Genomic DNA, 72089 nt, shown 5'->3' on the forward strand with positions numbered 1-72089 from the left:
GATAGTCATCTGGACATTAAAGTTACTCAGCAGGACTTACTGCAGGCACAGTTGCAAGACCCTGCAATATCCCATATTCTCCAAATGAAAAAGTTGGGAGGAAAACCAAACAGGAGAGACAGTAACATAAGAACAGAAAAAGTTAAGCAGCTGTCACATGAATGGAAAAGACTCCATGTCTCTCAAGAGGGTTTATTAAAGTGTAAAACAGCAACATGTTCCCAAATTGTGCTTCCAGAGCAGTACAAGGATTTGGTTTATAAGTACCTCCATTCTGAGATGGGTCATTTGGGGGTAGACAGGGTTCTACATCTAGCTAAGCAGAGGTTTTATTGGCCTAGAATGCAAACAGATGTAGAGTTTTTCATAACCCAGGTTTGCAAATGCAACGTTCAAAAGAAACCTGCAGTACATAGCAGAGCACCTATGTGTCATGTACATGCAACTGCGCCATTCGAAATGGTCTCAATAGACTACCTCCATCTTGAAAGGAGCAGGGGAGGGTATGAATATATTTTAGTGATCTTAGATAACTTCACTAAGTTTGCTCAAGCCTACCCGACTCGTAACAAATCAGGCAAAACAGCAGCTGATAAAATCTTTAATGATTTTGCCTTAAAATTCAGATTCCCTTCTAAAATACACCACAATCAAGGCAAAGAATTTGAGAATCAGCTATTCAGACAACTGCAAGAATACACAGGTGTTGCAAAGTCAAAGACAACTCCCTACCATCCACAGGGGAGCCCAGCAGAAAGATTTAATCGCACCTTGTTATCTATGCTGCGGACCCTAGATGAGGAGAAAAAGGAGAACTGGAGTGACTATGTAAATAAAGTTGTACATGCTTACAACAGCACCATCAGCGAAGCAACAGGTTACTCTCCTTTTTATCTGCTATTTGGAAGAAATCCCAGACTTCCAATTGATCTGATATTTGGATTAAATGACAAGGAAGGGTACATCTCACATCAGGAATATGCTCAGAAATGGCAACAACAAATGCAAGAGGCATATGAAATTGCATCCAAAACCATCAAAAAGACTACAGCGAGAGGGAAAATGTACTAAGTGAAAAAAGACAAAGTGCTGTCCTTTTACCAGGTGATAGAGTTCTTGTAAGGAATATGTCAGAGCGCGGAGGACCTGGAAAACTGCGCTCACATTGGGAAAAACAGATACATATAGTTGTCTCCCAAAAAGGGGAAAACAGTCCGGTTTATGAAGTAAAGCATGTAACATGCGCCACAACCAGACACACTCTCTTGTGGAGCGGGCCATCAGGCTGCTAAAGTGGAGGTGGAGGTCCATCGATGCATCAGGAGGCAGCTTGTGCTACTCACCTGCAAATGTGTCAAAAATTGCGCGGGCATGTGCTGTGCTGCGTAACATGGCACTAAATGCAAACGTTCCCCTGCCAACACCAGACCCTACTATTGTCCCCGACCTCGAACCCCATCCCCTTGTGTTTGAACCAAATGCTGCAGATGTACAACAGCGTCTGGAAGTGATGCAATGCTTATGACATAAGAGGTAAAGAATTTTCATTTATTTACAAGTTTCTTTAGTGCAGTGCCTATGTCTTTCAAGGCAGACTTTATTTTTCTTTCAACTCCGTAGCCACCTGTTTTATGGCACTGATTGAGTCCCTCTGCACCTGCAGGACTTCTTCTGTGAGGACACGGCTGCTACGAGGGGGCGCATGAGGTGCCGTGACGTCAGGGGCGTCCCCATCTCCAACCACAGCTGTGGTACTACTGCTCTAGCTGAACACCCAGGAACTATAGTGGAAATGCATTGACACTAAATAAACTGGTGGCATTCATATAAAAGTTGTCTGTACATGTTCATTTTATAATTTGAAATGACCAGCATCATCCGGAGCCTGTTGCACGTGTGCTTCTGGGTCCCCCTCTGCCTCAGACACCACTCCACTCAGTAGGGACTCTCCGATTAGCCCTGCCAGCTTCTCAGCTGTGGGAGTGAGCTGCGGTATTTCCCTTCCTCCACCTGTGGTGCACACACTATGTTTGTGGAGAGCAATGCACTTCTTTGCCTTCTCTTTGATGTCGGACCACTTTTTTTTTTATCTCCGGGACCGTCCGGCCTTCTGAGGAGACGGCATTTACTGCATCGGCCACCTGCTGCCATCTCTCTGCCTTTCTGGCATTGGTGATGCCTGTCCCATGTCCGTCAAATAACACCTTTTTACGTTTTTCAATGTTTTTGATGATGACCTCTACCTCATACTCCATGAAGTTTCTATTTTTTGTTCTTTTGCCCTGCTGAGCCACCATGGAAATGAGATACTGAATATTCATCTGAGGCGTTTAACTGACCTTTTATAGTCATCATGAGGGCAGAGAAATGCACTTCCTCACCTGCTCCAGATTTAGTGTTGATCCTGATTTATGAAGGGAAACGGGTGTGGAATGTGGTGCACACTGCTTCGTAAAGGGAAGTTTTTTTGCGCCGCATTTCCTGTTTTCCGTACGTACGCCACCTGTAGACAGCGTTGCTCCGCACAGTTTGATAAATGAGGCCCCTGGACGGGTTTTCTATGTCCACCTTCTGCTCCTGGGACTCAGACCGGATCCAACAGTCCAGCACTGGAGTCTCAGACTGGTAGCGGGTCCTGCAGGTCTGCAGGGACCATGTCCAGTTCTGTCCCAGATCAACGCTGCAGCTGACGGTAACGTCATCAAATATTACTAAATATTTAAACATTAAGTATTTTTCATTTTATTTTTATTTATGTAAAATAAATTGAAACATGTTTCTTTCCTGAGTCTTTAGGATTCAGCTTCATTTGTATCGAAGAAAAAAGAGTTTATTTTATTTATTACAGAAAACAGAATCTGGAACAAAATGCGAAAAAAAATTTCACCTGAAAAACTCACAAGCAGCAGATTGTTATAAACACGACACTTTATATGTTTCATTATTATCAAAAACACAATTTTTTAATATAAATATAAAAAAAAATCAAAGAAATGGAAAAAACTGGAAAACTTCAGGTGTAAACTTATGAACACATTTAACCAAAAGTTTAAATATTTTTATAGGGGTGGGACTTGATTAGAAAAATAGTCCAATTAAATGCAGACTTTGTAGTTAATTAATCTCAATTAATTACATTTTAAAGGCAGAACAAATTTTGTCCCAAAAACAACATTTTTTTCACTTAAATGAATTTTAATCAAATTAAATCGTAAAATAATCTTGGAAACAGGCTTTGTAATGAATGAATCTGGATGAACAGGACAGGACTGGAACATTGACAGGAACCACAGTGAGCGTGATGGAAGTCACAGCAGGACTGTGGAAAACTCTGGAATGACAGAGAGTCCATGTCAGACTGACGTGGCTGAACAGTTTGTGAACTGTGACGATGGTGGAAAAGTTTTTAGAAGATCTAAAATGATGAGACAGAAGAATCCACACAGGTGAGACGGCGTTTCCCTGTAAAATCTCTGCTAAACGTTCCACAGAACAGAACATGTGGGCCCACAGCAGAAGCCAGAAGACATATTCATGCAGAATATGTGGTGAAAGTTTGGCTCAGCGTAGCAAAGTGACTTGTCCCAGCAGAGTCCATGCAGGTAAAAAGCCTTTTAGCTGCACTACCTGTGGAAAACGGCTTTCTTCTACAAGTCATCTGACTGTTGATATGAGAAGCCACACAGGTGAGAGGCCTTCTTCCTGTCACACCTGTGGAAAATGTCTCAGTGGGAAGCGTCCACATGCCAAGCCACAGCGGCCAGAAGCCGTATTCCTGGAAAATATGCGCTAAAAGTTTCAGCCAAAGTTCCAGAGAAACAGGCCACATGGCGGGACGCCTCTCCCCAATGACGTGCAGGGAAACGCTGGAAAAGCCCAACTCCACGTTCACATGAGAGCTGGTGGCCCATCAATGCTTTGTACACTAAAGTGATTCTTTTCAGATGCTCACTATGATTGTTTCTATCAGCTGGAGGAGACGAGCCTCTCAGAAGGCTTTCCAGTCTTTTCCTCTTGTGGATGTTTTTCTGCTGGAAATACAAAGAGACGTCAGCAGAGAGGAGGCTCCTCAGCTTGTAGCGTCTGTGTCAGTGATGCTAGAAATGTTGGCCTTTGTTTTGTCTTCTTGTCCACATTCAACTCTCAGCTGTGTCATGTTGTTGGGAATTCCTCCCACACTTTACTGAGACATGACAAAACGTCAGCAGCAGTGTTCTGCAGCAGCGGTGTGTTCTAACCAGCGTGTCGCGTCTGGATCACCTTTTCTACAACATTAAACACAGCCATCAGACAAGCGGACGCTCTCCTGTCCTTCTCATTAAAACAAGACACTTTTCAATCAATAAAAGCCCTTTGAATGTTTCTGGCAGTTTGCTGATTTCATCTGGAAAGTATTGATAAGTGCGTGTGATCGGCCACTAAGTATGTGTACTGGAATAGTAAGACTTAAGATCTTCAGCTGGATCTTTCTGCTTTTACTGACAACACAACACTTGTAGTTTCATACTTTCATAGATTGTGGATCAGTTTGATCAGGTGGAACTGATCCACAATCAGTGTTAGGTCCTAACTGGACAGACGGACGTCCCAGAAGTGGGACGGACTTTGACTTGTTTGACTTCCAAGCTAATGACGACGTCTAACCTTTCTTTTCTTTCTTTAGGTAGAATTTGAGAAAAAGGAAGAAATGAAAGTGAAAGTAATTCCAGGAAGCATCAAACATTAGAATGAAATGCTCTGAAATCATTTCACTTTCTGATATTAAGAGCAAAATAGAAGAAATAAAGACTGAAATGATTGTGAGAGTTTTTATTGAGATAAAAGGAAACATTTGGAGAATGTGACACAAATCAATAATGCATCTTTAATTCAACATGTAACTGCAGCCGACATGAGCTGAACACAACATCCTGATACTCAGTGTGAAGCTTTGACTGGAAACAGACAGAAAAACAACATGTGGATCCTGGAAGAAGCTCAGCTTCCATCTTTAAAGGACTGAAGAGGAAGAAGTTTCCAAGAATCATTTAGAAGAGTTTCACACACAAACTGAATCTGAAAAGATGTTTCTGAGTGAAAGAGACAGACATGTACAGCCTGAAGCATCTGTTCATCAGCTTCTCTGCTGCCAGCAGAGTCTTTACCCTCCACACAGAGACACCCAGGAACCAGACCAGGAACCAGACCTGGAACCAGACCAGGAACCAGACCTGGAACCAGACCAGGAACCAGACCAGGGCCAGACTCTAAACCCAGCATAGAGAGGATGAGTGAATGTGGTGATGAAGGTGTGGAGGTGGATCAGGGAGTCAGAGGAGACTCTGTAGAAGGACAGAGAGCCAGCAGGACAGTCCACATACACTGCTACTCTGTTAGAGACAGAGGAGGAGGAGGAGGAGGAGGAGGAGGAGGAGATGGGTGTTTCTCTGTTATTGTGCCAGACAGAGTAGCCTTCATCATCAGAGCATCTCAGACTCCAGGACTGATCATTACATCCAAACCCAGACCTCCTGCTGATTTCTCTGTAACTCACTGCTATATAAACGACTCCTCTCCACTCCACCTCCCAGTAGCAGCGACCAGTCAGAACATTTTCACACAGCAGCTGAGGATAAATAAATCTGTCTGGATGATCAGGATATGACTGAAACTCCTCCACACACGTCACCTTCCTGTTGTTGTCAGACAGTTTGAGGTTTCTGCTCACTGTGTTGACGTCGATGGTGAGTGGACAGGAATCTGATGGAGAGAACAAACACAATCCAGCTGCACTTATTGATCTATTGACACTTTGATGTGACTGATGAATGAGTGATGGGACGGTGTGAAGATGGTTGAATGTGATGAATCCAGTGAAAAACACACTTACACTTCCTCAGTGCTGGTCTCAACCATGCTTCTCCAGCAGGCTCCACCCTGAAAGGAGGAGGGGGGTCAGAGCATGCTAACATGGACATGACATGTCTCTCATTTAGACCCAACCACAGCACTGCTTCAGCCATCACCTTCATCACTACTGATAGAATCACAGCTTTAGATCAGAACAAACTATTGTGCTGCTTTATTTGTTGACTTATCAAAAGCATTGTGTGTGTCTGATCGGGAGGACCGGGATAATTCCTGGTGGGCCGGACTTATGTTTGGGCAGCAAGGGCCGCTGGTTTTCCTATTTATTTATTTATCATTTGTTTATCACCAAGCATCATTAGACTGTTAATAACAAACCTGCAGAGAACAGAGCAGTTTTTATTCTTTATTCATAAGGATTAGATCTCCATGGACACTAATTTGCTTGATATTTAATATTCAGAAAAGGAAATTCTGATGTAAAGAATAGAGTTGGAGATTTCCCCTTTAACTCTGCTTTTTATTTTTGTGAAGTTGTGATGAAACTGTTTACTTACAGTGAAAAAAGAGTTTATAGTGTTATTAGAAAGTAAAACTCTTTCTATTATCTTCTATTTAATGTTTAATATTTTATGTATGACTTTATCTTTAAGGTTTGGACATCTATGAACATTTATTGAACAGAATGTAGATTCTGATTTTGTTCTAAAAGATGTGTTGGAGATGTTCAACAACATCTGAGTTGAAATAAATCTGAATTATGAAACAATCCTTACTTGCACTAAATTGGAGATATTTTAGAAAACTAGACTGGATTAAAAGGGGTTGCAGAGCAGTGTGCAAGTGTAGACTTAACATGTAAGGTTATCATTGGTTGGTTTTAAAAGGTCATAGTGGGCTGGTCTGAGGCATAAAACTCCAGGGCTGAAAATGAGTCCCACTCCGGATCTGCAGTTGATCACAATATTCTGCTGAATAGATTACGCAATCTAGGTTTCCATACGAGTGGCTGTGATTGGTTCTCTGACTACTTATCATCGAGGCGTCAATGTGTAAAGTCTGGTTGTCACGCGGTTCTGTGCTCTTAACAAGGATGATGGTGCAGTCATCGCTCCGTTGAGGTGCTTTATTTACAACTCCTCCTAGGGCTGCTCCATTATGGTCAAAATAATCATCACAATTATTTGGACTGAAACTGAGATCTGGATTATTTAACACAATTCTCCATTATCTTTAACAAGATGAATTTATTTAACATTAAACAGGCTTTTAAACAATGTCTTTAGGATTCCACATCTTTTAGAAAACAAACAACATGAAGCTTTGTCTTGACAAAGTGCAAATACTGATGTAAACGCAATAGATAAATATAAACTATGTTGTAGTGAACTTCCACAACCTACTGCCATTATTCTACATTGCACCTGCAGCCGGAGGCGACTGGGAGACTGGCCGCCGGGTGCTTTAGGACGGGGAGAGGCTCCCGCTGCTCCTTCCTTACAGTAACTGCAGAACAATATGAGCCTTCAAGTCAGTCGCCAAAACACCAGAAAAGTCTCCAATAACTCCAGTAAAAGTCGCTAGATTTGTCGCTTTGAACAAAAAAGTCACCAAGGGGGTTTGAAAGTCTCCAGATTTAGAGAGAAAGTCTCCAAGTTGGCAACAGTGTCTGAATGAAAGCAAAGCGGCTGTGGGAGGAGTTTACAGCACAGCGCTGCAACGCCAGAGACGCTCGATTAGCAGCTGAAGACAGCAGGAGAGGAAACTGCAGAGAGGAAAGAAATCACACCCTTTTATTTTTATCATCGTTGGAAACCCAGATCGTCACTGAGATTAAAATCTGATTCATCTTCCAGCCCTAACTCCTCCAAAGTGCAGCAATATATACAGTGTCCCGTCCCAGTATGTACAATATTTACAATATGTACAAGATCTCACCAATAGTTCTCTAGATGCCAGCTTCACAATACACATTCCAACCTACTCGCCACCCTGCCAGCTCAGAAATGAGCTCCTTATAAACATCAAGCTCCTCCCCTAACAGGAAGCTTCCCAGTTACCACAGATAGTAGGCTTTTTCTGAAACACCGTTTGTTCTCCATAACAAATATGCATACCAAAACATTCCACAAAGGAAACACATTTAAACATTCCCAACATCAGTAGAATCATCATAACACAGGTCAAAATAAACAGGATTATTCATGTGATACGGCGTTTCAGTGCATCACGTGACGGTGACGTCACTGCCGCATTGCGACAGGTTGACGTCTTAAACGCGGCCCGAGCGTTGCCTCGGTTTTCACAAACTACCAGCAGGCCTGGAGATGCACGGTAAGTAACTGTCCAGCAGCTTATTCCCAGTATTAGTAAGGAGACAACTGGGTGTGCTCCCCTAATGATCTGCTAACAGTAGGTGGAACGTCGGGAATGCGGCTGCTAACCGGTACCGTGGGTGTGTCTCTGGTGGCGTGATGGTCCTCAGGACCACCGTCAGCTAGGTACAGGTGTGTGTGTGTGTGTGTTTGGTGTCGGTCTGCAGGGTGTGTCACAAGGCTTCTTTGTCACACTACTAATTTTAAGTTCTGACATCGTACCTGTAACTAAAGGTGTACCACCAGGGTCTGTATCGGGACCTTTTCACCGTTTCTGTCTCGGGCCGATAGGAGCTGCCTTTGTATTTTAGATGTTTGTGACCAACGCATGTTTTTATCTTTGTGTTTTTAATGCATGTTTTTCTGTGGTTTATGTGTTTGTTTTTATGGACTTTTTGGCCATGGATTATGAAAAATTGGAGTGCAGCTCCGCCCTGTTACGTTTCCCCTTTCCCAATTATGGTGGATTGGTGGACAATAAAAAGGACTGATTCAGCAACAGGTGAGACCAATCAGCGGAAAGAGATCCCTTGGAGCGCGGACAACCGGCAATGGAGAAACGGAAACGCCTGCTTCAAGATAAGTAAAGGGACGAACCAAACCCTTAGGACATAGTGTGGATGCGTTAAGAAAAGAGACAAACAGTTGCCGATTATCTCACTCCGGGTTTCTCTTGGCAGGACTTCAGACTCTTGGCACAGCGGGGCCAAGCAACGCGGACACCGCAGAGCAAAGAGATCCTCCGCTTGATGCAGAAGGAGGAAGGACTTAGCGCCGTCGCACGCCGCCACACACATTCACAAGATGCTGGTTCGCCTTCTAGGAGGATTGTGGACAGGGGCTTACAAGGGACTCATAAGGACCGGGTGCCCTATCCCCTCCATTTATTGGGTTGGACTATTTTATTTCTTTTATCCTTTTTAAATTCATGTTTTAGCTTTAAGTAAGAGAGTGAATAAACTCCTTTGTTTTTAAATTCCACTGTCATTCGTGTGTCTGTTGGTGTGGCCCGGGGATCAACTGGAAGTCACAACTTGTGACATATTAACAATATAATTCCTTCTCTTAGTGACTGTCATGCCCGTAGATATGCAGATGACACTATCCTGTATTGTACTGCTGACTCCATGGCCACAGAGAAACTCCAGCTTTCTTTTAATATTCTTCAGGAGGCTCTTATCAGCTTAAAGCTGGTTTTAAATGACAAAAAGACTAAATTGATGTTATTTTCCCGTTCCAGAAACATGGACGGCAGCAACACATTTTTATCTAGCAGGGATGGCTCTCGCATTCAGCGAGTCACTGAATAGAAGTATGTCGGCCTCTGGAGAGATGAAAAATGAACCTTTAGGTACCATGTCAATGCTCTTGTCTCCGCTCTACGACACTCTACGGCTTCCTGTATGGGAACAAATCATACCTATCCCTAACTGGCAGGAAGAAAACAGTTGCCTGTCTTTTTATCAGGGTTGGATTACGGCGACATCATCTATAGACATGCAGCAGCAACAACCCTCAAACCTCTGGACTCCATCTACCTCTCTGCTCTCAGATTTCTTACCGGGGAGAGCTATGACACCCACCACTGCCTCTTCTATCAGAAGGCTGGCTGCTCCTCTCTCAGTGACAGATGCAGGAAACACTGCTATTTTTTATTTTTAAGGCTCTGACTGGAAAACTGCCTCCATACATTTCATCCCTACCAGAGAGGAGCTGTGGGTTTGATCCCAGTCGTTCCAGTAGCCTGACCTCTTTAAAGTCCCGTTTGTTTGAGTTGGGCCTTCTCTTTTAACGCTCCAGATACATGGAACACTTCAGTAATCTCTGGGACTGGAGATCATCCCATCTTTTACTGATTTTAAATGTTTCATGTCTGACTTTTTAAATTCATCATGGTCTTGTTGTTGTGAAGTATTTTTATTAGTTTTATACAACCACGTCATTGATTTCAAACTTTTATTTATATTTATCTTTGTGAAGTCATCTGGATTTGTTCTGATTTTATTGTTCTGTGTTTATGATGTGTTGCTGTAAACTCGTCGTCCCTGTAAATGAGGGAAACCTCAGTGACTAACCAGTTCAAATAAAGGTTAAATAAATGAGTGACAGCTTGTCATTTCTGGGAGCACATGTATAGAGAAGAAACTGACTGAACGGGGGTGAAGAGGGTCTGGTGTGAACGAGACGGGAGCTCATATGCAGGCTCTGAAATAATGGCACACATTGATGGAAAGATCAGTTAGCTGACAGGAATAAACCTGCAAACAGGTTAAGAGGATAAAGTAGTGACAGAAACATGATGGAAATACTTTAGAAGAAGGAATCTGAAGTGAAATGTGTCCAACAGGCAACAATACAGGCTGTGGAAATAAAAAGCAGCATGATGGACTGAGGCTGCAGCAGAGGCCGACTGATGGAAGAAAGGTTGGAGAAAAAACTCACTAATTCTGGAAAGAAGAGCAGAAAAACCAGATCACACATTTAGGAACTGATCAAGCTTTGATGGATCTTTCTGTCGGTGAGAAGCAGGAGCTTGTCATGCAGATAAAGCTTTTCATTCTATAGATTTTATAAAAAAGAAAAGAAAAAGTCACGTTCAGAAGTTCATTTTTCTGACGGCCTCATTCACTGACAGTTTTTTTTAACTTGTCCAGCATGAAAGCAGCAGAATGATGGTCTGGCTGCTGTGTTCTGCTGAGCAAAGAGGAGCTTCATAGATATAAAGATCCCCTTCATCATTTAAGTTTTTATTTTATTAGTTTATGTAGAATAAATGTTGGTTTTACTGAGTTTCCATGGTACAGCTGGACCTGAGCGGAGAAGAAGACAGAACAAGGATAGAAAGAGAACAGAAAGGAAAGTAAACAGAAGACAAAGAGGAGACAGAAATACACCAGGAAGGAAACACTGCAATCCAATCACAGCTTCTAGACCATCTGCTGCACCTGTACAGAGACATAAAGGGCATCTCATGGCCCCCCCAGGAAGACAAAGTCAGCAACTGAAGGAGCACCAGAGATGAACAAAGTGGAAAAATGGATTTCAACTAAAAGCAGAAACACACACAGAAGTAAATGAAGGGAAAATGTGTGTTAGTGAGTAAACCTGCAGGACGACTCAGTGACTGTGTCACATGCAGAACACACGGAGTGAAACGTGTTCGCACAAGAGTCATCATGCCAATGTGACCCCGCCTGCACAAAGGTCAGAGGCAGGCCAGGAGGACCCTGAGACCCAACGGTAGCCACCCCGACCACAGACCCCAGCCCCCCACCCTGAAGTCAGCCCGGCGCCCGGCCACGAGGGGGCAGAGGGAGGCCCCGGCCAGAGCCCCCCCACAGTCAGTGGGCACAAGCCCCAGGGGGCCGAGACCGGCAGATGTAGACCCTGCCGGGTACCAGGCACCCAGGGTGGACAGGACACAGGCCCCTAAACCTCCCAATCCCACAGTTAGGGGGCCCACACAGCGCCCACAGAGGACTGGGACCCACAGCTGACCACCCAGCGGGGGCCAGTCCACACCCCGGTGCACCAGTAGACTGGTCAGTGACACAGTTTTAACGTCTCTCTTCACATCTACGAGCGTTGCCAACTTTCAGAAGTGAACATAAGGGACGGCCACCACAGCTCCTCGGGGCCATGACCACCACGGCCCCCCTCCCACAGCAGTGCTGGCTTTTATGTTGTGTCTATAAAGTGCTGTTAATTAGGCTCCATAAAGCCGTAATAACATGCTTCCATATTTAATATATAACAGGGAAATATAGAAGAAAAAACTGCAGAATCAGTGAAGCTGGTTACTGAGAAGCTGCATGATGGAGCATTTGGCAGCAGCTAGGGATGCACTGATCCACTTTTTGGGAGTTCCGATCCGATACCGATATCTGAACTTTGAATATTTACCGATACCAGATGTGTTTATGTCAACATTATTGTGACTATGGTTATTACTGCTGTTATAACTGTGTAAGATTTCATTAGCTTGTAATAAATGACCCATCCTTTCTGAAGTTACCTCACCAGTACAAATATAATAACATTATAGATCTCACAGTTTCAACAAGTTTTATTCTGATTTGGCATATTTTACCTAAATACAACTATAAATGTGTGGTTTTGAAACAAAGATCCAGCTTTTAGTGCCGTGTTCCTCATCGCATGCGGCTCACTGACTCGTGAAGCAGCCTCTGGCTTTCTGAAAATGCATCTAAACAAGTCATAATGATCCTCAACGCTGCAGTTCTCTCCACAAACAAGAGCTGCAGCTGCTTGCAGAAACTTTGCTGTCCTAACGGCCCTAACTGACCCTGTCAGAGTTGCCAGTTCTGGCTGATTTCAGCTGCAGCGAACTCCACCAAAGAGCTGCTCCGTCGGTAGCTCCGTATATATAATGAAAAAGAAACGCCCACATTCTGGAGGCATTATTGTATTTTCACCAGATACTGTTGCATAAGAATGCCATTACTCCGTGCAACATTTAGGATAACCATTCCTTGCTAAAAAGCTGAATGTTACTGATTTGGCAACATAGCAGGATACGTAGCGTGGGAACGCTGTTTGTCTGGGGGGGTGTGGCGGTTCTCCTCTTGTCTTTGTTTATTGAGTTTATTGTTGAATTAATAGTGAGGATCACTGTTTCAGTGGAACAAAAAATGTCACATTTTAACATTGAAGGCATTTATTTCTTTTAAAACACGTCTGGAACATGTCATCAAACACATCTGTGCTAGCTTGATACTGGTACCGATACAGATACCAGTATCGGTTGTGGTATCGGCACACTTTTATTAATACCAGGTACGAGTACACACGTTTGGTATTGAGGGATGCACCAATACCAATACTGGTACTGGTATCGGTGCATCCCTAGCAGCAGCAGCAACTAGAGCAGGTCTGCTTGTGTGGAGGGAGCAACAATGAACTTTTAAACTAGAATCCAAACAATCTGAGAACTTAATTAAACTATTAAAATGAAAGTTCTATTAAAAATAGAAAAGTTTTCTCTGAACAGCATTTATTTATTAACTGTTAATCCATGAGTCTGACTTATAGTTAAAATGGACATATATAATATTTAGATGGGTGAATACTACTGTATATTAAATAAATGATCATTTAATCAACTGTAAAAACTCAACATGGTAAACAATCAAAGCACAACAGTCTCCTGCAGCAGCTCCACCATGTTCTGACATCTTCTGCTAAAAGGACATCATGTCCCACACTGGATCAGTCAGAACCGGGTCACTTCTGTGTTCTTACGTGTCTGCAGCGTTGCCTTCCTGATGCATGATGTGTGACATCAGACAGCCCACCATGCGCCATGCAAACACTCGCTGACACATTTTACACTTTGTCCTGTAACCGTCTCCACTGACGCTGTCCAGCTAATGAAAGCATCTTGGCTTTGGAGGACGTGGTGGCGTATCAGTGCAGAGGACATCTTTAAAAGGCGCCGGTGTTGTGAGCAGCATAGACATAATATATTGTAGATGCTGTATTAGCTATTGGAGAGGGAGAAATGCAGCCGCCATATTGGACCGGAAGCTAATCTGATAGCATTCCTAGCTAGCAGCCAAACAAGAAGATGGCAGAGTATTGTGCAGCATATTCCTGTTCCAGTCTGCAGACTGGTGGAAACAGGGCAGGTGGGATTACTTTGAAGTAAGTTTTCTGACAAAGTAAGATTTTGTATTCTACATTAGTGTGTGACTGATAGCCGTCACATGTAATGTAATAAACACATGCAGGTGGAACCTCAGTCGTTCCAGGAAACACTGATGCAGTAAGAACAGCCGGGACTCTGCCCACAACATCTATTAACTGGATGGAACTAATAGTTAAGGTGGAGCGCTGCTACACCTGAGCAAAGGTTTTCCATCGGAGACTCAGCTTCATGTTTGCAAGGTTGTTGTTCAAACATTAAAACCTGCTTGCAGACTAAATGATGGACTGTTGCCCCCAACCCAGAAATATTTCACACTGCAAGGACCATTCTGAGTAATGTCTTGTCCCTACAAGGTCCTGAGCCCCATGTTTGACCCACAATAGACCCTTTTCATCATTTGTCAAATGTCTCTAACAGTTTATCTGCATTGTATTTTTATGTGTTATTGTTGTATTTTTTCTAAATTGCAGTTAAATGGCTCCCATAAAAACAGACATCATCTGACACTCATGTCCATCATGAAGCCGACAGACAGACTGAGTGAAGGACAGAGAAACATGTACAGATCTTCCTCCTCTATCAGACATGGTGTGGCTGCAGCAGCCTCTCCATACCTGAGTCTGTGTGGATCCTTCAGTGCAGCCATCAGCAGCTTCACTCCTGACTCTCCTGGATGGTTGTAGCTCAGGTCCAGATGTTTCAGATGGGATGGGTTAGAGGTCAGAGCCGAGGCCAGAGAAGCACAGCCTTCCTCTGTGATCAGACATCCTGACAGGCTGCAGAAAACATGAATTAACTAAAATAATAGCTTCATCTAGACCATCCACCTGTATCTTAGACCCTCTCCCAACGAGCCTCTTTAAGGACATTTTCCCTTTAGTTGATACAACTCTATTAAATCTTATCAATATGTCTTTAGTGACAGGATATGTACCACAATCATTTAAAACTGCTGTAATCAAGCCTTTACTTAAAAAGCAATCTCTGGATCCACAGGTGATAGCAAATTATAGACCTATATCTAACCTCCCGTTGATGTCCAAAATTCTGGAGAAAATAGTTTCAGCTCAGCTACATGCCCACCTGAGCAGAAATAATTTCCAGTTCCAAGAGTTCCAGTCAGGATTTAGAGCTCATCATAGCACTGAGACAGCATTGGTGAAAGTTACTAATGACCTTCTTATGGCCTCAGACAAAGGACTTGTGTCCGTACTTATCTTGCTTGATCTTAGTGCTGCATTTGATACAGTCGATCATAACATTCTGTTACAAAGACTAGAACAGGTGGTTGGAATTACAGGTACAGCGTTAAGCTGGTTTAAGTCATATTTATCTGATAGACTTCAGTTTGTTCATGGAAATGACAAGTCCTCCTCACAAACTACAGTAAGTCATGGAGTTCCTCAAGGTTCTGTACTTGGACCAGTGCTCTTCACACTATATATGCTCCCTTTAGGCAAAATTATGAGACAACATGGAATAAACTTTCATTGTTATGCAGATGATACTCAGACATACTTCTCCTATACCAAGCGGAGTACTTCATTCGCAGACTGCAGGCTTACTTGTGGTTCTTAGAGTCTCAAAGAGCCGAGCAGGAGGCAGAGCCTTTGGTTATCAGGCCCCTCTCTTATGGAATAAGCTCCCAGTTAGTGTTAGGGAAGCAGACACCCTCCCCACCTTTAAGACTAGGCTGAAGACTTATCTTTTTGATAAGTCCTATAGCTAGGGATGGTTAGCATCCCTTAGTTATGCTGCTATAGGTTTAGACTGCTGAGGGACATTTCCTGATACACTGAGCTTCTTTCTCTTTATCTCTCTCTATCTATCCCCCCCCCCAATAACAGTGTTGCATCATTAACATGTATGTCTCCTGTCTCAGCAGGTCTCCTTGGCCGGGAGTAGCAGTTCCTGTTGTCTGTTGTCTTTCTGTCCTCTTCCCCCCACACAGCAGAGGCAGATGGCTGCCTGTCCTTGAGCCGGGTTCTGCCGGAGGTTTCCTTCCTGTTAAAAGGGAGTTTTTTCCTTCCCACTGTCGCCAGTGTGCTTGCTCAGGATGGGAGATTGAGGTGGAGCCTCCAACTCAATCTGTTGGTTTCCTTATATAGGCTGTTATGAATTGGCCTTCATTAGGTTTTGTTTTTTTTTTTTTTTACGCTATATAAATAAAGTTTAATTGAATTGAATTGAACAGAAAACACAAAAACCTAGAGAGACTTGCAGTGAAAGTAAAGCTGAATGAAGAACTGGACCCGTCTCACATTGTTCCCTTTGTGTTGCTGCTAATTGTGGAGTGTTGTGGTTTTTGTACTGCAATGACACTTCAAGGCCACCGTAGATATTCATCCAAACAGCTTCTGCAGGTATCATGTAAGTCATGAATAAAAACTCCTTTAAACACCCAGTGTGATGAATCCTGACCTGAGAGTTTCCAGTTTGCAGTTTGAACTCTTCAGTCCACCAGACAACTTCTTCACTCCTGAATCCTGCAGGTTGTTGTTACTCAGGTCCAGTTCTGTCAGACTGGAGGACTGGGAGCTGAGAACTGAGGACAGATCTTCACAGCTTCTCTCTGAGAGACCACACACACTCAGCCTGGCGAGAAAGTTCCAGAGGAAAATGACACATGTGAGAAGATTGAATGAGAACTAACGTTGAACGTCGACTCAAAGACTTCCTGGTTCAACCAGCAGGTTTAACTGCAGACTGCTTTACCTGCTTTATAGAGATATTCATGTTTGACTGTTTTTTAAATGTGTTAAACTGGTCCATAAATTCATTTTAATCAAAACTAATAAAACAGAAATACAGAAACAATACGGTGGCCAGGAAGTGCAAAACAATGTTCCATCCAGACACAGAACTGACAATACATGTCTGCTGGATTCCTGCTGCTTACTGCCGGTTGGAGCACGTTTAGGAGCCGTGACCAGGTAAATCTGTTTCTGGTCACATCATTTCATAGACGTAAAGACAGGAGAAACTCCAGACAATACGACTACGTGACACGCCCCTCTCCTGGTAAGTAGGCTACGGATGTAGTCTTGGATAGTTGGAACATCATTATTATTATTATAATTATTATTATAAACCAAGTATTTACCCAGGTTTGGTTCCTCTCTGACTTACTCCCTTACAAACAAGGCAAAGCTCAGCAGCCTACACGTCTGAACGATGGATGATGTTGACATTATGAGTGTTTTATTATGTGCAGGTTGTCATGTTTGGTGAGCTTGACTGACTGGTGAAAGCTTTAAAAACAGTCTGACCAGGAAAGTCCAGCCGTTTATTTGTAAGTAAATAGTAGATATTTACTTTCATTTTGTTTCCCTCCATTATTCATCTCCAGTAAACTGGTTTACTGGAATGGTCTTTTCACAGGACTTCCCAGTAAATCCAGTAAACTGGTTTACTGGAATGGTCTTTTCACAGGACTTCCCAGTAAATCCAGTGGACTGGTTTACTGGAATGGTCTTTTCACAGAACTTCCCACTAAATCCAGTAAACTGGTTTACTGGAACGGTCTTTTCACAGAACTTCCCAGTAAATCCAGTGGACTGGATAAACGAAATGGAATAAAAATGAAAAGACTGGAGGAGAGGAGCAAGAAAAGAGGAAGAGGAGGAAAAGCAATAACCAAAAATAGTTCAAGTTACAAGGTGTTAGGGTCGTGAAGATGAAGAGGAGGAGAGGAGCAGGAGAAGAAAAGAAAGAAAACAGGAGGAGAGGAAAGCTGTGAAGGAGCAGGATATATATATATATATATATATATATATATATATATATATATATATATATATATATATATATATATATATATATATATATATATATATATATATATATATATATATATATATATATATATATATATATATATATATATATATATATATATATATATATAAAAATGGGATTTTTGCTACTGGCTTTTTTACATCTTATATCTGGATTTTGAAGCAGAATTCACCAAGCGTTGGATTGTTCACCCACTAATAGTGAACGTGAGCTGGTTCCAGACCATGGTGAGACAGGTTAGTTTTATCCGACTGATGATGCTGAAATAGATTTCTGCCGTTTCAACTCTTACAGGGGACATTGAATGCACTTTATACCCAGTCTGAATCAGTTCTCTGATACATCAATAAAACTTTGGAGTCCTGCTTTGGTAAACACGGTTCATAGTTTGAGTGCAGCTGCTCCCCAACCCCCCCCCACCCCCCACCCCCCCACCCGACCTGACGGCACCGTTGGGGCGATGCTTCGCCTACAGGGGGGAGAGACGGAGAGAGCTGAGCAGATGATGGCGCCGCCCATCACACTGACAACGGCGCATTACGTTTCCATGGTAACAGCACAAAGAGCATTGCGACATTATTCCTAAGCCGTGGTCATTACAGGTGTAACAGAAGCACACAGAAAGCTTCACATAATAACAACAACAGCTTCTGCAGGTATCATGTTAGTCATGAATAAAAACTCCTGTAAACACTCAGTGTGATGAATCCTGACCTGAGAGTTTCCAGTTTGCAGTTTGGACTCTTCAGTCCACCAGACAACTTCTTCACTCCTGAATCCTGCAGGTTGTTGTTACTCAGGTCCAGTTCTGTCAGACTGGAGGACTGGGAGCTGAGAAGTGAGGACAGATCTTCACAGCTTCTCTCTGAGAGACCACACACACTCAGCCTGGAGAGAAAGAGGAAAACCATGGAGAAAGTTTTCCACACAGTAAATGTACATGGACCAACCTGTGTGCATCCTGCTGCTGTCGCTTCCTGTACCTTTAACTTTTATCTGGCTTCTTTTAGCTGTTAGTTTCTTTATTTCACTCTGCATTGAAGCTGAACACTGAAACTGGTTGGTTGAGAGATGTTTTGATGTTTATTTAGCATCTCTACAGAGGCTGTAGAGCTGGAATGATGAAGAGGGAAAAGAGAGCTGGTTGGCTGTCATGGCTGTGTAGATACCACTGAGGACAGCGAGGTCTGGACCTCAGGTACTGTCTATGTACTACCAAGGTACTATGCACGTACTATCAGGTACCTCCAGGTACTTTCAGGTATTATTAGGTACTATCAGGCACTATGCATGTACTGTCTTTGTATGGCCAGGTACTATCCATGTACTATCAGGAACTATCTTTGTGCTATCAGGTACTGTCAGGTACTATGCATGTAATGTCAGGTACTATGAGGTACTATCCAGGTACAGAGGGAGACTATGAGGAGCTGTTGGGTGATGTCTAACACTGTAGCTAATAAATATGATTATGATACACAGTAAGTATTGAATTACAGACATGAACAACATTATTGGTTCCCTTCAGTCAACAACAGAAAAACTCACCATGGTCACAGAAATAATGTGAATCTGACAAAAGTAATAATAAAAAATCTATAAAATGAATCCAATGAAAGTCAGACATTGCTTTTCAACCAGGCTTCAACAGATTTGTATAAAAAATAAACTCATGGGGATAAAATGATGGTACCCTTAGAAAAGACTGAAAATAATGTCACCAAAGAGACATGTTAATCCAAGGTGTGTCAGGAACGGCATCACTGTACACCTCGCCTCCCTCAGACAGCAGTTCTGGAAATATTTCCCAATGACGCCCAAAGTGAACAACTTAGTTATTATTTAACTTCATTTATTAACTGTATTATGTGTTAAGTTACCCAGTAATGAATTATGGAATGAGTTATGGATAATGTGGACATTTCACCTGGTGACTGGATGCTTTGTTAGACATCTGTCATGTCTGGGGAGCGGGTCGCTGTTTTATGGAGGGATTTGGCAGACAATGTCGGCTTTCTTGTCGTTAGGTAGGTTTTGGTTTTTGACCATTTTCAATTACTTTCATTAACTTATATTTAATTAAATCAAACACAGAATCTGTTTGGTAACTTTTAGTTTCTATAAGTTTAGTTTCACTTTCTTTTGTTTTTGATGAATGGAAAATAAATCATTTCTATTTTAATGAAGCCTTTTGTTGGAAGTGTGCATGAAAACATGCCGTTTACGCTCCCACGGCCTTTAATTAAATTAAAAAAGGCTGGTACACACACCTTGTTAGGATGAGTTTAAGTGCCTGCTATAATGCTGCCGTTTTGTACTGTGTGGCTGGCAACGATTATCAATAAATAATCCTCATTTTAGGAGTAAACATGCTTCCTTTGTGAAGTGTACATAGCTAACAGGGTAAGCCTTCAGTACTGCATGTTCAGGTTGGTCATGATGGTACTTAGAGACCTGGATATTTTCTCAGGTATTACACACTAAAAGGTTTGAGAAGCAACGCTGTAAGTCCTAAATAAAACAAATGTTTCTTTCATGTTGCATGATGTGTTACTCTGGACAAATTTCATCACAATATTTCAAAGTAGTTCAGAAAATGTTCCAGATTGTTGCATCACAGAGAGAAAGTTTGAAGCTGAAACATAGAAAACCATGAGAGCAGCAGAGAAACTGACCTGAGACGTTCCAGGTTACAATGTGGACTCTGCAGACCATCACACAGCTTCTTCATTCCTGAGTCCTGGATGCTCAGGTCCAGTTCCTTCAGTCTGGAGGACTGGGAGCTGAGAACTGAGGACAGAGCTGAACATCCTCCATCTGAGAGGGAACGTCCAGTCAGTCTGAAGAGAAGGAATTGAACAAAATATTTGTGTTAAATTTCTGTCACATTTAGGACGTTTTAACACAACAGTTTCCATTCATATCAAATCAAATGTATTTATACAGCACCTTTCATACCTGGAGCAGCACAATGTGCTTTACTTCTGTTAAAACAACAAAGATTACAAATGCAGTATATGGACACACACACACACACACACACACACACACACACACACACACACACACACAAACGCATGTCTGTGATGCATAACACAACTCTAGAAGAATATCTCCTGTCTCTTTCACCAACAGATAATAAATAAAGAAATAAATGAACATCTGGCTCGGCACACAGCTGGGGATCCTTTCTCTCCTGGGACCACCCACCCATGTCCACAGAGGGCGTTGCCATTGGAACAATTATGACTCGGGGTGGGCCCCCATCCACACCACTGCCAAAAGCCTGCAATGTAGTGGCCGCCCAGTCAGAAGCCGTTACCATGGCAACAACCCTGCAGACTGAGTGGGCATCGCCCCCAGTGCAGAGTCTCCCATGTGGAAACCACTGGAATTATCAAAGTTTATCAAGATCAATCAAGACTAGGACCAATGAAAAACAATTACTAAACATAAATTAATAAACTTTGGTGACTAAAACACTGAAAAAAGCTGCCCTGATTTTCTCTGGCAGTTTGTTCCACAGACGGGGAGCGTCGTGATGAAAAGAGGCCTCGCTGTAGGTTTTGGTTCTCTCTGTAGGAACCAGTAAGAGGCCGCTACCAGAGGACCTCAGGGTCCATCAGGACTCATATCTTAAAAGGAGGTCAGATAAATAAGAAGGCCCAAGACCATTAAGACATTTATAAATGACTAAATAAAAACTTAAAATCAACATTGAAACATATGGGGAGCCAATGCAGCCATTTTAAAACCAGTGTAATGTGGTCTGGCCCTCTGGTCCTCATCAGAACTCCTGCTGCTGGGTTCCTGAAAAACTCTAAGCTGGAAACAGACTTTTTGGGAAGACCAGAGAGCAGGACATGACAAAAATTTAATCTAGAAATAAAAGCACATATCAGCACTAAAAAAAAAAAAGGCTATAGGGACATTGTACAATTTTTTAATGTTTATTTTATATAGTTTCCATGACTTATTCATGTTTGTGTTCCAAACATGTTAAAGTCCTAAATGCTTAATGTAATCTTGAAGCATGTGAAGTTTTTAAGAGTTTTTATGTTGATAAAATATTGTGTTCAGACATAATGTGATACATGTTGTGGTTGTTGGAACGGCTGCGGGACGCGGTCGTAGTCGCAGCCTGGACTCTGACACCGGCGTTTGGCCAGTGGTTGATGGTAACATCCTGTCACTTTGGAAGATGAGATGAGCTCTGATGGGGAAACGTGTCATGTAGTGACTCACCATGATATTTACATTCTCACTTAAAGGCTCAATAGACTTGATGTAAATATAAACAAAGTCAGGCTGCTTAATCATTAATAAAGAAAGAATATTGGATCAAGTTTTAGCTGTAATAAGAGTCAGAACTTCCTGCAACAACGGTAGATCGAGCCTGTTCAGCGGTGCACGTTCCTGGGATGTGCACAAAGTCCTCAGCCTAACATCACAGCAGGATAAACTATGGCTGCTCTTCACTGGAGAGTAAATTCACTTCCATGGTAGAGGTTTATTAATATATTCTCTGATATTTGTGTCTGATTTTATGGCGGTTACTGTTTTTTCCAACGTGTATGCAGTGCTCGTGGAAGTGTATTCACCTGTGTGTACGTGCACGGATCTGTGTGTGGTCACAGCAAAGCCAAACTCAGAGGTTAACACCTCAGAGCAGCTATGATATGCAGCATGTAAACCAGATAAATAAAACCAGACTATCGTTTTAATACAATATTTCAGTATAAACTCGACCTAGCAGAAACAAGACTTTAAAGGACTTCCTGCTTCTGTGTCTTGCAGACACTTGCTGTATCGCTCTCCCCTCTGCCTGCATTTCTCTGCCAATATTCTCATCAATCTCCTAAAAGAACACTAATGTACAGCAGGTCCTGGAGACTCACTGGGACTATATTTTGTGCTAGATTTGGCTGGATACTACTATATTTGAAGTCTTTTACAGTATTGTCAGGGCCACGCCATCATGGCCTACAAATAGCAGAAGCCCTATCTGCAGCTACACAGGAGGTAAGGCTAACTAAAGCTAACTAGCTACAAAATGGCTCCCGTATCTACAGATGACTATTACAAACCTCTTCAGATGATGAAACAAAGATTCAAAGGCTAGAGGTGAATGTAGGAGAGTGTATTTTGTAGAAACAACACAACTCCTCCTCTGACAAAAACCGATGGACAAGTTCTTGCTAACATGCAGCTAATTAGCACAAACATGACTGGGAAGAAACAGAGAACACTGAACCGAACAATAATTCTACCACTGATCGTCCTCCCTGGAATGCTCTTGGAACAAAACTGAAGAGTGAATCATCTCACAGGGAAAAGGAAGAACATAGTTACCAATATTACAAATTACATAACATTTGTTGCTGTAAGAGGAAAACTACAGAACAGAGTGGAAACCGATCTGTAGCTCGTCCCATTTCAGCTTCCCCACTTCCGCGAAAGAACTACCGGAGTTCATGTATGTGCCATACAGCTGGTAAAGCAGAGAGCCAGGAGAGGAGAGAGTCTAATACTGGCATGTTTCAGGTGCTCAGCATACACACCATCTTCACCGCATGGTTTGTTGTCCGGCAGCATGTGCTATAATAAATAATTTTCTTCAATATTTCTGTCAATAACCTGCTCACTTTGAATACAATTAAACGGGGCACTGTAGTGCTGATGCCAGCATTCAAATATCTGATCAGTTCCAGTAATACCATCTATAGTACAGGGCAGGGATGCCTTGTTACTGTTGAGAACTCTTATTTCTTTCCCAGAAGTCAATGACATTATTAGTGAACAGTTTTCCAGCCAGTAAATCTGACCTCATACTCTGTTCATTTCGACAGATGAACCAGACTGCATATTTGTACCTCGTATTCGTTAGCATTTTGTTTTCATAGACAGCGCCTTGCCGGGGTCTACCAACCAAAGCCCTCTCTGTAGTGGCTTGCCGGGCCTGCTCATAAAACACAACATACCTCTTCCATGTAGGCAGCATACGATTTTTCTTTGTTCTGTTTTTGTGAAAGGGTTTTCCACATTCAACTACATCTTTTCCAATATCATCATACAGTGAACAGACATCTCTTTAATGGGCCATGTTAGTGGAATTTACATCAGTACATCTAAATGCCTCATATGGCAAACTGATGCTGTTTAATAGTTTGTGTTAATATAAGTTGTAAGGTCTTCCTCAGACAGAGCTGACCATTCAAGCTTCCCTTTGTTCATAAGACCATCGTTGTTAGTCAATACAGTTACTTGTTCCACATTTATAATGGGAAGCACTACTTTTAATGTATGAATTAAAAAAAAAGAAAACAAGCTTATTCAAATATTCATCTTCATTCTGCTGGCATTCATAGGGAGTGTATACATTTAGCAAAATAAATTCATTATTGGTACATGTAAAGTGTGTGCCACTACACCAATCAAGGCCCATTCTGACAACTTTAATACTTTATCAAGCGTTTTTCTCCATAGCATTGCCATGCCTCCAGATATTCTCCCCCTGACAATACCCCACTTAAAGTGAGTTGTGGATTCTCCTGCCCCATGGAAAGAGTCATTACAAGTGTAGCCCGGTCTAAAATTTCATTACAGACCCAAAAGACTAAAATATAAATATGTTAAAACCATTATTAAAATGCATTAAATATTGTTAATCACAGTAAAACATAGTCCATTTCTTCTGTTTAAATGTGTTCATAAATAGTTATAAAAGTCAGATATAAGCCAACCAAAGGTTTTGTCATTTAGTTGGGAAAAATGCTCTGTTTGGAATGTACTTATCAACATGTTGTTACCAACTTGGCTCACAGTGGTAACAAAAGAGGGAGTCAAATATAGGATGAACTATTCCCATTCTCTTTATTTACAGAACTTATTCAAAACAAACTCATAATGGGGTCTGAGTGTGTAAAATATCAGTATTGAAATGCTGTGAATGGTTGTGTGACCATGTGTGCAATGTTGTACAAAAATGCAACCCAAAGCTGAACAAATTATAATTACCGTGATGGGGGGAGAAATGCTGCCCAGCCAGAGGAAAAAACCCAGGGAGTGAGTCTGGCAAAAGCAGGCTTTATAAGTTAAGCCACTCCCACCTCTGCAGGTGCATTACATTCTCTCCTAATCACACCTAATACAAACAAACTAAGATGGCAGGCCATCACAATGTGCTCTTGGTTTCAACTCAACTTCATGTGTTGTCAGTATTGTATTTTCTGTTATCATATTGGTTGATGATGATCCAAAATACTTTACAAACTTATCAAATGTTGTGTTCATTCATCATCCGCTTCAGCCTGCTGATAACAAACAAAGGAATGATGATGCTCTTAGCACACTGAAACTATTGGATCACAAAGACTTTATGAAGCTGAAGAAGTAAAACCAACCTGAGAGTTTCCAGGTTACAATGTGGACTCTGCAGACCAGCAGACAGCTGCTTCATTTCCAAGTCCTGGATGTTCAGGTCCAGTTCCTTCAGTCTGGAGGACTGGGAGCTGAGAACTGAGGACAGATCTTCACAGCTTCTCTCTGAGAGACACCACACACTCAGCCTGGAGAGAAAGTTTCAGAGAAAAATGCAAATAAGACATGTGAGAAGAAGATGACAAGATCAGGACTCATGTTGAACGTCTCCTCAAAGATCACCTGTAGAGAAAATCAGGTTGAACTCTGTAGAGTTTCATTGTGGTTTTACTGTTTAGGATCTTAAGTGTTTCACTGTTTTGTTTTAAATCTGTTTAACTGATTTATAAACTTTTCATCATTTCTAATTAAAATTAAAGAAAAAACTAAAGAAACAGACATAGGAGGTGAATATGAACCAAAACAAACTGACATCAGTGTGCTGTCCTCACAACACGTGACTATGTGAAGCTAGACAGGCAGCGAACAAAGCAGCAAATATAAAGTTCTCCACACAAGGCTTGCTTTTCTTGTTATCACTGAAGATCTTTATGAATTATTATATTTGCATTTCCATATTTATAACTGAAACATACTGCCTGTACTTCCAGGGACTTATAGTGGGGGCTTCTGCCTGGAAAGACAGGTCTTGTCAAGTCCTGGAATAAGTATAAGGGAGCATTAAAAGATCAGATGAGGTCTGACTTTGGCAGCATGTTGAGGCTGAAGCAACTGAGTCATATATAGAGAAGACTGACCAAGTAATGATCTGAAGACTTTTGTCTGCAAATAAGCCCAAATTCTCCCACTAGGATGGTATTTGTAGGAGCCATAAATGTAGTTTAGACGGGGAATCATCACTGGGTGGATGGTTGGTGTTACATGGTTGTCATGGTGATGTGGAGTGGGGTCACATGGATGGGAACCAGTGTAAATCTAAACCAGTGTTTCCAGTCCTGCTCCTCCAGTTCCACTGCCCTGCATGTTTTAGAGGCAGCCCTACTTTAACACACCTGAATGAAATGAACGGCTCATTTACAGGCTGCAAAGAACTTGATGAGGAAGTTGAGGAATCTGAATCAGGTGTGTTGGAGTAGGAACACGTCTAAGACATGCAGGGCAGTGGTACTGGAGGACCAGGACTGACAAACACTGGACTAAACTATTGTAGATGTTATTTTAGGATTTTCTACACTGCTGGTCCTGAGAACACATTTAGTTTCATGTTTACATGCAAATGAGTATGAAAGGAACCTTGAAACGTGGACGTTGAGCCTTGTCTGCCTGGAGGACTGGGATCTGAGAACTGAAGACAGAACCTCAACCCCTTCACCTGAGAGGACACAGCTGCTCAGTCTGAAAATGAAGAAGATTTGTCTTAAAATGATGCCACATTAAATGCTGATGATGAGCTGAGAGACTCATGCAACAAAGAAAAATGATGAAAATTTCTTCTGGGAGGAAAAAACAGGAACATGAAGCCAAACACTCATCTATTCTTTTCTTCATATATAAGACTAATATTGCTTTAAGTTTATTCCAGAGACCAGCCAACATTTTGGGCTTTGTGTAGTATTTCCTTTAAATGAATAAGTGTTGATATGTTGGACTTGTTCTGTCCATCTTCCAGTCGGTTAGTAGCTACATGAGCTAAATCAGGTAAGGCTGAATGAACCGACATAACAAGAACCTTTTTCATGCTAATGTGTTCATCTGGAGAAATTCCATTCTGTTTATTTCTAAATAGTCCAGAAATGTTTCACATTATTGGATCACAAAGACTTTATGAAGCTGAAGAAGTAAAACCAACCTGAGAGTTTCCAGGTTACAATGTGGACTCTGCAGACCAACAGACAGCTGCTTCATTTCCAAGTCCTGGATGTTCAGGTCCAGGTCCAGTTCCTTCAGTCTGGAGGACTGGGAGCTGAGAACTGAGGACAGAGCTGAACATCCTCCATCTGAGAGGGAACGTCCAGTCAGTCTGAAGAGAAGGAATTGAACAAAACATTTGTGTTAAATTTCTGCCACATTTAATGTTAAGGAACAACTAAGATACATTCCTTTAAAAAAGAAAAAAGTTCTGTAAAGGCAGAATATCTGCTGAACTTCTAATGAGGAGCTGTGAAAAGTTTCATTGTTTTTACTTTATCCAGAAGGTTTTATTGGACTTTGTGAAGTTTATAGTTGAGATTGTGCAAATTTCTCCCATCAGCTACAAATATCTCACAATCAGCAAACATTTTTCATTTGATCAATAATCAATAATACATCTTCAGTTTACCATGGAATGATAAAGTGTATAAAGGTACAGCTGGTTTCACAACAACCACACGTGTAAAGTGATAATTATATACAATCTGTTTAACCATTTACAGACAGACAGACAAATAGACAGACAGTAAATAACGGTGTAGAAGGTCAGAGTGGATCAAAAATAATTATACACAAAACGTCTCACAAACAGAATTTTCAAAATGGAAACTGACCTTGTTCTCAAAGGGAACATTTAGAAATTTGAATGAACAATGTGAAACGTTTATTGAAGACCAGTTGAAAATAAAATTGAAGTAGCTAGAGAGAAAAGGGTCTTCATGTGCAAGTGGGGATGGGAGTGATGTAAAAAACTGTAAATGTTGTGGTTGTGAAGTCTGACTCCCAGAATAAATAGGCCTGACACACAGATTCAAGAGTTTTTCTACCTGGAGACGACCTGGATTTCACCGTGTCTCGGCCCACAACACAATCAAGGAGTAGAATGACTGCTTTGGAAGCTTTGGCTATGTTACAAGAAATGCAAGATTGAGACTCTGATGGTGGAAATGAGGACTTTACATTTGAAGATGAAACATACAACACAGATGCAGATTCTTCATCGGATGAGGATGTGACTTCTACTGAAACATAAAACCCTGCACAGCAGGAAGAAAACCTGAGTCAGCATCATGAGGCGACAAGACTTTCTCAAGGAAAAACATTGCAGTGCCAGGTTCGCAAGCTCTGCTACAGAAACCAAAGCAGTGAGCGTTCTGTGCCTTGCAAAAAGTTTACCTATCATAAATGTAGGAAGGACTCACCTTGGGTTTGTGGAAACTGCTAAACGGGACAGTTGTGGGCTGATATAGTTTTCTGTTCATTCTGTAGCCTATATGTATGAGCACCAGTGCTTTAAGTGGAACAAAATAAGTGCTGATACTCCATTCATGACTTGCTGTCAGTTTGACAAAAAGTTGACAGAAACAGCAGGGCAGGACACCAGAAAAGATGGCTTGTGAGAAGGAGAACAGATAGAATTCCTAGTGATCACAACCTTATCCAGGAAAAAACTTAGAAACTTATCACATAATTCCTGGAAGCTTCCAGTGGGGCATTGAGAGCGGTTTTATCGTGTGATATAAAACACGGGGATTGTATGTGTTTGCTGCTATTAAAAGAAATATTTTGCTCTTGCACATTTCACACTTCTTTGATAGCGGTACCAGCTCTCTCTCAGCATCATACAAAAAACACTAGTTTGTCCTTTTTCCCCTTTTGCTCATATCGCCTGCACTCCCATCTAATGGCACGGGTATGATCACTTAACAAGGGGTCGGGTCTGGGCTTTAATCACCTTGTTTTGACCAGTGCCATAGGATTTAGTACAGTAAGGCACAATTAAATGAAACTAGCAAGGACACCCTCAGTGCTTAAAGACACAGAAGGCTGCAAATCAGCGTCATTAAAAATGGCGGCGAAAAGAGCAGCAGTGGAGGAGTTAAAAACACGGCCGCACCGGGCCAGACGGGGGTTTTAAATGATTGAGCAGAGGGAATAAAATCAACTAAAACAGGCATGTGATCTGAAAACACTGCATCCCTAATTTTAACATTACAGATGGATAAGCCACATGATAAGACAAGGTCCAATGTGTGACTAGATTGTCGGTGAAAAGACCTACTCACCAAAGTCCAAAGGCATCTATTAAGTCTAAAAAGTCCTTCACAAGAGGCTTCTATAAGCAACACATGATATTAAAGTCCCCAATGACTAAAACTTGGTGATACTTTGATCAAATTTAGCCCAAGAAGACAGAAAAGTGTCATTAAAAGTTCTTGTTGTACTTTAGAGGCGGATAAATCACTGCACTTAGCAGTGGAGGAGCGCGACCCAGTCCAAAAGGACTCTGTTCAAAGTTGGAGAAAATAGTCTGAAGAGCCACCTGCTTAAACTCCAAACTTGATTTATAGACTATAGCCAAACCTCCTCCATGACCCACAGACCTCAGGGTATTAAAGTAAGAGCAACAGCAATGTTCTGTTTTGACACAACCTTCTGTTATTAGGAATACGGTATGAGCACCGCGTTAGAGTGGAGTCTTGCCGATTGCATGACATACCAGCAGATGTAGCCAGGACGCCCCATGGATCACCATTACCGCGGGGAGGAGGAAGTGGCGGCACAGAGAAAGGAAGCAGAAGTGGGGCTGTAGAGCCGGCGGGCTAGCGAGGCTATGTAAACAGCCAAACAGACCACTGCTTCCCAGCATTTTTTTGACAAATGCAAGATCCCTCGCCGACAAATTAGATGAGCTGAAGATGACAACGAATAAGACCATCGGGGATTGCTGGGTTTTGCTCATAACTGAGGCCTGGCTTCATTCATTCTTCCTAGGTACAGCTATCAAGCTTGCAGGCCAGACAGCACATCGGCATGACAGAACTGACAACTCTGGAAAAACAGGAGGTGGCCAATGCATGTATATTAACAACAGCTGGTGTATTAACACTAAGACTGTAGCCAGACACTGCTCCCCAGACTTGGAGCATTTGACCATGAAATGCAGATCTATGTGCCTTGCCCGGAAGTTTAATATCATCATGCAGACTGCTGTTTATGTACCACCAGACACTAATGCTAGCTCGGCTGTTGGGCTTTTGTATAACACCATTAACAGTACTCTAATATCAAGAGTGTCTACAGGGCTAAGCCACCACCACATCTGGGTCAGTCCGATCGCCTGTCCCTGCTCTTAATTCCCACCTATATCCCCTTAGGAAAATGGCTCCCATCTCATGTAGGAATATAAAAACATGGCCTGAAGGGACCTCTCATCAGCCCCAGGACTGCTTTGAGAGAACAAACTGGGATGTCTTTGAACAACACAACCTGGAGGATTACACTGCAGCTGTCCTGGGCTACATCAAGTTCTGTATGGACACTGTCACTGTGAATAAAGCCTAACCAGAAGCCATGGATGACTGAGGTAGTAAAGACACTGATTGGAGCACAGCTTTTAGGACTGGTGATGCTACACGATATAGTGTTGCCAGAGCCAACCTGAGGAGAGGCATCACAGAGGCTCAGGCCGCATTGAAGAGGAAGATGGAGGACCATCTTAGCAGTAACAGCACCAGGCAGGTTTGGCTGGGGATCAGCATGTCAACAATTGAACCGACATAACAAGAACCTTTTTCATGCTAATGTGTTCATCTGGAGAAATTCCATTCTGTTTATTTCTAAATAGTCCAGAAATGTTTCACATTATTGGATCACAAAGACTTTATGAAGCTGAAGAAGTAAAACCAACCTGAGAGTTTCCAGGTTACAATGTGGACTCTGCAGACCATCACACAGCTTCTTCATTCCTGAGTCCTGGATGTTCAGGTCCAGTTCCTTCAGTCTGGAGGACTGGGAGCTGAGAACTGAGGACAGAGCTGAACATCCTCCATCTGAGAGGGAACAGCTGCTCAGTCTGGAGAGGAAATAGACCAGCAGTAATGTGTTCCATGATGTCCATTAAAAGCAGCATCAGTATGTTTCTCCACATCCTGCTATATATGTACTTACAGAGCTTTGTTGGAGGCTTTGACCACTGGCAGCAGCCTCAGAAGAACCTCCTCTGAAGGAGAGTATTTCTGCAGGTCAAACACATCCAGATCTTCTTCTGATGACAGTAAGATGAAGATCAGAGCTGACCACTGAGCAGGAGACAGTTTATCTGTGGAGAGACGTCCTGATCTCAGGGACTGTTGGACCTCCTCCACTAGAGAACCATCATTCAGTTCATTCAGACAGTGGAACAGATTGATGCTTCTCTCTGCAGACACATTCTCACTGAGCTTCTTCTTGATGTACTGAACTGTTTCCTGATTGGTCTGTGAGCTCCTTCCTGTCTGTGTCATCAGGCCTCGTAGGAGTCTCTGATTGGTCTCCAGTGAAAGACCCAGGAGGAAGCGGAGGAACAAGTCCAGGTGTCCATTTGGACTCTGTAAGGCCTCGTCTACAGCACTCTGATGGAGATCTTTTACATCATCTCTGAATAATTTAAACCTCTTCTGTCTGAACAGATTGACTCCAGACTTGATGAAGGTCCGACGGACATGAAGAGCAGCCAGAAACTCCTGAAGACTCAGATGGATGAAGCTGAACACCTTCTCTTCCTGCTGGTACAGTCCTTTCTCCTCTTTAAAGATCTGTGTGAACACTCCTGAGTACACCGAGGCTTCTGTGATATCGATGCCACACTCTTTCAGGTCTTCTTCATAGAAGATCAGGTTTCCTTTCTGCAGCTGATCAAAAGCCAGTTTTCCCAGAGACTCAATCATCTTCCTGCTCTCTGGACTCCAGACTGGATCTGTCTCAGCTCCTCCATCATACTTGACCTTCTTGACTTTGGTCTGAACCAGCAGGAAGTGGGTGTACATCTCAGTCAGGGTCTTGGGCAGCTCTCCTCCCTCTCTGGTTTTCAGCTCATCCTCCAGAACTGTAGCAAGGATCCAGCAGAAGACCGGGATGTGGCACATGATGAGGCTTCGTGATGTCTTCATGTGGGAGATGATCCTGCTGGCCTGCTCCTCATCTCTGAACCTCTTCCTGAAGTACTCCTCCTTCTGTGGGTCAGTGAACCCTCTGACCTCTGTCGCCATGCCAACACAGTCAGGAGGGATCTGATTGGCTGCTGCAGGTCGTGTGGTTATCCAGAGGCGAGCAGATGGAAGCAGTTTCCCCCTGATGAGGTTAGTCAGCAGCACATCCACTGAGGTGGACTCTGTAACATCAGTCAGGATCTCATTGTTGTGGAAGTCCAGAGGAAGTCGACACTCATCCAGACCGTCAAAGATGAAGACGACCTGGAAGTCTTCAAAGCTGCAGATTCCTGCTTCTTTAGTTTCAGTAAAGAAGTGATGAACAAGTCCCACCAAGCTGAACTTTCCCTCTTTCAGCACATTCAGCTCTCTGAAAGTCAGTGGAAATGTCAACTGGATGTCCTGGTTGGCTTCGTCTTCAGCCCAGTCCAGAGTGAACTTCTGTGTTAAGACAGTTTTCCCGATGCCAGCCACTCCCTTTGTCATCACTGTTCTGATTGGTTCATCTCTTCCAGGTGGGGGTTTAAACATGTCTTCTAGTCTGATGGTTGTTTCTGGTCTGTCTGCTTTCCTGGATGCTGCTTCAATCTGTCTGACCTCATGTTCATCACTGACCTCTGCAGCCCCTCCCTCTGTGATGTAGAGCTCTGTGTAGATCTCATTCAGAAGGGTTTGCTTTCCTGCTTTAGCGATCCCCTCAAACACACACTGGAACTTCTTCTTCAGAGAAGATTTTAGTTTCCGGCCACAAACTGAAGCCAGAAGTTCTGAATGAAAAGCAGAAATCAGACGAGTCAGTAAAGATTTCAAGCCTCTGAAGAAGGAGGATGTGAACATGTGATGTTCCACGTGTTGAGACGTCAGTAAATGTTTCATTTATCAGCAGCTTCAATCTTTAGAGAAATCCTCTTACTGCTCTGCAGACGCTCAGCCAGCTCCTCCTGCTTCATTCTCCTCAGGAAGTCCACTGTGATCTTCACTAATGCCTCTCTGCTGCTCTTCCTCTGCTCTTCATCCTCACCCTCCAACACTGAGCATTCTGGGTAATCTGGACTCAGAAGCTTCTGGATCTTCTTCAGCTCCTTCTTCACAAAAGTGATGATGTTGTCCTCCAGCAGCTGGAAGAGAAAACCACATGAAGGACACAGTCAGACTGAAAGCATGGAGCCAAACATCAGATCCATGTTGGACACGCTGACAATCCACTGGTCTACAAAGTGCAGCGTGGAGATGAGTGTGAACAGAAGAGATGGAGAAGTAGTTGTTGTACATGTACACACCATAAATATGGAGTCCAGCTGTGTCTGATGCTGCTGGGCAGACTGACCACTGGGAAGCTCTGAGCTCTGCTGCTCCACTCTGTAAGGACATCAGGACCTTTATTGTCATTGCATCAACGTCACCATGGCAACAGCATTTTGTTGGCACTCGGCAATAAAAACAGCAACATGCATATTGAATGAAATGGACATTAAATGTAAAACACAGCAATAGAAGAATGAAAATCAGAATAAAAGAGAGGAATAAAAGCTGAGGTGGGCCAGAGGAAGACGGAGCAGATCAAGTATGATGTTGGCAGTTCAGTGAGGATGAAGAGGGAGAGTGGGGGAGTGAGGGGGGAGAGGCTTGATGGAGGAAACAGCTCTGTGGGGAAAAGCTGTTTGCCAATCTGGAGGTTGTGGGTTTTAAATGTCTAAATCTTTTCCTTGATGGAAGGGGAACAAAGTGAGTGTGTGCAGGGTGGGTCTTGTCTCTGAAGATGGACCATGCCGTCCTCTGTGGTCAGAGTGCAGCTCCTATGATCCTCTGTGCTGCCTTCACCACACGGGACAGATCTGTTTTGTGGCGTGCAGCTTGCATAGCACACAGTACAGCCCTGACAAAGGATGCTTTCTGTTGTTGGTGAGGAGATGAGCTGCTAGACCGGCTTGCTTCAGCTTCCTCAGGAAGAAGAGTCTTTGCTGAGCTCTCTGCACCAGATGGGAGCTGTTAATCCACCATGTTAGGTCTTTGCTTATGTGGCTCCCAAGAAACTGAACAGATTCAGGTCTTTCCAGCTCCTCTCCCTTGATGAACAGTGGGTGCTGAATGGTCCTACTGGTCCTTCTAAAATCCACAAGAAGCTCTTTGGTTCTGGTCGTGTTGAGAGCCAGATTGTTGTCTGCACACCACTCGACCAGGTGCTGGACCTCCTGCTGTAGGAGGTCTCATCGTTGTTGCTGATGCCTCCAACCACTGTGCTATCATCTGCAGACTTTACTATGGTGTTGGAGGAATGGATGGAGGGCTTCAAGTCCTGGATGAAGAGGGCCAGACCCAGAACACACCCCTGTGGCCTGTTGGTGAGGAAGTCCATGATCCATATGCAGAGTGAGGTGAGGAGACCAAGGCTGATGAGTTTCTGGAGCAGTTTATGGGAGATTACAGTCTTGGAGGCGGAGCTGGAATCCACAAAGAGCATCCTGATGTAGCTGTCTGCTGGTCCAGGTGCTTCTGGGCTGTGTGGAGTGTGATGGAGATGCATCCTCTGTAGATCTGTTTGCTCTGTATGCAAACTGAGGACTGTCCAGGTCTGCAGGGATGCTGCTGTTGATGTGAGCCAGTATGAGCCTCTCAAAGCGTTTCATAATGAGCAGGATGAGGCCAACAGGACAATCATCATGAAGGCATGTGATGGAGGGCTGTTTAGACACAGGAATAATGGTGGTGGATATGAAGCAGGAGGGAAGTGCAGCTTGTTGCAGGGAGAGGTTAAAGATGGAGGTAAAGACCCCCGCTAGCTGGTCAGCACAGGTTTTCAGCACACAGCCTGAAAGTCCATCTGGTCCAGTTGCTTTATTGATGTTAATCCTTAGTGTGGATCTCACCTGATGCTTCTGAAGGACAAATGACTGTTTGTCCTGTTTGGAGTGGAAGCTCCCACCATTTCCATCCCATAATGCTGTTTATCAGAACATCCAAAGCATGAAGTGTGTCAGGAAGGTCCCTCTCATACCTGGCCAGGTTGGTGTTGTCCTTCCAGTCATGAAGGGTTTGATGCCCTTCCACATGCCCCGGGGGTCCTTGTTTCCAAAGTCCCCCTCAGTCCGCTGCCTGTACCTGCCTTTTGCCTCTCTGACACTCTTTGCCAGGCTCTTCTGGGAGGTCATAAAGGTCAGCATATCTCCTGGCCTACAAGCAGCCTCTCTCACCTTCATCATGAAGCTCCCACTCTCATTAAAGCAGCTTTCTGCTTTGGGAAGATCTGGACTGTTTTAGTGGGCAGTAGCTCCACTGTGGAAAAGCTGATGTCATCCAAAGCAGCAGAGGTGTGCTCCTCCAAGCCAGATCCTTGAGAGAAAACCTCCCAGTCTGTGCTCTCAAAGCAGTCCTGTAGAGATACGGTGGCCTTCTTGGTCCAGACCCCTACGCTCTAGTTTTGCTTTGTTTCTGCACACTACAGGTCTGGAAGATGGAATCAGTATCAGAGAGATGTGCTCTCTGTGCTGAGGTGCCCTGGAGCAAGGCAGCCACAGCCAGGATGTGCTTGGATGAGACTGGTTAGACTGGGCAGCTCCCAGTAGAAATGTGTTTGATGTTGGAGTTTTTCACCAAGTAAAAGTTTGCTTTGTTGTGACTGCAGGTCACTTAGTAAGTGAGCTTCAGGGAATGTGCAGAACTTGTGGAAAGGTCCAGAATGTGAGGAGGAAAAACTGACGTTTGCTTCTACGTTCCACAGATGAGAAAGCTGAATTCTGGAGATGCTGTTTCCTGCACTGAGACAGAGTCTTCCTGCTTATTCTCAGCTCACAGGAAACATCCCATAAAACTGCTTATTATAAGAGCTTTATCTGGATATTTCACCTGGAAATACTGAAGATATCCAGACTAATATATAGATCCGTATATCCGGAATAATACTCTGGTATTATTGATGTGAAACACAAGCTGGAATAAAACCAAACTGGTGCAACATTTACACACAGCTCACCTCTCTGGATCTGATTTAAACTCTTCAATAATATCCATCGACCTGTTGCTCTTAAAGGACAAACAGCTGGGTGCTGATCCAGGTCCTGATCCAGGTCTAGGTTCTGGTCCTGGTCCAGGTTGATTCCTGTGAATAAAGATGGTTTCATGGTTTCACAGCTGAATCCTGAAATTGAACATTTAGTTTGATGAAGACTCTGGAGGACAAATCAGATCCATCACATGACAAACATGATGCTGCAGATTCGTCTCAGACGTCCAGAAATGATTCAACAGAAACTGGTTTTCATCTGGAACCTGATCCAGAACCTCCACTGGACTCTGATACTCACTGCTGGTCTGAGCTGAAATAAATAAGTTTATCCATCGACCGGTCGCTCTTCATGGACACACAGCTGGGCTCAGGTCCAGGTCCAGGTCCAGGTCTGGCTTTAGGTCCAGGTCCAGGTCCAGGCTGGTTCCTGTGAATCCAGATGTTTGCTGATGTGAGTTTTTGTGATTTCTGAGAAGAGTCATGGAGAGTTAGAGATGGATATCTGACCTCTGAGTGGTTTTAGAGGGAGGGACTCCCTCCTCTCTGTCCTGATCCATGATGCTGGATTCACATCGGCTCACACACACTTTCTACCTCCACCTGCAGAGGAAACACACATTGGCTCACACACACTTTCTACCTCCACCTGCAGAGGAAACACACATCGGCTCACACACACTTTCTACCTCCACCTGCAGAGGAAACACACATCATTCAGCTGAAGCCCTCCTCTCCATCATCTCCTCCTCTGATTGGCTCAGAGTTTCTGCTTCATATCAGAGTCAGATGGATGCAGTGAGGAAGAGGAAGCTGCCTTCAGCTGCAGGACTTCCATCAGGACAGCAGATGGCGCTGCAGACCAGCATACACAGTGTGATCAGCATCAGCCTGATTGTTTATTGGAAGCCCGAGAACAGAAACCAGGAGAGGATGTGTGTGTAGCAGACGTGGTCCACTCCGGGTCTCCAGGGAGGCAACACAACACACACCAGCAGGTTCAGCTGATTGGTTTGAAGTGATTGTAGTTTGGATGGAAAGTCTGACTGAAGGAGCAGCAGAATCACACCCTGTAGGTTCTGATCCGGTAAACTACTTCCTGTTAGTCAGCCCTCGTCTTCATGGTTTTCACACACTCCATCACAGCTGCACACACTGAGATCTTCCTGCAGCAGCTCGACTTAAAGAAGAAGAGATGATTCATCGATAATCTTCTGCAAACTGAAATAATAAAGTTTGAATCAAACAAAACAAATGAAATCCAGCTTCAACAGTGGTTGTGGTTCAGTCAGTTTAGATGAGTCGCTGCTGGACTTTCTGTCTTGTTTCCACTGCAGGTGTTGAACTCTGTCAGCTCTTCTCTCTACAATCTAACAGCAGCTGAGTCCTGACGAAGGTCACGCTGTTTACTGCTCAGGGCGAAGCAGACACAGGCGTGGTTTCAAGAAAAATCCCGTATAAAAGAGAAGATTTGTTGAACTCCAAGGTTCAAGGTGTGTGTTTAAAATGCAGGTGTGTAAAATGAAGAGGTTGTGGAGCCAAACAGCAGATGGGTGTGTTTCTGTCAGCAGTGTTGCCGTTAAACTGCACATGTGACTCAGTTCAGCAGGAACCTGAGGGGGTCTACAGACAGCCCGGCTCCCCTGGAAAGCTGGAAAACTCTGGAAACATTCACCTGAGATGCAGAGGGGAGCTTTAACTCGTCATGTCACGTCTGAAACCTGCATCAAGCAAAGGGGGCGTGGCCAAATGGAGCCCGCTTCCAGGTCCAGACTGCTTTTTTAAAATAATCACATGACCAAAAAGCAAGGAGTTCCAGTTTCTCTGAAGTCATGTGATGCCTCGGGGAGCAATCTGAGTCACTGCAAATGTGTCGGGAAAAAGCGGAAGTGTCCTGCGTGATCAGAAGCAACGTGCAGGATCAATGCCTGCAGGAGACTGACTGACAGCACTGCCTAGAGAGGAGAATCACCTACAAAGCAAAGCTCCGCAGCAGTTTGGGAGCATTTTCACACCACACCGCCTCAAAATACAGCCATACAGTTAGAGACTTGCTTTATTATTATTATTATTGAAGTGAACAGAGTCATAAATAATGTGGCGAATGTTGTGACTCAGTGAGTTGGAGAAAATCAACCAGTTCTTAACACAACAAAAACCAAAAGATGATCATCAGCTGAAAACATTCAATCAGCTTGAATCCAAAACTAAACCTGAAAATAAACCACATCGCCATCGAACAAGTACAAGGAACCAAACTTCTTGCTATTATTATAGATTCCAGATGAAGGTGGAACAAACATGATGATAAATTACAGAGAGAAAGGAAGGAATAATAACAGCACTTAGAAGAAAAGCAACATTTTTACCCATCATTCATCTTTTCCAACCTGCATTACTGTTCAGTCATCTGGTCCAGTGTGGCAAATGAAATACTTCAGAAACTTCACATACTAGAGAAATGCAGACGAAGCACACTTCCAATACACACACACACACACACACACACACACACACACACACACACACACACACACACCATGAAAAACACTGAGTCCACTCAACAGTTTGATGCTGGCATATGTGACCAGTATAGAGACCTGGTCCGTCTGTCTGTCTCCTCTCCATAATGCACATCCTCCATGTTTCTCTCCACGTCTCTACCAAAGCTTCTGATTGGACTAGATTAGTGCTAGCCCCGCCCACTTTGATGGACTGACAGATAAAATGAATTCATGATGAACTGAACACCAGAACATGAAACTATAAAATAGCAAAATAATTATGAAGTTTTTTTCATAAGATGAATGTATTTTAAACAGTTTGAGACATTTATGTGTTTAATTCCTATTTTAATGAATTAATGAGACATTTAAGTGATTATTTCATGACATATTTTAATAAGGAGGCTCTTACTCCTCCATAGAAGAAGAAATTCCTACTTTGAAGCAGAACCAGTCGATATCTGATGCCAAGTGTAAAATATTGTCAGAGGTTTAGTCTGAACGGAGACTTCAGGAGGAAATGTGTCTCTACCTGTACCTGCATGTAGGAAAGCCGGATTCCAAACGTTCAGATAAACTCTTCATCTTTTCCACATAATCAGACATTATAGGAAGATTCTGACATGACCGACTTTTCAGCTTCTCACATTTACTTTGCTGCTGTTGATCCACTTGTTTTTCTGGACTTCCTGCTTCTCTCTGATTCTTCTGGTCTTTGTTCCCTCCTGTCCTCCCTGTGGTTCTGCTGGACCTCCTGCCCTCCCTGCGGTTCTGCTGGACCTCCTGCCCTCCCTGCGGTTCTGCTGGACCTCCTGCCCTCCCTGCGGTTCTGCTGGACCTCCTGCCCTCCCTGCGGTTCTGCTGGACCTCCTGTCCTCCCTGCTGGACCTCCTGTCCTCCCTGCTGGACCTCCTGTCCTCCCTGCTGTTCTGCTGGACCTCCTGTCCTCCCTGTGGTTCTGCTGGACCTCCTGTCCTCCCTGTGGTTCTGGATTATTCTGGAACCTCAGTCTGATCAATGAAAGCAGGTGAAAGTCTTCAGTTTTACCTTCAGATGGAGGAATTCACGGTCCTGTTGGAGCTGAACTGTTCAGCACTGCTGGAGGTTTCCACCAAGAGACAGAAAACTGATCCTGGACCTGGAACTGGAGCTCTGGAAGCCTTTAGTTCTGGTTCTGGTCTCTCAAACCAGTTTGGCACATGGAGAGTCCAGAGTCCAGAGTCCTCTGTTAAGGTTTGCAGGTAATCAGGCAGGAAGCAGGACGGACCAGACAGCAGGACAGAAAGAGTCCAAAGTCCTCAGAGGCGTCCCAACAAACGGAGGTGTTGGCAGTGCAGCAGACCAAACAACCAGATCTTCTTTCTGACTGGACATGGAGTCCTTCACCTGGATAAGACAACCATCTGCCAACTGCTGATTGGCTCTTCAGTAGGCTGAGCCAATCAGCAGCAGCTGAACGGCGTCTACCATTAACACCAGCTGAGTGGAACCTCCAACCAGCACCAGCACTATCCCAGCAGCAGAAAACCAGTAGCAACCAGAATCCCAACATGCACATCCTTGTTTGGGCATCAGTTTTATCCTCATGGAGACCCCTCAGCTGGAAACGACTTGTCATAAACAGTCTGGCAGACGTTACCAGCGTTCATCACACAGTTTATTCCTCAGTTCTGAGGAAGGAAAAATCCCTTGATAACAGCAGTGATATCAGCATAAAACAGCAACTGAATCACAGTTAATAATCAACTTTATGTCTATTTATTGTCTCAGAAGTTTCAACTCATCGTATCAGGTACAACCTCAGTTCTGATGAACTTCAGACCTTAAAACATAAACACAGAATATAATGGTTTTATATCCCTTTAAAGTTTTATTCTACTGAAAACACGACAAAGTCCAGATATTAATGTTCAAACTGATCAACATTTTACTAATATTGAGTCATGTGGAATTTCCTGCAGCAACAGGACCCAGTAAAGCTGCAGCAGGATCATGTTTACCTCTGTGTTACATCACCTTTCCTTTTAAAACTCAGTCAGCATCTGGGAACTGACCACACTGATTGTTGAAGCTTTGTTGGTGGAATTCCTTCTCATTCTGGCTTGATGTCCAACTTCAGCTGCTCAACAGTCCGGCTCTCTGTTCAGGAATTCTGGGCTTCATAATGCGCCACATTTTCACAGGGAGAGGTCTGGACTGCAGGCCGGACAGTCCAGGACCCCAATCTTTTACTGTGAAGCAGCTGGAACATCTGCAGGATGTGGCTTCATGTTGTCCTGCTGAAATAAGCCCAGATGTTCCTGAAAAGATGTTACCCACTAACCGTCCCCCCCCAACACTTTAGTTACAGAAATAACATCAGCAATCCAAACAAAAAATGAAAACTACTTTCCTTTATACGACTGTCAGTGTTTGAGGAGTCTTTGGCCTTCAGTGCCATGCCACTGTCCATGCGTGAAGCAGTTATATCTGTCCTGGTTGGCTGTAGCTTACATCACCCTGTTTCTCTCCTCGACATTGATGCTAAAATTGTTGCTATTGTTGGCACGTTGTTGAGAAGGTAATACCAACAACCATTTCCCCCAGTCAGACAGGATTTATAAAAGGTCTCTGTTCTTTTTTCACTGTTAGACGCCTGTGTAATACTCTATACTGCCCATCTCCATCCACCCACATTAATGGAGAGATTATAATTTTACTTTATGCTGAGAAAGCCTTTAATCAGGTGGAGTGGGATGATCTTTTTAAATTTCTAGTGTTTTAGATTTGGTTTAAATTCATATCCAGGATTAGAAGTCTGTACACTCTCCCTGTGGCTGCCGGAGGTTTCCTTCCTGTTAAAAGGGACTTTTTTCCTTCCTACTGTCGCCAGTGTGCTTGCTCAGGATGGGAGATTGAGTTGGACTCAACTCAATCTGTTGGTTTCCTTATATAGGCTGTTATGAATTGGCTTCATTATGTTTTCTTTGTCTGTAAAGCGTCTTGAGATGGCATTGCTGTGAATTGACGTTATATAAATAAAGTTGAATTAAATTGAATTGAATTGAATTGAGTTGAATTGAATTGAATTGAATTGAATTGAATTGAATTGAATTGAATTGAATTGAGTTTAATTGAATTGAATTGAATTGAATTGAATTGAATTGAATTGAACAGCTGCGCGAAGCAATACATTTCTCATATGGAACTAGCAGGACAAGTGAGTGACAAAAAGGAAAAAAAAACAAAGAAGCTCCGGTTTCAGTAATTGATTACTATGTGAGCTACATGTGTTGATAGTTAATGAGTTATATTGTGTTGGCTTGCAGAATTTGTTTTACTCTGTTAAGAAGCCACTTCTTCCATTTCTTCATGCTGACTTTGTAAGAGCGGAGGGTTAGAAAGTTCAGTCAGATAGCATGGGAGCTCAGCAGGCTTAAAGGTGCTGACATCATTAGTAAACCATCAGGTCAACATATGATGTGTTGCTGAGAGGAAGGCTAAAAAACGACAAAATGTCTGTCAAAGATGATGGAAAGGGACTCCAAATGTCCAGTGATGATGATGTGGAAGCAGGTGTGATAAAAGCGCTTGCAAACTGCCAGGATGTCTTCTTCCTATGGGCTCTGGAAGGAGCTAGCATCTCTGTGCTTTGGGCTGCAGAGACTTGTCAGAAAACAAGTCCGAGCTGGAACATCATGGCAGGGCCCTTTTAGGATTCACCTTTTTCCAAACAGCTCCTGACTTCTGATTGGCTCGGGAGTTTTCTGGCCCACTCATGTGGACGAGTTGGAGAGCCGGATGAATGTGACCAGAAGATGAACTCCATCCACACCTTCAAAGACTTGAGCTCTAATGGACACCAAAGGGATTTCTGGACACTTTTGGCCAAGCTTCCTCACATCCTTGAGAGTCCTGATGTACTTTTAAGATCCAGCTGAAGACTCGGCTCTTCAAGCAGCATTTCTGCACTTAGTTTAACTCTGCTGTTGGTCAGAGGAGTCAAATAAAAAGCTAGCAGCCATTTTCCTCTCATCACTTTGACACAAGCAGTCTTCAGTCCTTTGTGTTGATGCTGTCCAGGCTGAGCGAGACGCTTTCTAGGCGCCTTGCAGCTCGGAACCCAGGTTATTTAGCAGCAAATCAGGAGAAACCGGAGAGTTTTTCCACAACTTTCCTCCGAGTTGGAATCATGCTGATGGGCCTGCAGTTTGATCCTGGAAAGGTTTGGGATTATTTTTAGGTCCCAGTAAAACTTTAGCTTCTTTCCATGTCTGAGGAAAAATCCTTTCTTTCAAACTGAGCTTGGAAATATGACACACAGGTTGAGAAATGGAATCCGCAATACGTCCAGTTCATTTCCCATCAAGATCATCCGTCCAGACTCTTCATCAGTTTGAAGTGTCTGCAGGAGCTTTTCCACCTCTTCCACTTCTATTGGCCCAAATGGGACGTTCCACTTTCTATCTGCTAGAAGATGTTTTTCAATCAGTTCACTTTCCTTTCAGAGTGAAATCCTTCATACTGGATCTAATGCTCTTTACCTTCTCAATAAAAACCTTCTGGAAAGAATCTGCAGTGTCGGCTGCTTTCCTTTGAAACTTCCTTCTGCTTCAGTGAAAGAGGGAATATTATCAGGAATCCTCCACAAACTATGACTGAAGGTCTGCCAGAGCTTCTTCCCATCATGCCTTACTTCATGTCATTTGTTTTGGAAGCAGCTTTTTTTCTTCTCTTTCTGCATTTTACCGGCCTTGTTTCTAAGTGAGCGCTAGTTTTTTCCAGCCGCCCGTTTTGTCACATCCTGCTGGATCATCCAGGTTTTTATTTCATCATCAAGCCACGGAGCAAATCTTCTTTTCTCTCCATGCTTTTTCTAGCTGCATGTTTATCAGCCATCTTTTCTGGCATTTCTCTCCACTGATTCACTGCAATGTTGGGATCATTCAGAGCATCAATTTGTTCCCACTTTCTATGCTTTATGTCCTCTAGAAATGGATCTTCATTGAAATCCATGGAAGATCTCTGCATGATGATCTGAGCCACAAACTTCTGGACTTTAGTTTCCTTCCTGTGGCGGCTAAGCTGGGATCACTAAAAGCCACTGGATGGACACAATTCACTGGCATTTGTATCAATAGGGAGCTGACGTTGCGGTAACGTATTGTGTCATTTCCTGTTTCCCTAGCGTGTGTCACTGCGGATTGCTACGAGCCGTTGGCTCCTTTAACTTCTTTCTAACTTCTATCTACTGTTAACCAACCACTCACTTAGCGCACAATATCTTCCCAAACCACTGTTCTATATATTGCATTTATTTTTGGGATCTTTGGCTTTCTGTTTACTGACTTAAACAGCTCAAGCACTCGGTTTCGGTTTCTGACCGAATTCTCTGATCTCTTGTCTGAGTTAGTGCTGACTACTGATAAGGTCATTGTACTAGGTGATTTTAATATTCATGTTGACGTTGAAAATGATAGTTTAAACATTTCCTTTAGCTCTATTCTAAACTCAATTGGGTTTTCACAAAATGTCAATGGAGCCACTCACTCTCATGGTCACACTCTTGATCTTGTTCTAACATATGGTATTGAGATTGATAAGCTCAAAGTATTTCCTCAAAACCCTGTCTTGTCCGATCACTTCTTATTAACCTTTGAATTCACTTTATTTGATTACTCACTGACCAAAAATAAATTCTACTATAGTAGATGTTTATCAGACAATAATATTACAAAATTTAAACAATCAATTGAATCAATTTTTTCACATCTACCATGTGTTAGCATGACCGAGAGTCCCCATTTAAGCCTTACTCCTGCTCAGATTGATCAACATGCTGATACTATAACAGCTTCAATGCGTACAACCTTGGATAATGTTGCTCCCCTAAAGAAGAAGAAATTAGGTAAGATTATGAAGGCTCCCTGGTTTAATTCCCAGCTTCGAGCTCTAAAACAGGCATCAAGGCGTTTGGAAAACAGATGGCATTCATCAGGACTAGAGGAGTCTCACTTAACCTGGAAAGAAAGTTTAATTGTATACAAAAAAGCCTTACGTATGGCAAGAACAGCTTATTATTCATCATTGATAGAGGAAAACAAAAACAACCCTCGGTTTCTTTTCAGCACTGTAGCTAGGCTTACTAGGAGCCGGAGCGCTGTGGAGCCATGTATTCCTTTCTCACTTAGCTGTGATGATTTCATGTATTTTTTCAGGAATAAAATTGACACTATTAGAGATCAAATTGACAATACTCTTCCCTCTACCTATAATGTTGAGCCTGTTGTGGTCTCCGAAGCATCCTTAGAACCAGGATCTGACTTGTGTCTAAATAGTTTCTGTCCTGTCCAACCCTCTGAATTAACTAAAATAATAGCTTCATCTAAACCATCCACCTGTATCTTAGACCCTCTCCCAACGAGCCTCTTTAAGGACATTTTCCCTTTAATTAATACATCACTACTAAATCTTATCAATATGTCTTTAGTGACAGGATATGTACCACAATCATTTAAAACTGCTGTAATCAAGCCTTTACTTAAAAAGCAATCTCTAGATCCAGAGGTGATAGCAAATTATAGACCTATATCTAACCTCCCGTTTATGTCCAAAATTCTGGAGAAAATAGTTTCAGCTCAGCTACATGCCCACCTGAGCAGAAATAATTTATGCGAGGAGTTTCAGTCAGGATTTAGAGCTCATCATAGTACTGAGACAGCATTGGTGAAAGTTACTAATGACCTTCTTATGGCCTCAGACAAAGGACTTGTGTCCGTACTTATCTTGCTTGATCTTAGTGCTGCATTTGATACAGTCGATCATAACATTCTGTTGCAAAGACTAGAACAGGTGATTGGAATTACAGGTACAGCGTTAAGCTGGTTTAAATCATATTTATCTGATAGACTTCAGTTTGTTCATGTAAATGACAAGTCCTCCTCCCAAACTACAGTAAGTCATGGAGTTCCTCAAGGTTCTGTACTTGGACCAATACTCTTCACACTATATATGCTCCCTTTAGGCAAAATTATTAGACAGCATGGAATAAACTTTCATTGTTATGCAGATGATACTCAACTATACTTATCCTTTAAACCAGATGAAACAAATCAGCCCAATAGGCTACAAAATTGTCTCATAGACATAAAGACTTGGATGTCTAGAAATTTTCTCCTCTTAAACTCAGATAAGACCGAAGTAATTCTCGTTGGATCTGAAAAATTCAGAGCTAAATTTTCCGGTTTTGTAATGAACCTGGATGGCATTACTTTAGCTTCCAGTGCTACAGTGAGAAACCTTGGAGTAATATTTGACCCTGACCTGTCCTTTGGCCCACATATTAAGCAGGTTACTAAAACAGCCTTCTTTCATTTACGTAATATAGCCAAAATTAGGGACATTCTGTCTCGGAGTGATGCAGAAAAACTGGTTCACGCTTTTGTTACTTCGAGACTAGATTACTGTAACTCTCTATTACTGGGCTGTCCTAAATATGCCCTGAAAAGCCTTCAGCTGATCCAGAATTCTGCAGCCAGAGTCCTGACCAGAACCAGCATGAGAGATCATATTTCTCCAGTTTTAGCCTCTCTTCATTGGCTGCCTGTTGAATCTAGAATAGAATTTAAAATCTTTCTCCTTACATATAAAGCCCTCCACAACCAGGCACCACTATATATCAAAGACCTCATTGTTCCTTATATACCAAGTAGAGTACTTCGTTCGCAGACTGCAGGCTTACTTGTGGTTCCTAGAGTCTCAAAGAGCCGAGCAGGAGGCAGAGCCTTTGGTTATCAGGCCCCTCTCTTATGGAATAAGCTCCCAGTTAGTGTTAGGGAAGCAGACACCCTCCCCACCTTTAAGACTAGGCTGAAGACTTATCTTTTTGATAAGTCCTATAGCTAGGGATGGTTAGCATCCCTTAGTTATGCTGCTATAGGTTTAGACTGCTGAGGGACATTTCCTGATACACTGAGCTTCTTTCTTTTTCTCTTTATCTCTTTCTCCCCCCCCCATAACAGTGTTGCATCATTAACATGTATGTCTCCTGTCTCAGCAGGTCTCCCTGGCCGGGAGTAGCAGTTCCTGTTGTCTGTTGTCTTTCTGTCCTCTTCCCCCCACACAGCAGAGGCAGATGGCTGCCTGTCCTGAGCCGGGTTCTGCCGGAGGTTTCCTTCCTGTTAAAAGGGAGTTTTTTCCTTCCCACTGTTGCCAGTGTGCTTGCTCAGGATGGGAGATTGAGTTGGACTCAACTCAATCTGTTGGTTTCCTTATATAGGCTGTTATGAATTGGCCTTCATTGTTTTCCCCTCTGTCTGTAAAGCGTCTTGAGATGGCATTGCCGTGATTTGACGCTATATAAATAAAGTTGAATTGAATTGAATTGAATTGAATATGATCAATACATGAAGCAGACGCAGCTCCAGACAAGCTGGAAGCAGCCCTTGTACTTCATCATTTCACTTGATTCCATCTGATCAGAACAGCAATTAGTCTTTCCTTCAGACAGCAGGAAAAGATTCCATCAGCCAGCAACTGTGCAAGTTCTCCCAGTGAAAACCATGAAGAGGCCTGGAATCTTCATCATGGCTCCACTTCAACTATGAGAGACAGAATCCAGGAAATCCCATTGTAGGATTTGGAAGGAATTCATTGGTAAATTCCTCTGGAAAATAAGGATTTGTTCTCCTACAAAGCAGCAAGATTTCTGCCTCTCACACACCTGGAACGTCTTCTTTAAGAGGCTCCTCTTCCTCCACTCCTTACCTGGATTAATGGCACCGGTTTGAACTGGTTCCCAGTATAAAAGACAGCTGTCCACAAGCTCCACCAGTCAGACTCCAAACTCCACTGTGGCCAAGAGCAAAGAGCTGCCAAAGGACAGCAGAAAGCCAGTGGTGGACCTGCAGCTGGATGGGAAGAGGGAATCTGCAGTAGGTAAGCAGCTTGGTGTGAAGAAATCAGCTGTGGGAGCAATTATTAGAAAAGCACTGATAATCTCCCTCCATCTGGGCCTCCACGCAGCATCTCACCCCATGGGGTCACAATGATGACAAGAACAGTCCCAGAAGCACACGGGGGAGCGAGTGAAGAGCTGCAGAGAGCTGGGACCAACGGAACAAAGCTGTAGCGGGGCCCCAGGCCCCTGCATGTCACCGGCCCCCTGACAAGGGCCCAATAAAGACTGATGGCTGCAATGGCTGAAAAACTAGAAGAAAGAAGAAGAATTCCTTTTCTTCCTGCCATGGACTCACTTTCCACTCTTTTCACTCTGCACTTTCTCCATGTTTTACTTCTTTGTTCAGCACTTTGTTGCAGCTGCCGTTGTGTTCAAGTCCTTTAGAAATCACACTGGTTTGAGTGGAGTTGAGATGAAGATGAACGCTCATCTAGCAATAAAAATGATGCTCCTGTCAATAAGTGAGGCGTGATTGTGCACAATAAATATCTAGTCTGCACTGATCCGGATCAATAATGACTCCAGGTTGGAACAGTCACACAGAATGTGTTCAGCCACACTGAGAGATGACAAATGGATGGCACAAACATTTTCCCCGTCCTGCTCCACAGAATGGGGGTGTCACTAAGCATGAGGAACACAACAGCACCCCCCTCCCCAAATGCATGTCTTTAAATGTGCATTCTTCCAACATTCACATGTTTGTTTGGCTCATGCTGTTTAGATTTGGGCTTTTCCTCTTTCTCACATGTTCAGCTGCATATTTCACATTAAAATGGGATTTCTGGGAGATTTTTCCATCAAACTTGTTTCATCTCCAAATGTTTCACTTTCCATTCATTGGTTGATTTTCCCAAGCGCTTGGTCCCATTAAGGGTGGCGGGGAAGCTGGAGTCTCTCCCAGCAAGCACTGGGCGAGAGGCAGGTCCACCTGGACAGGTCGCCAGTCCATCACATGTTGGACTTTCCAGCTGACTTGATATGTGGAATTTTTAGTCCAATATTTTCTGAATCATTTGGGTGAATTTCTTTTCTGGACATGATGGAAAAATGTGGGACAATGTAGCAGGAATAGAGAAAGACATCATTCCCTTTCATTGGATTGGACACATAGATTTGGATGTGAAGGAGTGATTTGTAAAAGTTACTTGTCAGACATGTGACAATTTCAGCCTTTTGTATTGATCAGTGATGAATGTTCCTCCATCTGACATCAGCTTGGCTTCATTGCTGGCTTGACTGTGCTGAGGACAGAACAGCTCTTTTCTAAAGAGAAGCAGCACAGCTGCTCTCGGCTTCCAGAATATATCCCAGGAAAGCTTTCATTCTTTATTTGCTTGGATTTTTCAAGCTTGCATTCAAATATTTGCTGCTGGTTCATATGTGGAAGAAGTGGAAGAAGCATGCCATGTTGTAGCACTACAGTAAAGAGATCATACTGAGCTGGAAGATGTGACAGAGCTCGCTCACCAAGAGCTTCGACTTTGAGAAGAATTTAGAAAATATTGGGAAGAACTGAGGACGATACTGCTCAGTCACTTCTGTCATGCTGGCAAATCCAAAAGCACGTCTGTCCCCGTCTTTCTGTCTTTCTTTCTTTCTTCTAGAAATAAATGAGACCATAACTTGATGAATTCTGACTAATAAAGTGGAATGCATCTGGAGCTTTCTAGCAGAAAACAAGTGTCTGACCCGTTTCCACCGGCTTGACCGTTTGACAACTGCAAGTGCTGCTGATACAGAAGAGCAAATCCTGTTTTCTCCAAATAGATGGATAGATCCATCGCTGATCACTCACATGGAAATGGATTAACACCCAGGGCGGACTATGCTAAAGCTAAAACAACTACAAGGACACAACTTCTTCTTATTTTATCAGCAATGTTACTGAAACATAAAAAGCATTTGCTGTTGGCTGCTTTTGGATGTCAGCCTCTCAAACTGAGGTTCCGCCATCTGCCATCGGCTAGTTTGGCCTCATGTCAGGTCCCGGATGTGCGGCACAAAAGTCTGGATTTCACATCTGAATCTGAACTGAAACTGAATGATGAGAATGAATTCAGGAAAGAAAAGTTTCAGTTGAATAAAGATAAAAAAGAAGAAAGATTCAGTTTCCAATCCAGTCATTCAGATTCAGTTTTTAAAGCAATTCTTCAAACAGGCGTGTTCAGATTCACATTGAACAATTCATATTCAGATAGAAAGAATTCAGATTCCTGGTGGCACAAAGTTTCTCCTTTACATGAACGCAATGAAAAACAAGCTGATTGTTGTGTTTTTCTTCTCATTTTCATTCATTTCTCCTTTGAATGGAATGAAATGGACGACTGATGCAGGAAGCAGTGATGAAGCCTGATTGGCTGTTGAGGCCTGGTGCTGTGTCTTGATTAGAACAGGTGTGCTGCTGATCAGCAGGTATGTGCAGCAGCTGCGCCTCTTCTTCCTCATTGGCGCAAACAGCCGCGTGGAGAAGGAAGCTGCGCTTCTTCCAGGACAGTAAAACATGCAGAAAAGCTGCGTTTGCTGCGGGATGGAGCTTAAACACGCAAAGCTGACGTGGCTCAGCTTCCACGCCAGCCTGAAAGGTGAGAAACGGCTTCAGGTGTGTCAGGTGTGGCTTTTAGCAGGAAAAGTCTTTACTAAGCAGCTTCATCACATGCAGCTGGCAGACATGTTAACCAGCTGCGTCCTGAACGCAGCTTCCTGCAGACCAAGGCGTGTCTCAACGTGGGCGGGGTTAAACGCGTTGAGCTCCGCCCACTGGATGGGATTCTTCTTCCTCACCGCAACTGCTTTCTTCTTCTTTGCCTTTTTTCCACGTTTAATAGCGCCACCTACCGGATTTAAGTGGGAAATGATGTTATTTTGACTTTCTGACTCTTCTTCGCCGCCACCATGGCCGTCTTTTTCTTCCCATTTTCCACGTGACCACATGTAAAACCGCCACCTACCCGATGCGGGAGTGTATCCTGAGATGATTAAAGTAAGGCTCGCCATGTACATCTTTTATCATTTGGGACATGATTAGTTATTTTCATTTTAGGATGTGAACACTCTTGCTTTAAGAAGTTTTTTTAAATGCTCCCATTTCTACACGGCTACAGGAAGAAGAAAGGCAGACTGAACAAAACTGCTGACTGTAACATTAGTTATTGATCAATGCTTTACTGGTATTATATGTAAAATTATATCACAATATAAAATAGATCCTATATTACACCCAGGTTCCACCAAGATATTGTGTCATCATTTCTGTGGCCTTCAAACTGTATTTGAGCTGAGTTGAGCAAGGAGTGCATGGTCTCAGGCCAGTTAAAAGTAGCAGTAAAAGCCCTCACCCCATGCTGGACATCTAACCACCGTCCCACAGGCACATTTGAAAGGCTCTCACAGATTGGAATGACTGGAGCATTGGAATGCAACACACATAATATAGACTTTTTTTCAAGGAACAGAAACGGCAAACACTGGATTTATTGCTTCTCAAACACACACACACACACACACACACACACACACACACACACACACACACAGAGCTTTAAGCTGTGAACATCCATCATTTCTGCACCAAATGATTCCTAGTGGATTCTGAAGTGAAAGGAAAACATGAACGGCTCCCTCAGCTCCATGACTCTCTTCACCTTCACTCATCAAGTCACAGTTTTGGACTTTTTTCACTGTTTCCTTTTCTTGTCCTTCGTCCATCTCAACAACTCCAGGCAGGGAATCTCTTCCTTGAAATGACTGCGTTCTGCAGCATTTGGCTGCCTTTATGGTGTCATGCAGTAAAGCATCTTCTTCCTGTAGAGAAAAAAGCTCATTCTCAAAGTAGATACTGGAGATGGCCCAAAACGCTGAGGTAGGAAGGCTGCATCCACTCTTCCCTGTCCCACTGCTGCTCTTCATGTCACCTTCCCCTACAGAGGGAATAGAATGAAAAGAGATAAATGACAGTAAAAAAGATCTTGGACATCCCACCTCTTCAACTTTTAGAAGAAATCCAATATTATATTTGAAGGGGCATCTCAGGTCAGCCGAGGTAATCTAGCAGAGAATAAAAGCATGCAGGGAAAAGCAGTTTCTGTATGTGTGGACAACAAGTCTACCTTCAATAGTAGCTGATGAGATGGATTCAGAAGGCATCTTTTTCACTGGAGCATCTTCTACATCCTGAAATTTGCAGAGGGATTAACAGTAGTCTTCAAACAAGTGCTTAAATACATGGCTAATTAATGAAGCTCCTCTTACCTGTAGTTTCCGCTCCTCCCGACGCCTTTTTCTGGCCTGCAGTCTCTTCTTCACACCTTGCTGATTCAATGACAATGAACGTTCACTATTAAAACTTGAAGAAAAGTCAATCCACAGGGTTTTCAGTCAAACGTGGAGTTTAAAAGAACTCTTTGAAAAGTAGGATCATGTAAAGAGCATTTACGGCATTGGAAAGTTTCTCAGAAGAAGACACCACCATCTTCTTATTTGCAGCATGTTTTCCTTTGAAGAAATAAAAACACAATAGGTTGATTTGTGCCAGAAGCAAAAGTGCCTTGTATTCACCGGGCACAAACTCATCCCAATTTCCACATACCTCACTGGAATCACATTTGGCCCCCATGACAATGTAGAGAGCGGACTGAAAGTCAAAAAGTACATGTTGAAATATTTTCTCCACATCCCTAGTATACATGTCATATTTCTGAATGTTAGCTATATATAATACAAGGCATAATCCTGCCTGTCTCTGTTGCTGTATTATTGTTTGTCTGCACAATCCTTGTACTTCCCCTGCCTGTCTCCAGAGTTGCATTGCTGTATATCAGTTTATTCATGTTAAACACCCTGCCTGTCCCTGTAGCTGCCTCGCTGTCACTTTGTACAGCATAAGAGGAACAAATCAGCAATCAGATAGTTGGCACTTTTAAACTGCTTTTTAATGGAAAAGAAAAGCAAATCCTGTGGAATTAAAGGCTCTAATTGGAATGAATCTCTCCACACTTTCCCTTCCCTCCCTTCCTGTCCTTCTTCCTAATCACTCCTGATTGCTTTTCATCCCACTCACCTGAGCCCCTCCTTATGGAAGCCATGCACACACATTTATTCAGTCTTTGTCCTTCTCACAGGGCGGCAGCACTGCTAAGGGCAACATGTGCACCTTTATTATTGATACTGTGATAAAGTTAGCTCTACATTGTATTGATCTTTATCAAAGGGAACATTTAATGGACTTGATCATTTCTAATCCTTGCTTTGCTTTCTTTCACAGCCATTTTTGGTTGAGCATTTAACTGAATCATTTGACAATAAATCATGGGCTTCCTGAGCCTTAGTCCATCTCTTGGTTCATGCATCCTTACCAATACCCACCATGCTAACTTCCCTTCATCCTCCTGCTTCACAATAATACAACAGCCCTGGTCTTACCATTAGAACAAACAGGCCACAGTTGTTTGAGCACACTTGCTTTGCCAGACCCTGGAGGTGTGAAAACAAGGTTTGGATTAAAGGATAGTCAGCAAATGGAAAACTTTAGCGGATGCAATGACATATCAAAGCGGAGCATCATTTCTGCCAAGTGTCCTCCGGGGTCCAGGGGAGAGGAGGTGTGCAATGTGTCTGGAAAAAACAGAGGAAAACGTCGTGGAGAACTTGAACCAGGTGAATATTAGAACGGCAGAACAAACATGAGACATTTGAAGATGCAAATAAGCTCATCTGTGAGGCGAAAATGTGCTGGAAAATCCAGCAATAATCCCAATAAAACTCTGATTGTCATTAATTGGCCGTTTTTTCATCGATGCTTACCTCCATTTAGCAAAGTTGGACGTTGTGTCGCCGACGAGCCTTAATTAAATGATCTCCAGGTGGTTTGGTGAAGATATGGCACATGGAAACTTGTAAAATGTGAAGAAGAAGACGGCGACTGCGGCGAGGAAGAAGAATCACATCCAGTGGGCGGAGCTGAAGGCGTTTAACCCCGCCCACGTTGAGACACGCCTCGCTCTGCACACTGCAGCCAGGGGTAGTTGATCAGAGACGCATGCAGCAGAGCTGGCCTTCTGAATGGAAATATTGTTGACCATCAGGTTTATTTAATGGTGGCCACCAAAACCGTGATGAGGATGAAACTGCGATGAATGGTGCAGCCCTACCGTGAAGTGCATCATGGGTATTCAGACAGAGCTGCTGGATCAGTAGGAGTGAAGACAAGCTGCAGTGAAGACTTGGGAAGAAAAGTCAGCGTGTTTTATCAAGTACATGAGTGCTGGGCTTTCATGACGTGAGCTTTATTTAAATGACCTACTTTATATCAGTGATCTCCAAACCCCGGGCCACGGCCCGATACCGGGCCGTCGGTCATTTGGTACCGGGCCGCAAAGAAAGAAAAAATAATTTCCATTATTTTATTTCATTTTTACACAAATGATGTTTTATTTTGAAAAGTGACCAGTTTTTTTTTTCTGTTGCTTCCGTCTCACTCTATGCAAGTCAAGGCCGCGACACCACACTTCACGTAATACATCCCGCTAAATTTAATCCCAAGCTCGCAAAATGAGCAAAAAACAAACTTCTTTAGATAGTTTCTTTGCAAAGGGAAAACGGTCCAATGAAGGGACAAAAGAGGAACCTGCACCCGCTAAAAAAGGGAAAGCTGCCTTTAACAGGCAGTATCAAGAAACATATTTAAAATATGGATTTATCGCCACGGGCGACTCCCACGCACCAAACCCACTGTGCGTTATATGTGGTGACCGGCTCTCTAATGAGGCGATGAAGCCTTCAAAATTTGTTCGCCACTTGGAGAGCAAGCACCCCATGGTAAAAGACAAGCCTTTAGAGTATTTTCAAAGGAAAAAACGTGAAAATGAAGGGCAGAAGCAGTTACTGATGGCCACCACGTCAACAAATTCGAGTGCACTGAGAGCATCATATTTGGTGGCTAACCGTATTGCTAAGGCCAAGAAGCCATTCACTATTGGTGAAGACCTTATTCTACCCGCTGCCAAAGACATTTGCCATGAAATTCTAGGAGAGTCTGCTGTTAAAAAGATTGCAAAGGTGCCTCTTTCGGCGAGCACCGTCACCCGGCGCATTGAAGAAATAGCAGAGGACATTGAGACACAGTTGTTGGAGAGAATTAATAATTCACCTTGGTATGCTCTCCAGGTTGACGAGTCAACAGATATTGACAACAATGCACTACTTCTTGTTTATGTGCGATATCTTTATCAGGAGGATACGCACGAAGATATGTTGTGTGCACTATCGTTGCCGACTAAAACTACAGGTGCAGAACTATTCAAGTCGCTGAATGAATATATGTCAGGAAAACTAAAATGGTCCTTTTGTGTAGGCATATGCACGGATGGAGCTGCTGCCATGACTGGACGGCTGTCTGGTTTAACTGCTCGGATCAAGGAGGTTGCACCTGAATGCGAGTCTACGCATTGTGTCATTCACAGGGAAATGCTGGCTAGCCGAAAAATGCCACTGGAGTTGAGCAGCGTACTAAACGATGTGGTTAAAGTCATCAACCACATTAAAGCACACGCCCTTAATTCGCGCCTGTTTGAACAGCTTTGTGAAGAGATGGATGCGGACCACAAACGCCTCATTTTATACATGGAGATAAGATGGTTGTCACGAGGGAGATCGCTGGCCAGAGTATTTGAATTACGAGAGCCGCTGCAGAGATTTCTCTCTGAAAAAGAATCACCGCTGGCGTCACACTTCACTGATGAGGAATGGATCGCAAAACTGGCTTACTTGTGCGACATATTCAACCTGCTCAATGAACTGAACTTGTCCCTTCAAGGAAAGATGACAACTGTCTTCAAGTTAGCAGATAAAGTAGCTGCATTCAAAGCTAAACTGAATTTGTGGGGACGGCGTGTGAGCAGAGGCGCATTTGGCATGTTTCATACACTGGCAGGGATTTTGGATGAGAATCAGCTTGCGCCTTCGTTCTCCCAGCTGGTGCAAGAACACCTGTCCTTGCTGTCAGAAGAGTTTGAGCGCTACTTCCCAACCACAGAAGATCCAAGAACTGCCAAGGAATGGATCCGCAACCCATTTGTCAACAAACCGGGACAGTCCAGCATGTCGATGTGTGAAGAAGATCAACTGCTGGAGATCGCAAATGACGGGGGCCTTAAGCATCTGTTTGAGACATCAACTCTGCCGTTGTTCTGGATGAAAGTCATGGCAGAATACCCCGAGATCGCCACAACAGCACTGAAAACCCTGTTGCCATTTCCGACATCGTATCTGTGTGAAGCTGGGTTTTCTGCAGTGACGGCAACCAAAACCAAATTACGGAGCAGACTGGATCTAAGTAGCACACTTCGGGTGTCATTGTCTCCGATAACCCCAAGATGGGACTGTCTCGTTGCAGCAAAACAAGCTCAGGGCTCCCACCGATTCAGTGCCGCTGTGATAAGCGAGCGAAATAATGAAGTTTGTTTTTGTGTTGTGTCTTATTTTGAAGGTATGTTGAAACATTATCATAGCGACCAGAGTGTGTTGCATTGTGTCGGGTAGAAACGATGTTGCTCATGTGATGTTTTGTTGTTGGTGTGACGTTACGAGGACACCGCTAATAAAGTTGCACATGATACCACAGTGGATTTACGTTCATTATTATTATTACTACAGAGGAAAATACAACAGTTTTTAATGCCGATCTTGTCATTTTATTTAGTTTTTATAAGCTTCACCTTTAGATTGGGCCGTGAAAATATTGTCAGACATTAAACCGGTCCGCGGTACAGAAAAGGTTGGGGACCACTGCTTTATATGAATGTTGATCATTAAGCACTATGCCGAAGAACAGTGAGTGCTTTTATTTTCTGTGTTTAAAGCTTGTACACGTGGAAGCTAAGCTGTCTGGACAGGCTGCACGTGCCTCGTCATGCGCCACCGTCCCCCCTCGTAAAGGAGAAATGACAACAGCGCCAAACCAAAAGAACTCCCTTTTCTCCTCATATCTGTTTGCTGCTAAGCTAGCAGTGAACCTCCTCATATGTCTTATTGGACACAAATTGGCCAGTTTTCCTGTGGAAGTGTTAAAACATGCGGGACTGCAGTGGAAATTTCTCTCCTTTTTTAGGAATAATACGCAGAACTGTGAGCAAGTTGTGATGAGCATCTGTGAATGCAGCAGTTTTTCTGCTTCCATTACAAGGGGAGATACATTTATCAGGTTTTTCTTGCTGCTTAACATGTGAGGGTGCATGTGTCAGCTACTGAAATGTACCTACGGAGAAAAATGAGGGCTTCTTTTAATAAGGGCTGCAAATCTATTTTAACAAATGAAATTCCAGGCTTTGTAATAAATCTTGTTTGATCACATAAGAGGAAAAGAAAATGTGAAAAGAGATGTCTAAAATGTTTCATTTCTTTCTCCTAGACAACTCTGAGATTTCTTTGAAAGCAAATTGAGACTAAGGTTTATTTCTCCTACGTCTCGGTTTGCTCTCGGGAGAAATAAGATGCACCAAATCTCAATGTAGTCTCATTTGAAGTTTTAGAAGAGATCTCAACAAGCTCTGATATGATTCTCCTCGTTTCTCAACTTTAGTTTCTCTTTGTGATCTCAGGCAGAGAAATCAGAGAGCTCTCTCTATGAACTTAATCTCCTCTCATCCGGGCTTTAGTTCATGCTTCTCATATTAATCTCAGACAGAGCAAAGGAAGAGCTCTCCACAAACACTCACTGAAATCTCCCACTTAGAGAAATGTTTTCTTCTTTCCTATCATCTGATATCATGCTGACTTTATTGTAATCCACATTAATATTTCTTTTCAATGTTGGATTGTATGCAGAATGAATTGATTAAAATTACTGCAAATAGCATCTGCTTTTATATTAACCAACAGTTTTCCACAAAGAATTTGAAGTAGACTGCATGTAATTCACATTTTGTTTCATCAACCACATAAAAAAGATTATATTATATTATGTTTTATTATATTATATTATATTATATTGACTGCATTTGGAACAAAACCCCGGAACTTTGAACCCTGTAATGCAACCCAACTTTAGTATTTAGGAGAGAGCCATCAGTCACAAATGATGCATGGTCATTGGTTAAGAGAGCTACTCGGTGGCTAATGCTGTATCATGATTGGTTACTTCACAACGTAGTGAGGCGACTTAACGAGGTCAGGTCGTGTGGTACGTTTCTTCTTTTTTTGTGTGCTTAACGTGTGGAGTCTTTGGCAGAAGGAATGGAGGAAATGAATCTTGCAGGAGGAAAAAGAAGGGAAGCAGCATCTTTGTTAAACGCAGTTTGGGTAAATTTTAGATGGCGAGCGTTTACAGCGGCCTCTAGACACTTCCATAAATTGTATGTGCATGGAAAATGTGGATTTGTCATGCAGTGAAAGCAGTTTAAATAATGAAAATGTCTTCTTTATTTTCCAGGATGAATGCATGTGAAAATAATAAAAAAGAGACGGCCAAAAGAGCGGGAAAGCCACCGAAGAAGATCAGTTTTTATGAACCAGACCGCGGCTCACCAAGAGATAACCCAGCTGGGAATTGTCTTATTATTTCAATCCACAATTTAGCTCTAAATTCATATTGATTGTTATATTGTAACTTACCTTGGACACTATAATAAGCAACATCTTAAACACTCTGTGGTCTCTTATCACTGGGATTAATAATCTTAATATACTGTCAGCTTGAGGTCCACATGTTGATTTCCAGGATGTTTTAAAGAAAAGGGAGTGGAACCCTCACTTGGAACTGTGTGTGTTTTACTGACAGATATTGGTTCAATTATTGCTACATTTGGGGTTCGGATTAGATTTTAAAAATGGGATTTCAATAAAATAAAAGTTCTCTTCCTGAAAATCTCTATTTTCCAGGTATTAGATTTAAAATGGGTCTGAAAATGTTGTTCCCTGCAGAAACTCTGTTCTCACTTCATTGCAGGTTTTAGAATGGAATACTTGTGTTGACAATGTGCTGAACTGTTTTAGTTGCTCATTATTTACAAATGAAAACTGTAATTATTGGGATGTTTTTTCTTTTTTAAACGTGTCTCTTCCTTTTCTTGACTTGTGCTTGCTGCTGTGTCCCTGTAAGGTAAAACATCTGCTGTGCTCCAGGTGGTGAGCACCTGGAGGCATTAAAAGCTTTTCTGGACAAAGTGGAACAGATCCAACCTCAGGCTGGTCCTTGGGCTCCAAAGAACAGGTCTGGGAAGCAAGAGCTGTGTCCAGGAAGTGGCCTCTTCTTGTCCTCCACTCACCTGTCTGCAATCCATGCAGAAGCAAAGGACTGCCTTCGCTTATTCCACCTTCTTTTCAAGAACTTCTTTCCTGAAGCGGAGTGCCGACATGCTGTGGCGTTTGGGAAACACGGAAAGGTGCCAGATGGGAAGACAGTCCTGGACCAGTTCAAAGTCAGTGGAATTTGAAGGAAGTATATGGCTCATTTGGTAGTGAATGATTTCTGGAAATGTTGTGGAAAAGTTGTGGAAATTCATCAGCAGAAATATCTGGGAAGCCAATATAGAGAGCCAAAGTCCCCCCCACAGAGGATCCCTTGGGATCTTATTGTGGAAAAAAAAACTGTGTGACAGTGAATCATGAGACAACTAATGTTTTGATCCTGCTTGAATTGTCATGAATTCCACATCTAGATTTTCTTCCTTCATTTTCTACACGGCTTAGTCCAGTTAAGCTGGAGCCTATCCCAGCAGTCATCAGGCCAGAGACGGGGTTCATCCCAGACAGGTCGCCAGTCCATCACAGGCACGTATTTCTCAGTTTAAAATCTACATTTACAAGTAAAAAAGTTCGTTAGCACACACTCAAGAAGTGCCTGAGTAACGTCATTCTTCCCAGAGCTGCTGAAGCAAGTGTTAACGCTAAACCCTGTGTGTTTTGTTCCGCCATGTGGTCACATTGAGCCCTGTTTTTTCTTTGCTTCAGCTGAAAAAGAATAGTTGTCACAGCATCAACACGTCAGAGCTCGGCTGCTAATGCTGATGGATGATATATGCCTGGTGGTGCCCATGCAACTATTTAGTCTCGCTGCCACAAATGAACATCAGCCACATCTGACAGCTTTTCCCAGACTGCCACACATATTGTGTAGGATTACATTTAGTTTACTGGCCCGTTTCACCTGACTTTTTTCTTTAATCCTGGAAGCATTTGTAGGGATATGAATAATGTGGAACTGCTGATGCAGTTCATGGGATCAGAAGTTAAGTTGTCTATGGCTTTTCACTGCCCTACATATAGGGGTGTCACCATTCTCCAAATGCTTTATTCAGCTTGATTCTTGATATTTTCACTCTGCCACTTTTAGTTTAGTCTCATCTAGAACCACTGGTTACCGTGGCAACTGCTTTAGTTTAGAACGTCTCAGAAGATGGTCTGCATGGCGTCATGAGTGATATTTCTAACAGGAAATAAAACCATTTTACTTGACAAGTAATCAGCTAATAGTTGAAGCTGCAGAAAATCAGTTTGTCATCAACATAAGATTTAGTTTTTCAGCAATGTTTTACCTTCCCCATGTACTGTTTAGCATGCATCCTACCATCAGCTTTTTCAAGCCAAATAAGCAGCATTTCTTTTCCAAACATGACCTGGAGTTTATTTCTAGTTTGTTTTCCTCTTCTTCTTCTGGACCTTCTCACATTAATCACCATATCTGGCCAAATCTGATGGAGTTTCTGAAGTATTCCAAGTATTACATCCCTACTTTTAATGTTGGGATTGTTTCAGTGTCCTCCCAGTTTGACTGGATTTCCTTCTGTGTGAACCAGAAACATATTAGAATGTGAATTTTGGATCTATGGAGGAAAAAAGTTCTTAATACTTAGTGGAAACTGCTGTTCCATGATAAAATGAGTCCTTTGTGTTTTTTCTTTGCTTTAATCTTGCAGCTTACATCATGCGCTGTAGTACACTGGATGGTTGGACACCGGATGAGAAAAGTAAGCTGATAAAAGTCTTCATAAACAAACGCTGCACAAGGGCCACAACACTGTAAATGACAGAATGTGGCATACTGAGACTTTTTTTACTGAGCCTGTTCAGAAAAGCCCTTGAATGCAAATGCTGCATGTTGGCCTCAGAGACTCTTTGACTGTTCAGTGTTGTGCATTGCTGTAAAGTCTTGTTGACACTGCTCATAATGCTTTCAGAGAATTGTTTCAAAACACAACTTTCCAAGAAGATGCATCTTTCTAGTTCCCATCTTATAATGATGACAATGTTAGAAGAGCTTTTGCTGTCAGTAAACGCTCTTTAACTTTCTTCCATTTGTTGTTCATGTCATTGTTAACTTTGCAACCACTTCAAATACTCAGCAGTCGTCAATTTTCAAGTACAATGACTATGTTGGAATTTAATAAAGATGAAGACTCCGCTTCAGATTTCTTTCTTCCTTTTTTTATGTGAAGTCATCTGCCATGTGCTGTAGAAGTAGAAAGCCTGATGGCGTTGGGTACATCTGCTACATCCCTCTGTCGTGTGGTAAAGAAAGAGTTCACCACCGTTGTTTTATTGCTCTATCATGATGTTATTAAGTGCATGGTCTGTGTTTAGGATGGTAAATCCAGTCAGGTGGGAGGAGAAGGTCACATGATTTAAGCATCCTGATAGTAGGACCTCAGGTGTGTGTGTGTGTGTGTGTGTGTGTGTCCAGTATTGCTGAGTTTCTTTTTCAAAGGAGAAATAAAGGAGCCATTAAAAGCAGTGCAGTGAAACTAGCAAGGAATCTCCCTAAAGTCTCCAGTATGACTCCCTCTAGTTATTCTGTCTCACCTATTTCTCCTGGTGAATTTTAGGAGAAACATATGAGAAACATTTTAGAGCAAATAGAAACTAAAATGAGGCTGAGATGAGAATCTCACATTTGTCTCTTGAGCTCTAAAAGAGCAACTTTTGAGCAGTAAAATTGTCCTTGCCCCCAAAAGCAGCATCTTTTTAATAGAACTGGATTTTGGTGGACGACTGACTCAAATAGACACAAATATTATTGTAAACTCAGGCTCTATTAATGTCTGCAAAGAAATCCATTTCATTCAGTTTCAGTTCAACAGTAGAAAAACAGGAAAATCTTCCTGGCAAAACTGAACAGTCTTCAAATGAAAAAGTCATTTGAAGTCATTTATCTAAGCGCTCCAGTGTAAAACATGTTCCAGGACTTTTAAGGTGTAAAATGTTTCCGTCCACACGCTTCATTAATAAACATGAACATGTGACAGTAAAGCCCACTGTGTTGTGGCTTCAGTCTGGTCCTGCAGCAGAGCTCATCACCTCCTGCTCTTCCTGCAGCTGGAAGCTGGATGCTGCAGGAGGACCAAGCTTCTAGATCAGCCGTCTCCAACTGCGCTCATCCTGCAGCTTTTACTGTTTCCCTGCTACAACACACTTTATTCAAATGAAAAGCTTCTCCAGCAGCTTCTCATCTTCTGCACCTGCCTGTTAATGAGCCATTGATTTGGGTCAGGTGTGTCACAGCGGGGAAACACTAAAACCTGCAGGGTGGTAGCTCACGAGGACCGGAGTTGGAGACCCCTGTTCTAGACTGTTCTTCTGGACGGGGGAGGAGCTTACGCAGCCGTTGCTGCCGCTAACAGAAGAGGAAACCATTCGGACTTAAACCTTCCTCACCAAAAGTCTTCAATAACACTGTAAAAAGTTGCTCAACTTGTTAGTTGCTTTTTCTTTAGTCACTGGAAGGATGTGAAATATCCCAACATGAAGCACCAAAGTACTAACGGAGGTCCTCCGTGTGCATCAGTGGAATTGTCGTGCACTGAAACGTTCCGCAGTTAAATGCTTTAACGTCTTCACTTTTCTGGAATTAATGCTAATGAAGGTGTTAAAGTCCCAGCCCTAGTTTTTACTTTAAAGTAGTAATTGCTTTTATTAATATTGTGACACTGATGAAGAACAAGCAGATTATTTCTTCAGCCAAGACATAAAGATCTTGTCTTTTTTATTCCAGAAGTGCAGACAGCGATGAGGCAGCCGCTCTGAGATCCAGAATGGGACCACCGAAGTCAGAACACCTCCGACCCCTCAGCTGACTTCATCTGCACACCTCCAGTAACGACGCAGCTCCTACACACACCTGACAAGGTGTGTAAAATGACTTGACATCTCCAGAAAGCATGGCTGAAATGGTCCATTTCTTTCTCTCCTTGATGTCATTCCAGCAGGGAGCGAGGAAGGTGGTCCACAGCTGGAAGAGCAGCCTCCTCCTTCATCTAGTCATCATCAGACGTGGACATTTCACATCAACACGGACTGTAAAGCTGCTTGGAACTGGACGGAAACAGCAGCTCATCGGAGCACAGCTTTATCTTGAACAATGGACTCATTGTTGACCTTCTTGATGTCCAGGTCAGGTGTTGATGGTTTCACTAAAACCTGCAGCTTGGCTTTCTGATTTTAAAGCACTGCAAACATTTTCATCTGTCTGGAGACTTTTCTATTCTCAGCTGCTTATTTCTGGATTTCTATATGTAGCATGTAGAAAAATGATGCAATGCCTGCAAAGAAGCTTCACTTTGAAGATGATTTCACATCTTTGCTTTTCTGTTGAATGACTTTGGCATTCTGTCGAATGCTGCAACGTAAACCTGCATTCTCTCAGTGGAGGAAGAGGAGTTTGCTCAGAGCTCCTGCTAACTCACCTGGAAGCTGTCAGAAGAGCAACGTTTCTTAAATTGCTTTGCTAGCATAATTCCAAGCTGTTTCCTACAAAATGATGGACTTTTAGACGTTGTTAGCAGTGTGTGTCCCATTGAGCCGACTCCACGTGTGCTGCAGCAGATTTTTCATGCTGCTCAAGTGTTTGGTCTCATTCTGTTCCAGGTATGTTTGCTTTGTTTTTGCTATTTCTGCACGCTGTTAATGACTTCAGCATTTCTTCTCAAAGAAAACTGTGTTCATCTGGTGGTGTGATGCTCTTCTATTAAAATCAACTTGCAGGAGATGGAAATGTCGTTTAAAAAGCTTGTGCTTCAGGATATGTAAGATGAGGATTTTCTACGTGTCTGTCTGCTTTTGGCTGCCGTAGAGGAAGTTGTGCTGAGAAGGCTGTTGGATCTTTGTTTCATGCTGCTGAACTGTTTCATCTGGTCTGTGCCAGAATAAATTCGCCACCTGCTGGGCTGAACCTGAACGTCGGCGTCCTGGTTAATGGCACAACGCAGAGGGGCAGCTGTGGTCCAAGTGGGATACTGGACACAGTTAGATACACATTTAAAAGTACTCTGGCGGTAAAATCCTGCCTGAGACTCCAGAGCTGGACTGTCAGATCCGGTCTGAGTCCCAGGAGCAGAAGGTGGACATAGAAAAGCCGTCCAGGTCTCTGAAGTCCTGCATCATGTGGAAAGCTGCAGGCGGAAGCTGGAAGGTGCGTTTCCTCCTGTGACCAGCAGAGGGCAGCGTTTCTCTGAGCTGCAGTCTGAACAGAAGCCACTGATTTATTGGAAACTTGTCTTATTATTGCAGATGATTAGAAGACATGAAATCAACAACATTTACATCCATTTTTATCTGATGGATTTCCCTTGTTTTTATTCATATAGTAGAAACTTTACACATCAGATTTTAATGAGAAATGAAACTTTCTAAAGTGATTTTCATGCACAGGGCAACACAAAGTGCTTTCCATTATAAGGTCATCATAATGTGATCCATTCCAGGTGGACAGCCCTCATCCCCCCATGAGGATAAAGCCACCAGAGCAAAGTTCAACAATCCTCTGAGCTCCACGTAGCTTGATATGAGCCTGACTGCTAAATGCCTCTGGAGTCCATGATGTTGGTGATCACTGCTGCATCTTCTGTGTCAGAGACATTCAAAGCTCTAAATCTCTATTGATCAGCAGCAGAAATGACAAGTAGCAGCTCCAAACAGGATGAAGGACACAATGTGGCCTCAAACAGCATCTCTTGGTGTCCATTAGCTTCATGTAGACGGTGGAAAAAAGCATGTGGACGTTTCCCAGCTGAGTCCGAGTCCTTCAGGAAGACATCAGAGCAAATGGAGGATTACGGCTCTTTTGACACTTTTCTCTCTCTGAAGAGATGAGAAGGAGAAGATAGAAAGAAACAACTGCTGTCTCCAAAGCACTTCTGTGGCTTCAGTGTCATGAAACAACGTTGTGGCTCTGCTCCTTCTAGTCTGGAGACGCTCTGTTCAGGTGGACGTGTCCACATGTTGGACTTGTCCTTTCTTAGTGTAGAACAAAGTGTGTATGAGTCCTACAATGTCCATGTCTGCATGCTGTAAGACCATGCTGCTCTGACAAGCTTCATCCTCTCAGGGTGGATCCTGCTGGCTTTCCACTTTTCATTTCATCCTGGAATTAATGTCATGTCTCTGGAAAAGCAGCTCATTTCCAGCTTTGTCCAGTCTCTGAAGTTTGCCTGCACATCTGCTCTGCATCAGTTATGTGGAGAAAAAATCACCTGAACGTGTCTGATACTCTTCAAAACATGCAGTTAAAGCAGGAAAGGCTTCCAGCTGTCACATATACTGTAGGAAGTGACACAAATGAAGAGTTGGAATTCAGCGTTTAGTCAAAGGTAAAAGCAAAGCAAGCGAGACGTCTTGATCTTATCTGCATCTTGGACTTGGACCTTGTGAAGACGAAGCCCAGCAGCACTAAAACTCAGCTTTCTATGCTGTAATGAAGCTAAAACTGCTGAGTAAAGGTGGGACGAGTGAAGCCAAATGAAATGTGATCAAAGTTCCTTCCAAACACTGTCCTTTTGCAGACAGCCAGGAGTTTAGCTATACAGGGGACAGAAAGGTTCATGCTGATGAGGGTTTGCAGATTGTCCTTTGATATGGCAACTTTAGGCTGTCCACTAGCAGTGTGGAAAATCTCCACAGGAGAGGAAACAGCTCTTCTTGCCTCTTGCAACTGAGTTAGTGGAAAAAGATGAGAGATGGCAGGAACAACATGTTGAGGCAGTGCAACAACATGAGCCTAGAAGTTCTACTTTCTGACTTCTAACAGAGTTGAAATAGTCCAGATCCACAGGCTGGCGCTGCAGAACTTCATCAAGTCTTCTGAGCTTTCTCTCCATAAACTGCCTTCCAATCAGCTGTCTGGAATTAAAAGTCAACACAGAAAATTATTCCTCATCTTTTCCTTCTTTATCTGGGAATAGATGAGATTTTTTTCTTTAATACATGACATACATGCAGAAGCAAATTATTCTTCCAGTATTTAGAGGCAGCCGTTCATCATTTCCCTCTGGCTGGAAGATATTTTCCTTTCCTTGGTTTTTTTACTCTTAATATTCATTTACTAAATAGAGATGAAATAATCCATCAGTTCAGACTGTGTGATGAAATTCTTTCTTAAATATGAAGAAAAGCATGATTGGAAGTATTTCCAGATGTCAGCAGAACACACTACCTACTCCATCTATGAAAGAAGCAAACCTAACCAAGTCAGTTGCAGTTAAGTATCACCATTATAAATGTGCACAACAGATTCATCACATACACACATCAATGTTACCGTTTTGGGCTCCAACAATACTGCCCTTGTCCTCCACTTAAATACCTAAACTGCACGTAGCAAAAGGTACTTTATACTATCCTGGAAACATGATGCAGGATGAGATTTTTAATGAAGTGCAGAAATATGACAAGTATATAAAAGTGGAGACAGAATAGAGATATGTGATCACAGCTGCTCCAAGTGGCTGGACTCTTTCTTCACAAATGGTGAATTAACTACTGACAGAAGGTGGACATCACTCTGCCAGTCCTGTAGAGTACACACAGCAGAACACAAGAAGTACTGTTAACATGAAGAAAAGAACTATCAGAGTGTGTGTGAGTGTGTTGCATGGTTGACATGAAGACTTGATGAGTGACATTTCTTTCCCAACATAAATAACTTGAACACAGCCTTTAAAAAAGCCTCACATGCTTTTTATTTCCACTTAACTGTGTTGTTTTGTGTGATAGAAATGTTCTGTGTGCAACATTGGACCCCTGATAAAAGTGGAAAAAGTCATTTCATTCATCTTCTTGTCACTTTCTAAGAACAAATTCAGCCTGGAAGAGTCTGACAGTCAAGTTAGATTTACTAAAATGTTCAAAGTTTTGTCCAGTAAAAAGTTTGGACACATGTAGAATTTCTTTGGAATCAGCAGAATTTTCCAGACCTTTATCTGATACTGTATGTTCCATTCTGTAACTATGTGGGATGTATATGAAGGAGACACATGGACACAACACTGATAGAGATACATTTTAGGTTGCATGGAAAAGTCCAGGTCCAATAAGACATATGAAGCAGAATGAGAAATATGGCCTCACCTCATCATGTTCCTCTGCTGCAGACAGATGCTCCATGCAGTCCTTGACATGGAGAGCTAGGATATGCAGAGGCATGCTCTCTTTGCACATCGGCCATGTTTTTCCATTCAGTTGCATCAGGAGGCAGAGGAGGAAGATGAAGGTCCTGCTGAAGTGGAACGATGTGCAAAAGGGTCTTCCCAACACCTGAAACACTCCAGATAAGTCTTCCAGTATAACCATCACCATCAGGAGGAACTGCAAGCAGTTTGCTTCCACCATGGCCACCTTTTTAAACAGACACTTTAGCATCTATGAATACATGAAGAACTGAATGAATTTCTGCAGCTCTCTTCAGAAACTGTTGCTCAAAGTGCTGTAGAACTATAGAAACAACATCCATAGTGAGCATGTTTCAACCTCATACAGGCAAGAAGTTTCTTTCAAAAAAAGTCCCATTTCAGACCTGAGGCTTTGTGCAACAGCCAACCTTCCACTCCTCCACTCTGGAATATTCTTCAATGAGGATTTTATTGATCTAAAAGCAGCACATATAGAGGATAATGTGCTTCAAGTCCAAAGATTTCCTAACATTTCACAACATATTCACATTTCACAGACATTCCCATCAGTTCCAACAGTAGAACAGAATAATGCTTTAGTTAAACACCTCCTGGTCATTTCACACAGAAAATGCTCTACAAATGTGCAGACTTGCTCTAAAGTATATGATGGTTCATTTCAAATGGAAATCTAGTTGTTCCAGTAGCATTGTATGATCCATATCCTCTGTCAAGATGAGGGAGCTCTTTCCCAGGCCTGCTTGGCTCAGCTGAAGCTCTTCAGTAGCAGGAGGAGTGTTGCTGCAGCCTTTATTCACTAAATACACACACACACTGACTGGCTTTGAGCTTTTGGGCTTCCGTTGAGTCGTTTGTAAGGGAGAAAAACCATTTTTTCCTTTTCTGTTTGGTAGAGATGGGATGTTTGAAACGGAAGCACCGAAGCTTGTTTCCTTCAAATGAGACGGACTTGGTCGAAACGCTGCATTGAAGCCCCGTGAAAACTCTGCCGTCACATGACCGATGATGTGTGGCTCTTCATACGCTCCAACGAAACACCGGAAATGATGTAACTGATTCAAAGCATTGGCGGTACTGGTGCCGTGTTGTCTGTCGGAACGAGAAACGCCCGGTGGTCCCTCCTGCTCGCCGCTTTACAGGCCAAGAGAGCATTAAGATAAAGAAAAAACTTTTAGTATGGAGAGTTCTAGTGGAAGAAAACCATCACGTGTATGGAAAAACTTCCACCTTGTGTCACCCACAAAGGAAGGAGGAGAGTAATATGGCAAAAGATGAAATAGTATTAGATTACATTGTACTTAGTATAATTGTAGTCATGTAGTATTGTATTATATGGTATTGCTAAATATTTCTCTTCCACATTGGCTAGGATAACGGACAACAGAAGATTAGTTCATATTAAAATATAAAATTTCATCATATTGATGGTGTTGCTGACTGAAGTATATTTTACATATTCTGTCATTTTTCATCAAAGGTATATTCTTTCATTTATTCTTATTAATCATATAATCAATAGATTCTTTTATTTTGACCTGATGTGACTCTATAACTGAAGTAAAAACGGCTGTAGCTCAGGAGGAAGAGCAGTTGTCCTTCAACTGGTAAGTTGGGGGATCGATTCCAGGCTTCCCCTGAAATGCCGAAGTGTCCTAGGGCAAGACACTGAACCCCAAACTGCCCCCCCGATGTGCCTATCGGGGTATGAGTGTGTTGAGTGAGTGTATGGGTGAATGTGACAAGTAGTGTAAAGCGCTTTGAGTGGTCTGTATGACTAGAAAAGCGCTATAGAAGTACAAGTCCATTTACCATTTACCACAAAGAGAGCACAGAAGAAGCAGAAACAGAGTTCCTGATGAGAGAAGTCAAGGACAGTGGCTGCACTGTCTGAACAAATCTGATATTAGATTTAAGAGAAAAAATGACAAGACTGACTAATCAGGAAGTGTAAACTATCATTCAGAAATCAGGAAAAAGCATCTGAACAAAATTTAAGATTGTTCTAAGCACTTCTTCCAAACCATCATATCTCCCAACAAACTCATTTTGACATCCCTGTCTATCATCTTATTTCACAGCACACACACTGTCTACATCATGTTGGAAAATCTAATGAATAACAGGACAACACGTTGAGCCATAACTAATACACTGAGAATATAGAATGTTACAACACTTAGAGATGACGACCCCTCAGGATGAAGACAGCTGCAAGACTGACTGGATTTTTTCTGTTGGAAGTTAAATCAAGTTGGAGAAATGATTAGATCTTCACCTGTAATAACTACAGCTGACCACCAGATGTCACTGGTATGGTCTTTTATTTTATAAGGCTTTGAAGCTTTGACTCTTTTTTTCAACACAATCAAATAGAAGCCTTAAAAGCTTCACAAGACTTCATTGAACCATCTCTACTTTTTGGCAAAGAATCCAGGAAAAGACCGACATGACAGAAGTAAGCATGACTGTATGAACTGACTTCTTCAAATGAAAATATTGACCAAAGATAATTCTTCCTAATAATTCAGTGAGTAAAAAGAGCCTAAAACCTTGTCGTCTCGTCCTGCACTGTGGCTTTGGGGGTTTGTGCCGATCCCGGTGATGGTGGAGCTGTGCTGGGGTTGGTTGTGATGACATCTGAGGTTGCTGAATATTTTTTGTTTGCGTAAGAAATGGTGCAATCACTGCAATATGAACACGCACAACAATGCAAGCTGTAGACCGATGACACGTCAGGATAACGCACGGAAAGCATCCGAGGAGATGGGGAGAAATGAATATGCATTCCGTATAAGTGACACAGAGATGCCGGTGTCGCATTCCAAGAGAAGAGGTCTGATGGTCGACGCGGGTACCACGTCACACATCATCACAGACATTGCCAAGTTTAAGGAGTTTGACAGCAGTTTCCTGGCGGGGACGCACTGCATGGAGTTGGCTGACGGCTCCAGGAAAAACGGAGTTGCCAAGGGGAGACGCGACACAGAGGTGTGGCTGCGTGACAGCAATGGGAGGAGCTTACAGACAACACTGAGGAACGCTCTCTACATTCCTACGTACCCCCAGGATATCTTCTCTGTGAAAGCTGCTGCCTCAAGCGGTGCCACAGTGGTTTTCAGAGAGGGTGACAGTGTTCTTTATAAAGACGGGACCAAATTCCTCGTACACGTCCACAACAAATTACACTATCTGCACACAGCAGAGAATGAGATGAAAGGCAGATGTAATGAACCAAAGAAATGTTGTGAATGGGATGGATGTTAAGGAAGAGGGGAGTAAGCATACCCCATTTTGTGAAGTTTGTACTCAAGGGAAGTTTGTCCAGACAAGAAACAGGGGACCTGATGTAAGGGCTAAGGGGCCACTTGACATGGTACACACAGATTTCGCTGGTCCTAGAGATCCAGTGTCTCCAGATGGTCATAGATATGCACTATCGTTCACAGATGATTATTCCAGTGCAACATTTGTTTATTTCCTGGAAAATAAAAGTGACACGGTACAAGCCACAGAGAAATTCTTAGCCGATACGGCTCCTTATGGCAAAACAAGAGGAAGGAGGTCTGACAACAGAATACATGAGCAAACGGTACCAAGCATTAATGAGCAGGAGTGGTATTAGGCATGAGACTTCAGCCCCATATTCACCACACCAAAATGGTACAGCTGAACGCAACTGTAGAGCCCTGGTTGATATGGCCCGTTGCATGCTCATCGAGAGCGGGTTGCCAAAGATGTTGTGGACCTACGCTGCTGTCCAGACAGCTGTAGTAGTGAGGAATAGGTGCTTTAACAATCGTACCAAACAAACTCCTTTCTATATGTTAACAGGTAGAAAAGCCAACATTGCCAGCATGCAGAAGTTCGGACAAGTGTGTTATGCATACAAGCATCATAGAGGCAAACTGGACTCTAGATGTGAAAAAAGGCATTTTTGTTGGATACAACAAAAACAGTCCAGCCTAGCTGGTTTACTATCCTAGTAACAGATAAATCCAAAAACACAGACTTGTAAAGTTTGGATGGAGAATAAATGACATCACTGAAGACATGTTGGATGCTGAGGAGGATGATTTTGTTATCCAAAGTAAAAGACACTCAGTAAAAAGCCCACCAGTCATTGACCCACAAAAAGCAGAAAACCAAAAGGTGGTCATTGAACACAGTACAGTGGAGTGGGATTCAGACCAAATAAAAACTGAGGTAGAAGAAAGAAGACAAAGACAAATCTGAAGTTAGGAGCTATCCTGTAAGAGGACCAAGCTGGATTATTATGGGGACTATACTTGTTGTTTTGAAGATGACATGGCTAATGTTGACTCCTGTTCTAGACTTCTATGTGATCTACCACAGACATACAAAGAAGCGACCACTTCAGTTGATGCTGATAATGGGTTAATGCTATGAATGAGGAAATGCAGTCACTGAAAGACAATGCAACATTCACCCTGACCACTCTTCCTGAGGGCAGAGATGTAGTGGGGGGGAAATGCCATGAAAAAGAACGATGATGGGACTGACTAATACAAAGCGAGATGTTGCTAAAGGTTATCGTCAAAAGAGAGGCGTGAACTATGATGAAACTTTCTCTCCATGACCAGCATTAGAGTTGTTGCACAAAAAGCAGCACAGGAAAGTCTGATTGTTCACCAAATGGATGTAAAAACAGCATATTTACATGCACCAATGGAGTGTGAGATTTATGTGGAAAACCTGAAGGTTAAGAAGTCAAACGTGAAGGAAGTGGTAAACTTGTGTAGAAATTGAAGAAATCTCTGTCTGGCCTAAAACAGTCAGAGTGAAATTGGAACAAGTTGTTGCATGACTGCTTGTGTGAGACGCAGTTTGTACAAAACCCAGATGATCATTGTGTTTATAGAAAGTTACTGGAAAAGAGACGGTTCACATCGTCATACGGGGAGACGACCTGATTATTGCTGCCAGTGATGAAGACGTTTTGAAAGATGTTAAAGAAATGTTGAAATTCAAGTTTAGAATGAAAGATCTTGGTAAATGAACATATTTTCTAGGCATTGATTTGAACAAAGTGATGGATGCCTGAAGATGTCACAATGTAAATACATCCAGAAAATACTGGAGAGATTCTTTATGTTACACTGCAAGCCGAGAGCGCCCCCATGTGAACAGAAGCTTTACTACAGCGATGATGCTGAACAAATGAGTGATGTGAGAAAATATAGAGAAGCAGTAGGAAGTTGAATCTATCATGCAACCTGTACAAGGCCAGACTTAAGCTTTGTAGTGAGTAAACTGTCCCAGTACTTCACTGAACCAAGTACTGAA

At 42.8% G+C, this 72089-nt stretch overlaps 2 protein-coding genes across 2 annotated transcripts; one reads left to right on the plus strand and one right to left on the minus strand.

The window, feature by feature from the left end:
• Nucleotides 1-1852: 1852 nt before the first annotated feature.
• Nucleotides 1853-35146, minus strand: LOC306765675 (uncharacterized protein; the record flags this gene model as incomplete). Its single annotated transcript, XM_079253159.1, has 18 exons — nt 1853-2010; nt 2108-2282; nt 5246-5739; nt 5870-5916; nt 14505-14666; nt 16312-16485; nt 18403-18576; nt 20364-20528; nt 25092-25256; nt 26918-27088; nt 30671-30835; nt 30931-32716; nt 32863-33067; nt 33230-33308; nt 34139-34390; nt 34506-34729; nt 34817-34890; nt 34945-35146. The coding sequence occupies 18 exons, from the start codon at nt 35144-35146 to the stop codon at nt 1853-1855; spliced, it is 4872 nt and encodes a 1623-aa protein (XP_079109285.1).
• Nucleotides 35147-54159: 19013 nt separating this feature from the next.
• LOC306765676 (SCAN domain-containing protein 3-like) lies at nt 54160-58820 on the plus strand (the record flags this gene model as incomplete). The annotated part of the gene is made up of 2 exons (XM_079253160.1): nt 54160-55876; nt 58510-58820. 2 exons carry the CDS (start codon nt 54160-54162, stop codon nt 58818-58820), a joined length of 2028 nt encoding a protein of 675 aa, XP_079109286.1.
• Nucleotides 58821-72089: the final 13269 nt, after the last annotated feature.

This window comes from Telmatherina bonti (genome assembly GCF_933228915.1).
Source record: "Telmatherina bonti genome assembly, chromosome: 14".
NCBI lineage: Eukaryota > Metazoa > Chordata > Actinopteri > Atheriniformes > Telmatherinidae > Telmatherina > Telmatherina bonti.